The sequence below is a fragment of the Pagrus major genome, chromosome 1, assembly GCF_040436345.1.
Source record: "Pagrus major chromosome 1, Pma_NU_1.0".
NCBI lineage: Eukaryota > Metazoa > Chordata > Actinopteri > Spariformes > Sparidae > Pagrus > Pagrus major.
The window spans coordinates 32072663-32132422 of record NC_133215.1 but is presented as its reverse complement, the minus strand read 5'-3'; the positions used below and the strand labels follow the sequence as shown (position 1 = coordinate 32132422).

The window sequence follows — 59760 nt, the reverse complement described above, 5'->3', positions numbered from 1 at the left end:
GTCATTCTTCACATACTTGCCTGCATAGTTTCTGTGTACCTATTAGATTAATAGGTATATGCACTAGGAGGCAGATCAGGGCCAAATAGACCCAGGGTGAGAGAATATATTCCGTGGGAACTTACAGAGCTTAAACAGAACTAAACATTGCAACACACAAGAGTGTTACATGCGGTTGTTTTATGCTAAAAGCATTTTCAAAATTGTGGTCTTTAGCTGATGCTGACTCACTGACTGAAGTGAGGTAATTTGTTTGACCATGCATCGCTCCCTCTGGCTTTTTACCTTTCTCAAATATGCAGCAGTACTCCCCAACACCCTAAACATACTTTGATGATTAAATATGTTCTTCCTTAAGATCAAGGCAGAAAAAGCAGAAGGAAATCATTTATCTCAAAACTTTCTTGCATCGATGCCGACTTCAGTTCCTGCTTACTTCAATTTCATATTTTGTGGTATTTTGTGATTCTGTCACACTAGCCCCATTCACACTGCCCTTTGAGTGCGGGGATCCTGCACCAATTCTCAGCATCCTCCTCTGTGTGAAGGTTTCAGATGCAGCGAGGGATGAAATATCGCTGCGGCTCTGATGCGCCTCCGCAGGTAGTATACGGTAAAAAAATACCGCAGTTATACGTGGAGAAGAGTCTGTCATCCTGTCTGTCCTGCCGACCCCTCATCACATTTCTGCCTGAAAAACAGCATCTGTCACTGGCAAAAAACTTAACTCACCAAGTTTTTGTCTCCTTCTACTATTGTGTTGTTGTAGCTACTGGAGTTACTAAAAATCACTGCGACAGTCAGCCCTCCTGACCGAGACTTCAGTGAAATTTCCCCGAGAAAAAAACATCCCTCCCCACGAGTGAAAGAGTCAGACAGCATCACTGTTTACTGATGGCAATTATGTAATTTAGAGCGAAAAAAACGTAACTTTGTCATTTTCCAGGATGCATGGTGGGTCAGAATCTCAATCACAACACATTACAACAGCATCCATATAATTGCAAACAGTCAGCGGGTACATGTTTAGATTAACAGGTGGACACCTGGGGGAGCACGTTAAAAAAAACACACAGACTTCAACAAAATGATGTGTACCATCATGCCTCTTTTGGATCTGGAGCGCCGGTTTGCTGAATGAATTGACACACTGCTGCGGCTTTATGCTGGAGCTGCTTGGTTCTATGTGAACAAACAACAGCAGAGAATTGGCGGAGGTAATGCGGAGTCTCTGTTTGAAAAGGGCTAGTGTCTGCCTCAGTCCTGTTTTTGCCCATTGTCCTCTGTCCCTCCCTTCATTGTCCTCTCTCTTCCCAAATAGATCATATTCACATGGCAGCCATTTTTCTCTGATGTCACGCTCAGGGTGGGAAATTCAAATGCTGTCATTTGTTTTCCAGGCTGTAAGTCATATAAATGCAGGGAATCTGTCAAACTGTCATCATTTTGCCGCTTCCTGATTGATCAGCAATTGAAAAGACGTTTAAGGTTAAGAAAAGATGCTTAAGTGCTTCCATTCTTAACCGTTTTAACATAGCGAGCAGAAGTCCTGCCGCTTCAAGGGTGCCTGATGGGACCTTAATTAGGAAAAAAAATTGTACAGTTGTCAATGGAAGGGACACATAAATGTTTGATCCTGTTTGAATTGTGGAAAGAATTACACACGTTTGTCAATTTGAAAGATCATTTTGCAAGTCAATAAAGTTGCAACTGTGGTGAAAATAGTTAAGTATCATTTAGTTTTGTGTAAAACCGCTCAGTGTACTACATAGTCTCACCTACTATACCTCAGCAGGGAAAATGTATTTAAACAGGTAAAAATCCTAATAAACCCAGCCTTACTCAGGTGCCACAATAGCTCAGTTGGTAGAGCGTGCATCCCATGTACAGAGGCTGAGTTCTCACTGCAGCTGCCCAGGGTTTGAGTCTGATCTGTGGCCCTTTCCTGCATGTCATCCCCTCTTCTCTCTCATCCTGTTTCCTGTCTTTTCTCAAGTTGTCCTATTGAATAAAGCCATGAAAGTAATATTTAAAATAAATAAATATATCCTTCCTTACTGACGTGCAGTTATGTAAAGGGAGTGTTTGTCAGTTTTGTGACTTAGCTAATATATGGTACCGACTCTACAAGGTTTCGCTTATGTGCTTTGGGAAGCATTAAATGAGACGTCACCTACGCAACAGTTTGCTGTCTAGTCTTTCTAATTATGTATTTTCACAGTCTTATATTTCATTAGTTTTATGACGAACTTCAACCTTCTCAAATTTAAAAATTACCTTTTAAATTGACATTTTAGCGTCTTTAAGCTCGTTGTTTTTGTGTAATTGCTTATAAATTTACTTTCTTGGTTCATTCTCTCCACTCTCATCAGTGTCGGTTCCAGCAAACAAGCTGTGAAAACCAGCTGTACGGCACTGTAATGGCCCAACACCAAATGACAAAGTTAGCAACCAGCTGGTGAACATACTGTAGCATTTGGCAGCTAAGAGAGACAGCTATTTACCTCAGAGGTTGGTGGTGACCAACCAGAACTAAAAGAAGAGTGAACATTGGATTTATATTCATCAGGTGGGTAGAGAGCTGACTGCTCTGTATGTTGCTGCTGGATGTGTAATTGGGCAACATTATTAAAACTTTAGCTATAACAACTTCGTTTACAGTAAATTTAATTCGGTCAGTGTTGTGTTTACAGCTTGTTGTGCTGGTTAATGCAGGAAAAAGTGGCAGTATGTTCAGCTCCCTCAGCCACCATATATGGTCAGTTCACCTGACTCAAAAACATTTCTGCTTTTATTACTAGTTGCTGTGATGAACTAAGTACATTTATTTAAATTTGAGGTTTGTGTACTTGAGTATTTTCTTTTCATGCCACTTTCTACTTCTACTTTATGTCTCAGACAGAAAAATTGTACATTACTACAAAATTGTACATTACTACAATTATTTGACAGCCCTAACTACATTACAAATTCTGATTTTTGACATGCAAAATATATGAGGGACTTAAAATGTGATGTTTTCTTATAAATTGAACTACTCAACAGTGTATTAATTGACAGGAAATTGATTTTCAGTTATTTTGATAATAATTTTTCACACAAAAACATTTAATGGTTCCAGCCTCAAAAATGTGAAATTTACTGCTTTTCCTTCTAATTCTTTGAATAATTTTTAATGAATTTGTAATAATTTTGAAGTTTGGACTGTTGTTGGGACAAAACAAGCATTGTGAAGGTGTCACTTTGGGCTCTGGATGATTGTGATGGCAATTTTCACTATTTTCAGAAGCCATACAAACCAAACAATCATTTAATTCAGAAAATAATCAGCAGATTAATCCATGATGAAAATAATCATTACTTGTAGTGCAAACTCAGCTGCACCTCAACCAACTACAGCATAAAACCCTGCTTTTACATTAATGCATTAGCAATAATAATCTGATGAGATGAAATACACTGTCACAGGGGACATTATTCAGCACGGAGTACTTTAAGTACATTTTCTAGACTATACTTACACATTTACTCTAACATTTTCAGTACAGATCTTTTACTTGTAATGGTGTATTTTTACAGTGTGGTATGATCACTTTAACTTGAGCAACGGATCTGAATGCTTCCTCCACCACCGACTAGTTACATGAAATCCACCTATTTTCTACCACGCTGCCTCATCTGATGCAAATGAAAGTTTCTTGCTGCTTAAAGAGAAAAATGTATAAATCAATGCACTTCTTTTCTTTAACAACAGTAATCCAGTTCCTCTGGATAATCCAGACCTTTCAGTTTCTTCTGCTTCCATTACTTCTTTAAAAAAGTAGTTTCTAGGGGAACTGTTGGACTTGCATAAAGGAACTTAAAAACTCACATGAGCTTGTGGTTAAACTCTCATTTTCACACATCGTGATAAATTTCCTGAGCATTGGGTCTCAGCACTTTTTTTTTACATAAACTGAGGATTAAAACTTATAAATAACTCAATTAAGTAAAATAGTGAAAATTCAAATAAAAACATATTGTATAAGGCTTTACAAAATGCCATAATTCGTTGTTTAACATCTCGAGGGTTTTAAAATCCCCTTCACGTCTGTCCCTATCGTTCCTTTCCTAGATGAATAAAAGAGTCAACATGTATAAAAACTTTAGATCTTACCAACATTCAGCACCATGTAGGTGAGAAGGAAGATGCAACTCGTCCCATGCATCTTTCACACCACTCTCTTCTACCGCAACAGGGCTACTGGTGTTGCTCGAGATTTTATTGTTTGTAGGCTACCATACTTCCTGTGTGCTTTTTTTTAAGTGAGGGCGTTTCTGTACCAGGTGGTCGTGACATCCACAGCAACGCTCTCCCATGCTTCCCTTTTCTGTAGTAATCCCTAAACCCTTCATTTCTTGAAAAAAATATATTGACATTTTTACAAAGGCAAAAGGAGGCTGCACTATATAGATACTGTGGTCATTGAAGGACAGCCCCACCCTGCTCTCAGAACTGAATTAAAGGTATTATTAGCACAGATTCCTCATAATGACTCAAACATTGGAGCAAACACACAGGGCTGCAGACATTTTGTAGTTACAGTCTGTGAGTCAGCAGAAGGAGATCATACTGAACAAGGGTCAACATAATGATTTTAAGCAGATTCAAGCTTATTAGTGGCAGGATCCCATTCACTGTTTTCCCTAATATTTGTTTGTTTGTTGTTATGTTACTTTGTATCATATTAGTTTAACGTCTTACAATTAAAAGATACGTTCATCCAAAACTCCCTCCCTTCTGAAGTGGGTTTGTGAGCTTGACCGTACATTGAGGGTGTAAATAACGTCTTTTCAAATCCATTTGGGATCTTAGGGCTTCCGAAGAATCGGATTATGCTGCACGAACTTTTTTTTCTTTTCTTTTCAGTTGATGTTTAATGTTTTATAACAAGCCTTATTTACTTGTGTTGTTTGGGAGAATGCTGCAACACTGTTTTGCTGTGAAGCTCCAGAAATGGTTTGTGGACTATGAAACTTCATCTGACTTTCCATTGACATGAGACTGAGTAGAAAATGACCTAATCTTCCGTGTTCAGGTGAACTTATCCTTTATCCTTAGCCTGAGGCCCCACACATTTTGGTTAACCCAAAATGTAAACAGTATTATATGAAGGATTCACAGTTATTAATATACTGGTAATTCGACAGTCACTGATGTTAAAGTGAGAAACTTCTCATAAACGTGGTACAATAAGAATGTTTTACCTCCAAATGTATTGAGATCTTTTACTCAAGTACAGCAATACCAGAGTATAAAAACACAACATTACAAGTTAAAGTCCTGCGTTCAGATACTTGAGAAAAGTACTTAATTAGCAGTAAAATGTAGTTGAAGTACTAATTACACAGAATTGTGTCATTCATTACTGGAATAACGTGTGAGCAACATTATGTTGTCAAGGTGGAGTATCTTTTAACTTGTCTATGTACTGGGTAGAACAATAGGTAACAATACATCTTATTTTATATGATATGGAAATAGTCCGTGATAGTAGAAGTCTGTGTGTGTGTGTGTGTGTGTGTGTGTGTGTGTGTGTGTGAGTGGGAGAGTAAAAACCTAATGAACTCAATTCAGTCCAGTTTTATTGCAGGAAAGCACGTTGAGGTGAAGGCTGATTACTTTTAGCGTAACGTTAGCCCACTGGTCCGCTTTCTCCTTCTCTGGCTCTAGACGCTCAGCAGACTGTAGTGAAACTCTACAACTCACGACTACTAACGTTACTGTGAGGCCCAATACGTTAGCGGCAGCTGTCTGTTCCTATGATAAACACTGATTATTAAAGTGAAGGTGCTGCAGGCTATTTATTGTTTTTAACAGTTTAATCACTTGAAACAAGGTTGCTGATAATATTGATAGGGAAATAGTCAGTGATAAAAGTAAGAAGTGTTTGTGTGTGTGTGTGTGGGTGTGTGTGTGTGTGAGAGAGAGAGAGAGAGAGAGAGAGAGAGAGAGAGAGTAAAATTGCAGGGAAGCACGTTGAGGGGATGGCTAGAGAATAGTGTGCGTGTGTGTGTGTGTGTGTGTAAGCCACATGAGAAGCTGCAGAAACTGACAGCAAAGCACCGTCCGTCTGTCTGAGAGAAAACTGTAGGGCAATAATGGCTGTTTAACTACAGAGTTATTTTACTTTACCTTTTTCTGTGTTGATTGAGAGATCCCAAGCAGCAGAAAATGACATATTGTTAGATGAAGTGTGTCCTGAAGCTGTCTTTGACAGTTTCTTTTAGGGAGGAGCAGGATATTGCTGTTCAAGACTTAAGACATAATGTAACTGCATTAATGCCAATATTTTCCCTTTTACTGCAAATGAATATCGGCTCCAAGTATCGGTTATCGGCCTCCTTGACTACTAATAATCGGTATCAGTATCGGCCCTGAAAAAACCATATCGGTCTATCTCTAAATTGAATTAACACATCTCAGGAGCCAAAAAAAACTTTGAAAATCATGAGCTACTTGAAGGTCGATGTTATGGCAGGGCCTAGATCATACGTGTGTACCTAATGAAAAGGCCACTGAGTGTAGTGGAGCATTTACCAAAAAAGATATTTCTACAGAGCAAAAAGGCGAATGAATATTCGACTCGTATTCATCAGGTGGTCAGTAACTCCTAAGTTGCCAGTCAACCTATGATATTACCTTAATTTTCCTTTTATTCTGGATTTCTGTGATATCTCAGCCCATTTGCCTGGATAAAATGTTAGCAGTTAACATTTTGCAAACCACGGATACGTTCAAATTTGTACTTGTCATAGGTGCCATATTGACATGTCTACAAAATGTGTCACATAATACCTAACTTTTATGTTGACAGGTGGAGGGGAGGATGGTGGAATTTTTAAAGGAGATCTTAGGACAATTGTCAGCAGTGTTTGTGGCAACAAAAAACCACAAACATTTTTAACAGGAAGTTGGACCATCTCCAGCCGGGTTTGTGACTGAACAGATATTTTAAGCCAAAACATGGTCTTTTGCTAACTTAACCATGTGGTTTTTGTTCCTTAACCTAACCAGAGCATACACACAGTGTTGTGGCAAGTCTTAAATTGAAAATTGAATCTCAACAAATGTTAAGTGGCAACATAATGAAACTTAAATTCTCAACTTACTTTGCCAACATTTATTCTGGTGATTAGATTGGAGATATCTGATAGTTAAACCTCTCTGACAATGCAGCTTTGCATACTTCCTTTTTCAAGAACTACATGAAATTGTCATTTAGCCTACTTGGCCTCTGTAGAAAAGCAAGTACAGTCTAGTTTCTATTCTCTTTCAATCCTTATCAAATGACTGATGACGCAGGGAGCAAACAGGATGTGAATTATTTCTCAATCTTTAGCACCATCAGACAGCTTTAAAGACAGTTCTTCTGGGAACTAAATGAACACACTAAAAAAGTGTTGTATATTCATCCGGATAAAATCTAACACTTTATTATTTAGTCAGTGTGGGACTGTCTGTACATCCTGTTTGTGGTGGTCATCATCATTCTTGGAGGCTTGAGTGAGCAACAGGCTTTTGAACCTTCAGAGAAAAGTCCACAACTGGGCAGCCCTGTGTTATGCAGCCCAGGGAGATGATGTCCACAAGTGGGGAGAAATACGTAGCCATGTTCTCAGGAGTCACTCCTCCGCTGGCCTCTATTAAGAGAGTAGGGAACTCCTCCTTCAGCGCTTGAGCTGCAACATGGAGCTCCTAGAGGGGTGAGATACGGTGGAGGAGGGGTGCATTATTTCATGTACAGTGGAAACCAGACAATGAAAATGAGAGGTAACCTAGGCGTGTGATCTTTTAATATTCTCTACCTGAGGTTGAAAGTTGTCCAGCATAACAATGTCTGCTCCTGCTCTGGCCGCCTCTCTGCCCTCCTCTGCAGAGCAGCACTCCACCTCAATCTTACTGCTGAAGCCGCACACTGACCGGGCAGCTTTCACAGCCTAGAAAACAAACAGGGATGTATCTCCTGCCTGTAGTTGGTTTGTTTGCAGCATTTAAAGAAACTAAATAAGAAATGTTACATAATCAATGGTCACAGATAGTAGTTTTCCTTTTAACAATATTTTTAAGTATACATTGTATACTTAAAAATATTGTTAAAAGGAAAACTACTATCTGTGACCTTTGATCTCTTGTCAAGTAATGTTGAAGGGACAAGTATTTTACTGAAAGTTGAATGTTTAATTCGGACAGGATATTTATTGTTTTGAAAGAATGTTTTTTTCAAAATAATATTCTATCAAAGTAGTAAATATATACCAGCAATGTGTGCTTTTTAGACAGACAGGTTCTTTTTAACGTTTTTAACTGTCTCATTAATCCTCGTGACAGATCATGTTGTGCCTTCCCCTACTCTGTGTGAGAATTTCTTGAGGTATTTTACTGACAAAATCTCTGTTCTTAGCCTTCCTTCCGTTCCTTCTTTGTCGGACCCCTCTGTCCCTCCTCTGTGCCCAGCTGTCTTCCAGCAGTTTGAGCAGGTTTCATTCCCTTACCTGTCTGACATAGTCAAACAGCTACGTCCTGCATACTGCCCCCTGGACAGTATTCCTGTTTGTTTATTTAAAGACATTTTTAACACTGTTGGGTCAAGCATTTTAACTCTTGTAAATTCATCCCTCAGCACAGGGTGTGTTCCCTCTGCTTTTAAACATGCAGTCGTGCAACCTCTTTTAAAAAAGAATAATCTGGACCCTTCGGTTCTTTCCAATTTTAGGCCGATTTCTAAACTCCCATTTTTGGCTAAAGACTTAGAGAAAATTGTTTTTAATCAATTACAATCTTTCTTACATGATTTTAGTATTCATGAAAAGTTTCAGTCTGGCTTTAAGCATCGCCACAGCACTGAAACTGCCCTCCTAAGAGTGCTAAATGATCTTCTTTTAACTGCTGACTCAGGAAACTCGGCTGTTTTAGTGCTTTTAGATCTGACTGCTGCCTTTGACACTGTCAATCACTCGATTCTTTTATCTCGTCTTGAAAAGTGTGTGGGCATTAAGGGTACTGCCCTTGAATGGCTCAGATCATATTTGTCAGAAAGGAGTTACTCTGTCAAAATTGGTGATTTTTCCTCTTCTGTGGCCCCTCTCTCCTGTGGGGTGCCCCAAGGGTCTATTTTGGTCCTCTACTGTTCTCATTGTATATGCTGCCCTTGGGTTCCATCTTTAAGAAACACAACATCTCCTTTCATTGTTTTGCGGATGATGTACAAATCTACTTGCCAATTTAACCTAATGATTCAGACTCCCTGCAGCCCTTGCTTAACTGCTTGAGTGATTTAAAAACCTGGCTGGATCTGAACTTCCTCTGTCTTAATGAAAACAAAACAGAAGTTGTTGTCTTTGGTCATCCTGATAGGCTGGAGGGCTGTGCTGGCACTTTTGGCCCTCTTTGGTCCTACATTCGACCATTTACTAGGAATTTGGGTGTGATTATTGACAGTGCTTTTAAGCTAAACAAGCAAATCAGTTCTGTTGTCAAAACCAGCTTTTTCCAACTCAGACTATTAGCCAGAGTTAAGCCATATCTGCCTCTTAAAGACTTTGAAACAGTCATACACGCATTTGTAACGACTCGACTTGATTACTGCAACTCTTTGTATGTGGGTCTGAATCAGTCCTCTCTCAATAGAATACAGCTGGTCCAAAATGCTGCTGCTAGGCTTTTAACTAAGACCACAAAGCATGAGCACATCACCCCAGTTTTAACTTCTCTCCACTGGCCATTTGACCTTGACCTTGACCTTGAGTTATGTTAATGGTTTTGATGTATCACTTTAGTTACTTTATGCTTGTAAAACTATGGAAGCAAAGATAGGCTACTATAATTTGAATTTCACATGGAACTGAATACTTTGAGAACTATTTTTAGGCTTTAGATATTTGTTTGACCAACTTGAATATATATTTTGTTTAATGTTGTACACTTAAATATCTAAATTTGTGAAACCTAAAAAACTACTTAAAATCTAGGTTTTGAAGCTGCATTGTTAATTTTTTAAAAAAGTAGGGACTTGAAAGAACATATTTTAATAAAATATTTTAATACTATAAATTCAGTGGTATTTACACTCAAGTCAATAGAAATAAAGGAATAATAAGAAAAACTTCAAATTCTATGAGTAACTGAATATATTAATGTGGAAATTTAACTGGATTATAGATCCACATTTGAATACTGAATTAGAGCCACTTTTATGTAGTTTTTATTAACCAGGCCAGCAGCATGGCTCGAGGCATGGCGCAATGTCTGACTGTCTTTTGGTCAGTTGCATGTATTGGCACTTCCGTACAGACGTTCATGGTGGATTTCGAGGATGAATCCTACTGACTGTGATGATCCCCTGTATTTTCTTCTAGCGCCACCAGCTGGTTGACATTGTTGGCTTTAAGTGAAATATCTCAACAACTATGGGATGGATTGCCAGGAAATTGATCTAAATCTATTGTGGGAAAAAATAGTTCATCACCAAATACCTACAGAAATAAATGGCATTCCCATCAGCCTCAGCTGCACTTTGCTTTTTGCAAATTGGCAAATGTTAGAATGCTAACACACTAAACTAAGAGGATAAACATGATACACATTACATCTGGTAAACAACAGCATGTTTGCATGGTTATTGTGAACATGTTAGCATGTTGACATTAGCATCTAGCTCAAAGCATCACTGTATAGCTGGAAGGAGACACTAACTGCTATGTCCTCTGTGCGTCTACAGAGAGTCAGAGCCTACAGACATGATGGCTGTAGACTCTTGGTCTTGAATATAGTATACCTCTATCTGGATTTGTGAATCCAAAAGAAAACTACTGAAAATCATTTTTTTAAATTGCACTTGGGGAATTGAAACCACATTAATTTATATAGATAATTTTAAAAGTAAAATATTTAAATGCTGTGATCGGAAAATGACGTATTTTAATTGAAGCAACATTATGTAATTTTTTGTACCTTAAAATAACAGCTTCAAAACCATGTTGATGGTACAGTGTCTTGTAGGCTGAATGGTGTCTCTGTCCCAGCCTCTCCGCCCCCCGTCACTTGTTTCTGCACTATGTAACTTCAGTGAGAGGGTAGGATCACAGCGTTATATATATGTTTACATTTCTGTTTGTAGTTAGAACCTACATTACATATGACAAATTGTTACAGGCCTGGGATTATTTATGACAATGTTGTTGCACTCCAAAACTGCCAAATTGCACAAAATGCAATTTCTATATAATGTTGTTTTATATTTCACAATTAGGTATTTTAATGCTTTTTAAATTCAAAATTTAAATGTAAATTATCGTGGCCTTTTTTTTTTTTGCTTCTTTTCTTCTTTTTGTGGTCCAACATTTTTCAATCAACTGTATGAACATCCAGTACACCACTGGACTGTTGGTGCAGCCGCCCACCTGTGTGATACTTCCTGATGCCCAGATATGGTTGTCTTTCAGCATCACCATCCCACTCAGGTCCTGTCTGTGCATGGACACACCGCCAACCAGCATGGCGTACTTCTCCACCAGACGGAAGCCCGGGGTTGTCTTGCGTGTGCCAGCTACTTCTCCATGCCAGCCTCTCACTGTTGCCATCGCCTGGAGCTGAGAGCAGCGAGTTGCGATCCCCGAGGCCCGAGCCAGGCAGTTGAGAGCCGGCCTTTCGCCAAGGAGGAGGCACCTTGCTGGGCCTCTCACTACAGCAGTCAGTGTGATGGCATCTGGACCTGTGGCAGTGAGATCAGAACTTTGGAGGACTTATAAATGGACCCTTGTAAAAATTGCCAGTGCCAATTTCTTTTTGAAAGTATAAATCAGCGTTAATTTAGTGACATTTTCCACAACTTTTACGATTAATACTAAGGAACTATTGTGAAAGTAATGCTTTTTCAAACTTGGGTCTAGCAAGCTTGATATAAATTTTGTTGAACTGAATAATGTTGCATTTAGATGAGAGATCCCATTAAAATGGAAGTATGCTCTGTTGTGTTTGTGGTTGGATTGGGGCCAAAGAACATAGCAGTTTGCTCATAAAATTATAGTCAATGTTACCTGAAATCTTGGCACCAATATGGCATGATATATAACATTTACACATTTAAAATGTTAAAAAAAAACAGGCCTATATTACATGTTTTCATTGAGTTGTGTACTGAGATCACCCCAATTACCCCCAATTATGCATTGCTGGTTGCTGTGTATTCTATTTAACAATCAAGACAATAACTCCCATGACCCTTCATCAATGCCCACAGCTTCATCACCTCCCCAAATATTAATATTACTTCATCACAATGGAGTCTAACTGCCAGCCATTCTTATTCTTTTTGTACACATGGCAATAAATCTTCATGTTCACTCAAAAAATACGAGTCTCTCCTGATTGAAATATCTTTGTGCTGTGGAGAAAAGTGTGCATTGCCTACCAATCTCAGTTCCCTCCTGGTAAACCCAGTCCACGGTGCAGCCGACCTCAGTGAACACTGCTGTGAAGAAGGGGCTCCCTGCCAGGATGCTGTGTGGTGTTTTGCACAGCAACCTGGCCTCGACCTCCTGCGACCCCACACACACTCCCGCTGGGTCAAAGTTCGGCGCGTCCTCTTCCAGCCACTCTTGTGCCAGCCGGGTCAGAGCATGAGGTGGGATCAAGTGAACTGCTATGTGTGAGGCCGGAGACATTCTGAAACATAGTTTGTTGTGCCAGTTGACATAAATCCAGGAACTGAGAGCAGTCAACTTTCAAGATAATCTCTTGTCTCACACTAACAGTGATTCAGAAAACAATGACTGAGTATGAACTGTAGATGACAATTTTGCTCAGTCGTCCTCTTGGCTCCACATTCGTCACATATATGTTATATAATCTACTTGTATCAGATATTTTGTCATTGCAATCTGTATATTCTGTGATTTTGTCTATGGCCTTTCTGTAAGTCCTTCCTCTATGGCTCTTTCTGTGGTTTCTTCTATGTTTTTTTACCCGTTACAAGGGTTTTGTTTTTCCTTACTTGAATTGAGTGTCTGAGGACAGAGGATGTCGTTCGCTGTACAAATTGTAAAGCCCACCGAGGCTTCATTTTGGGCTATATAGATAAAACTGACTTGATGTGACAATTTTAGAGTTTGATGATAGATTTGCATTGTTCCTCTCACTCCGTTTCCAGCACATTGAAGACAGATCTGTCAATGGAGACTGCATTCAACAGATCAGATTCTCAGCACCCCACACACAAAATTTCTCTTTTATCTCCAACGTTAACAATTAATTCAAACAGAAACCTAAATAAATGGAAAAGAGATCACTGTTTGGTTTGATGAATATGAAAATGATGTGAATCAGATGTTATGGCCTTCACAGCCACCAGATCTCAGCTGTATAATAAGCTACAACTGTGTACACAACTAGTATACAAGAAATATTTTACTACCACAGCATATTCAGTCACACATGAATCAATTTATGGTTGTCTAGATGGGAGCAGCACAAATAAATGCAAATGAGACATGTACTTACATCAGTAGCTTCCCCTTCTCTGTTGGTCACAGACTGTATGGCTGAAGTGCTGAGCACAGAGAGCTGCAGGACAAGTGTGATGTGGAATTTGACCCTGTCCATGTTGGAATGTTTACAAGCTAAGAGTTAGCACTTTAGGCTTTACATTGATTGTTTTAACCAAGGCTGATTCACAGGTCAGAGTGCATATATGGATCAAGATTAATTGGTGTAAATTCAAGGTTTTGAGTCAATGTAACTGAGCAATAACCTGCTGAAGGCCTGCTAACAACAAATTGAGCATGGAAAACTATTATATACAACTCTGCGTTAAGAATTTGTGACAAATTGGGTATTATACATAACTGTTTATACAGTTTTCTTAAATTGGCTTTACACCAGTGCTAATAACATTTTTGGGCCTGCATCTCTTGCTCCTGTGCCCTAGTGGCCAGCCGCAGTGTGGTAGCTACATGGGGAAGTTATTGCAACACAAAACCTGGTGAAGAGCAATAACAACAACTCAACCTGCAGCAGACAAAAAGAACACCAGCATTGGTTTTACTTTCACTGGTGGTTGCTTCCTAAACATCTGTGGTGACTTTATGAAGGCTGGTTATCTCAGGCCAGCAGTCATTGCAAGGTAGACAGCCCATCAGGAGGGGCAGTGTTAAATGGAGGCTTAAGGCTTCACATCAGACAGTCAGACCCTTTAATAGTTTAATCCCCCTTTCTAATAGGCCACCATTTATAGCCACGGCAAAGCAAGTTTATTTATACAGCACCGGGTGCTTTACAGGGCATAGAAATACTTTTTTAAAAATGCATTTAAAGGACAATACAAACAAAGGCAAATAAATAAATAAATAAATAGTTACAGATTAAAAAGAAGTAATGTATCTTATTTATTGGAAAGCCACAGTAAACAGTCATGTTTTAAGTCCTGATTTAAATGACCTGACAGTTTAAGCAGACATCCAGTAGTCAGGAAGTTTGGTCAACAACAGGTGATGAGTATAAAATCTAAAAGCTTCTCCACCTTGCTTGGTTTTTATTCTGGGAACACTGAGTAGACCTGTCCCATATGACCTGAGGGGTCTGGAGGATTTGTAACATACAAGCAAATCAGTAATGTATTTAGACCTAAGACTATTAGACTAATAGACTATGATTGCTAAAAATTCCTCTGGTTGGTGTTTATACTCCTGCGAGATCCAATGGATCGGTTGACCTCTGACCTTTTTCTTAAAAAAAAAGAAAAGTTGCTGAGCTTCTGAACAGCAAAGTCTAATTTACATTTACAACTACAGGATAACATTTTTATAAACAGCCTTAAGTAATGATTTATTAACATGCAGATGACTTCCTAACTTTTGTCTTAAAGAATTCATGACTTATTAGAAAGAGACCTCGTAATAACTCACTAGCTAAAGAATTGGTAACCCCAAGGTTGTTCTTATCAGTGGCTTATATTTTATCTATGAAGCATTAATGAAGAATTCATTAAGCATTTATAAAGTTAACGTTATAAATCGTTATCAATTTGTGTCAGAAGCTTTTTTTTTTACCTTCATTGTCATTATAATTTAAGACAAAGCTGACCAGAGTCTCAGAATAAGCACAATAACCGGACATGTAGTAGTTTCTTGTGTAATGTGAACAATGTCCAGTTATTTCTGCATTTCCCCTCCGGGGTCTACTCCAGAGCAGCGGTGGTGACGTCACGCAGACAAGCCTGTGCAGCTTTGCGCGCTCCCGACGCCTACGAGCACGAGTCGAGGCTTCCTCCACATCCAGCAAGAACCAGGAAGTGAAAGTATACACATGGAGGGTGTGTCTTTCTCTGCCAGCGAATGTTGCATTTTTAAAAACACACTCCTCCTCGGATAAATAATGGGGGACTCGGCGAGGGCCAAGCGGCGGGAGCAGCTAAAGCGCTGGGACGGCTCCTGCACCGACAAGGCGTCGGCCGTGGCCAGGCGGAGGTGCCGAGGCAATGCCGAGAACGGATCAGGGGAGCCGGAGGCCGAGCTCAGCGACCCGCTTAGGGACCAGCCAGGCTCTGTGGGCAGAGAGGAAAGCAGCCCACTCCTCAAGCGACGGTAAGGAAACGTCTCCTGTCAGTTTCATTATAACGCCCAGCTAACAGCAAGCTAGCTTAGCTTAAACATCTGCAGATGCTAAAGAAGGAATGTTGTGCGTGGGCTTGGATAGGGGGGTGGACAAAATGACAGACACATCTTACAGTACATTACAATGGCCCTCCAGCTGCTACTGTTTAATGAAGCTCTCACTGTTCAGCTTCTTGTTGAACGCGTCAGTGGTCAGTTGTCATGTCTGAAGCCGTAGTGAGCTGGTAGTGTTTGTTGTCTGTAGGCCCTGACACTGAACACTTCAACAGCAGGTTAAAAACATTCACGACAGTCTATGGCTAAGTTATTTGTGTGTGTGTGTGTGTGTGTGTGTGTGTGTGTGTGTGTGTGTGTGTGTGTGTGCGTGTGTTGAATATTTTGATATTCGTATGTTCTGCTCTGATTCTATATTCTTGTATAACACCTGTTGTGCATATTTATATACTGTACTTGCACTTCCATGATATGTGTTACGATTGTATTATCACATTATATAAAACACATTGTGTTGCCCTGTGTATGAAATGTGCTATATAAATAATGTTAGACTTGACAGCTAGCCTGCTAAGTTATTATTGGTCATAGTGAGGGTCTGCTTGTCCAGCATTCACTTTTCACCTTTTCAAATGTCATGGTTTTTGGGATTGACATTATTTTCAAATACTTGTTTTCATACTGTTGTAACATTTGGGGCGTACTGTACACTAAACTGTCACAAATGTGCAACAGTATGAATATTGGTGATAGAAAGTCAACAATAATGATAACATCAATTGCATTAGCAAAGAGTGGCTATAAATAAACTTAACATTGAGTGAGCAACACATAAATGGCTCAAAGGTAGGATGAGTGGTACTTGTCTGTTATCGTCTGAAAACATTCAAATTTGGCCACTCCTCCCCGCATCCTCTGTTTTTGTAGCCCCCTCTAGATTGCATGCTTAAGATCTGCCACCTGGTCGCTATGTTTGGTTAAGTCCTGCTGGCACATCCTTAACGCTGTTATTAGTTGGGGGCTGCTCACTCACTGCCCAAAGGTTGATGCCCAGAAACGTCCCAAACACAACAAAAAAAGGAAAATACAGAGAGAAGGCAGGGTCTCTGAAGATACAGACACTGCCACACCTCCTAGTTGGTCATAACTGATGATTGAGAAAAAGATTATATTTGTATGAGTCTATATGTGTAGGATTTAGTTTCATCTAGCAGTGAGGTTGCAGATTGCAACCACCTGAATAGCCCTCCCCTCACTCTCCCCCTTTAAGCATGTAGGAGAAACTACTGAGGAACAAGCCATACTTTATAAATCCATTTTTACTCTGTTGTTTTTCTTTTACGTACACAGGCCCAAAATACACACACATGCACAAACAGGACCTATACACATGCATTAATGGAAAGTTTTTAGAGCGAGGGGGCTGTTAGGGGTTCGGTGCCTTGCTCAAGGGTACCTCAGCAGTGCTCAGGAGGTGAACTTTCCGGTCCCCTGCAGACTGAGCTAATGCCACTTAAGTTTTTAGTGTGGCCACTAACGTGTAAGGCCCATAGAGCCAGTGTTTGGTTTGTCCATTCTGGGTTACTTTAGAAAACACAGTGGACTCTGTGAACGAGGACCTGCTCCCTCTGTGAAAATACAAGGCTCATTCTGAGGTAACTTAAACAGAACGATTCAGGTGATTATACCCTGGTCAAAAAAAAGTGATAAATTATATGTTCCATTTATGCCAATAGATCGATCTAAATCTTAAACACTGGGCCTTTTGAGAAATTACCATCTAAAAATGTTTAGAAGATCAAACTACTATTAAACTGATCCGACAAGTGTTTGCTGTTTACTGTGTACTTCCATTATTGTCCAGACACTATTAAAACAAATCAGTGAGCCACACTTTTGCACTGGGTGACATGTTTCTTCAGTAACATGATGTCTACTGCAGTTACTTAGAGTCTATCCCACATACATCATTTTGAAGTGCTGAATTACATAATCACTAGCACACCAAATTCCCTGCTGACCGTGAGTCCCTAAGAAATTAATTAATTCATTTTATTCTGTTTGAATTTCATTCGCACTACATTGCCCAGCTATTTTAGGGAATTTTCTTGGCCTTTTTGAAAATTAGACTTCATATTTGTGTCTCGCTTTTTAAGATTAATTTCTTCAGTAGGCAGGAATGGCCTTGGGAGTCAGATTCACAGAAGGGGAAGGGATATTTGAAAACGTTAGTTGAAAAAGGCATTGTCACCTTGGTTTTAGTCTTTTTAAGGTGATGGTGACAGGTACAAATCTACTATTGCCAACCTTGTCCTAACTCAACCCCTCTGACAGTCTCATCACATCACATTGACTTTTCCTATCGGGCTACTGCAACAGTGTTGTCATGTGTCTTTCTTGCCTACTCCCTCTATCGAACATGCTTGTGCTATAAGGCATGCTCCTTCTTTTTAAATTGGCAAAACAGCTACAACAGCTAAGCAGTGAATTCATCTAGCTGCTTGTATCCTCTGTCTTCAGGAAAAGGGTGAGGTTTGACAGGGCTGCAGAGTTTCTGGCTGCATGTGCCAGCGGAGACACAGAGGAGGCCCAAATGATGCTGAAGGAGGCCAAAGAGACCAAAAGGAGGAACGGGGAGGATATGGCAGAAGTTATCAACTGCTCCAACGCAGATGGAATCACTGCTCTCCACCAGGTGAGGCCAGTTCTTCTCCCAAGGTTTAATTGAATTTATTGGTTGATGATGAAATGAATGACAAATACTGTATTAACAGTCAGTGACATAGCTGAATGTAAGGTAAGCATCACTGCATCTCCTCTCAGTCATTCTTCATCCCTCTTCTATGCTACGTTGTTGCCGAGTTGGTGAGATACATTGCCAGAAAGTAAATAATCAAAGTCCCCATATTTTACTCCCTTGTGACAACATCATCATATCATGTCACTCATGCTTATCAAACTCATTTGCTACATTAGCTAATTAGCAAACCATATCGTTACCTTCATTCCCTGTCAGTGAAAGGAAGGTAATGTGTAAGCATATTAGCCCATTTTGCCCATAAGTTCTAATGTAAATAGAAGTGTTACTTGTTACATGTGTTCACACCGAACTGTTTTGTTCAGGACTCACAGTTTGATACGACCTCTAAACCAAATAATCCCACTTGTCACATTAACTAAATTAAAAATGTAAATGTCTTGTTTTCCCCCAGATATGCAATGTTTTCCCTGAACATTTATAGGACAGGGGCTGTTCATGTGTTGACTCAGCAGCACTGAACCATGAGTTAATGTAAATGATTTTTAAAAAGCAAGAAAAAAAATGTTTCTGAATGGTTTGGAACAAAGCTGTTGCATGAATCTCATAGCTAGTTAATAGAGTAGAGAATACATGTTGTCATAGAGAAGACATCATAAATAAATGATTGCAATGCAAAGTAGTTGAGTTTCAGCTAAATATCGGAATATTTTTCGCTCCCTAATATCGACATCGGCCCCAAAAGTTAGTCGTCCATCTGTTCCATTCTCATGAACTCTCAGGACGCCTGGAAGGAATTTCTTCAGATGAACTGATTAGAGTTTGGTGGTCAAAGGTGACTGTGACCTCACAAAACATGGTTTTGGCCATAACTTTATGCTAATTATGACAATATTTCACACAAATGTCTAATAGGATAAAATGATGAAGTGATGGCATTTTATATGCAAAAGGTCAAAGGTCGACTTCACAGTAACATTATAATGTTATACAAAAACACTTTCCAGCCATTATTCAACACCGTAACTCAGGAACAGAAGGGGAGATTGTGACAATATTTTTGTTCGGATCGTGAATTGGTGACACACATATTCAGTGTTCACCTTGAAACTGTGTTGACTGATTAGATCTTCTGTGGAGGGTGGAACATGTGCATGTGAGTTTTATAATCTGTAGCGTATTTGTGTTCTGTGAGATATCAGCTTTATTGATCAAACGTGAACACATTTGGAATTTGACTGTTTTTGTTTCCCTCAATGAACTTACACACTAATAGACACACTGCAGTAGTCTTCTATTTCACCAAGAACTACCATTAATACCTTTTATTAAATACCTTCAAAGTCTTCACTACATATGAGTTTGGATGTACATGGATGCAAAATGCAACTTGACTGGTTGACAGGGGCATACAACGCAAGGTGGTTATTCTAGTTCTCCCCTTCTCTTGTACACAGGCCTGCATAGATGGCAGCATGGAGATGGTATCCTTCCTTTTGGAGCACAGTGCCAATGTGAACCAGGTTGACAGCGAGGGATGGACGCCGCTACATGTTGCTGCGTCCTGTGGCTACCGTGACATCGCAGAGTGTGTAGTATTCATGTCCCTACAGTTAGCAGGATACAGCGTAACAGCTGTAAAAAACAGTACTCTTTGCCACAATGCAGCGTTGGTGCCAGAGTATTTCTGCATTCAACAATACTAACATTGTTGTCCTGTTTGGCAGGACAACAAGTCAGCTAAAGCATGAGTGGGCTTGCCTGGAACACGCACGCATGCAACTCAGATGATTTAACAATTGATGCAAGTTTTTTCTGTAGTATCATGTTCGTTGTCTGGGAATAAGGTTTTTGGTTTCACTTTAAATATTGAATGTATTTGAACCCCAAACATAGATAATGTGATAGCATTAGTTCTGTATTCAGAGTTTGTTGTCCTGGTGTAGACTTTGTAAACATTTTTACTGGTCAATGGATTCTCACTCTGTCCATGTTTGTTTTGTCAGTTTCCTTTTGCAGCAAGGTGCGTCTCTCTCTGCTGTGAACTGTGACGGTGACGTTCCTCTGGACATTGCTCTGGATGAAAGCACTGAGTCCCTTCTTCAGGATTACACTCTAAGACAGGGTGAGGGCAATTTTTCACAAAATTTCCTGGAGGACATTCAAAGTTACTGAAGCAGTTTTGTAAAGAAGGGAAAAAAAGAGCTCCAGCAAGACATTTAAACCCTGAAGAATAATAAGAGATGAATTTCAGGATTGATACCAATGACCGATGATTAACTGTTTGTTGCGGCCGATGCCAAAATAACTAATATTAATCTTACAAATATACAAAAATGTGAAAAGGAAAATAAATATATATCTTTTGCTTGAGAAGTTTATTTTTGTAATTACAATTGCAACACCATTTTTAGAGTTAGCCAATCTCTAACATCTCTGTAGTAAAGAATACACAAACTTATTTGTAATAACCTATAAAAACAGGAGTTTCACACTACTGGACTAATTCATGTGCCTGACACTGGCTATCAGCTGTTCCTCCTCCCTCTGCTGCTGCAGGGGCAGGCATGTATTTGACATTTCCTCTTTGTGTCTAGGTGTGGACTTGGAGGCAGCCAAGCGTATGGAGGAGGAACAGATAATGTCAGATGCCCGGACCTGGCTGAATGAAGGCCCACCCAGTGATGTACAACACCCCAGGACCGGGGCCACCCCACTGCATGTTGCTGCTGCCAAAGGCTACGTAGAGGCCCTTAAGTAAGCATCTCCTGAACTTTTTTTTTTTTCTTGATGGATCTGTGTTATATTTGAACTTCGAAATGCCATTGTCTTTTTCCAAGTCTATATTCGCACATACATTGTCTCTTCTGCTGTTATCACCTTGCTGTTGTGTTATCCAGGATACTGTGTCAGTGTGGGTTGGATGTGTCAGCTGTGGACTTTGATGGCTGGACGCCTCTCCACGCTGCAGCACACTGGGGTCAGGGGGAGGCCTGTCGCATTCTGGCTGAACAGCTGTGCAATATGGAGGCCCGCAGCAACGCGGTGAGGCCCAAAAATATTAAAACCTTTCTTATTAAATCATACATCCAGGTTTGGCCTGTTCTTTCACTTACATGAAGTTCATTTATCATGACATTAAGACGGATTTTGGTATTCTTTTGGAATAGTTTAGACTGTAAATCCAACATCATATTTTTCACTTTGAAATTGACTTTTTAGGGTCAGACACCATTTGATGTAGCTGATGAAAGTGTTGAGGAGCTCCTGGAGGAGTTATCACAGAAACAAGCCAAGGTGAGAAAGTGTTTATCTTTAGGTGGTATTATAAACATGTACTTTATGTGATTTAAAAGATCACTGACAACTGCCTCTCTCTCTTTCATTGGCGCAATGAAAAGTCCATATTGGACAGGCAAAACCAACAAGGCTCCACAGCTGCAAACACACAAAACAAAAAGCGGAGGTTAGTATCCATCTGTAACTCATCCTAAATTTAATACATTCTTCCCCAATTAAAAACTTCTTATCATTCTTATATTTGAACAAGTGCAGGTATTAACCCTGACAGGTATTAAGTCTAAACTAAAAACTACGCTTTAACAGAAATGTTAAAATGGAAAATGCCTTACACCTATGACCTAACTGTACATATTGTGGACAAATACATAGTGAGATAAAAGGTGCCATGACATCATCATAGAAGACTTGAAAAGTCCCCTTGGGCAGTGTCCCCCTCTGAGGTCCCTCAATACCAACATCTGTGTATTGTCTTCCAGGAGCTCAGTGTGCAGGATGAGCAGTAAAGAAAAGATGAATGTGCAGGACCAGTCTAAAGAGAGGGGTGTTTCAGGAGGCCTGGAGCTGAGTGAGGAGAAAGAGAGCAGCCCTGGTAAACCAGCCACTGTGTTGAAAGTTGTGTTGAAAGAGTACTACATACTTATACATATTTGTGTGTCATAGTGCTGATTCTGTAAGATGCTGGTTCTGTTTTCCCAGAAAGCTCCACCTTGTCCAGTCCAGACACTGAAAGTGTGGCCACATCCACAGTCAGCTCTGCTGACAAGGTACAAATCACACAGTATGATCCAGGATGACACATTAACGCTTTCTTTCTTCCACAGCCAAGGGTTGACCACATTATGAAGTACAATGTAGAAATGGATGGAAAAGACCACATTTCTTTTGTGTTCTTAAATAAGATATAAAAAGTAATTTGTTGAATAAGTAAAAAAAAAAAAAAAAAAGGCAGCTCACATAATGGAATCAGAAAAAAAAGCCAGAGTGTCTAATGTGTTTTTAAAACCAACAGCGGTTATGAATATCCCCCAATCAGGAAGTACTGTATTTCAGTGTGAATACTTTTTTAATCAGTTCATTTAAACTGAGTGGTTCAGCCCACATGACTGCCAACACACCCAGCATTTCATCAGAGGTCTTAGACACACCCCTCTTGAATGCTTTTGGTCTTGATTAAGCATGTCAATTAAAAAGACTAATTTGAACAGTATGCTGACATTAATTATGATTTCCCACTGGTGGGATAAATCAGAATTTGAATAAGCGATAGTTGGTTGCAGTTTAACTCAAGGCCTTTTTCCTTGTTTCTTATGTGGTTCAGACACCAGAGGAAAAGGATGATGAGGTGAAGGAGCAGGACAAGGCAAACCGCACTGCCAGAGTCCAACCCACTCCTCAGACGAGGGAAGCCATGCCTGAGAGCCCCAACACTCCCAACACTGACAAGCGCAAGAAACAACAGTAAGAAACATCACAGTGATTTGAACAGAAATACAAAAGATATCTTTTTTCAACACCAGTTCATTTTTTCTTTATGCCGTACCCAAACAATTTTTGGAAAATGTATATAATATTTGTGTAATATATGGGTTGTGGATGTATGTGTGTTTAGGTTCCAGGCTCCAGCCAGAGATGAAGAGTCTGAGTCTCAGAGGAAAGCTCGCTCCCGGCTGATGCGGCAGTCGCGCCGCTCTACACAGGTACTGCTCGCTTGTGATGGGGGATCGTTACGGCAGGTTAAGACAGGACGCCGAATCGCCGCGAAGCGCTGCGCTCGGCCCTTCTGTTCACACCAGACACGAATATCTCTGTGGCGGTCGGCAAACGGCTCTGCTCCTCAGCTGTTCTGTAGTCACACTTGGAGCTGTTTTTTCACCATAGGAAAGTAAATAACCGCATAAAATTACAACGCCACGTTTTCCTGACAACTGTAAATGTATGTCCACTTCATAGTAATTTTTTTATTTTATTATTTTATTTTGAAATTTGTTTTATTTTGAAAGTCGACCGGATTCTCTCGTTGTTGCTTTGTTTGACTTCCTGCTCGGCTTGACACATTCGGCCACAGCACGTGAAAAAAATAGACCAGACGCCGAAACGATCGCTGAACGCCGCGCGCCGGCAGCGGAGCAGAGCACCGCGGCGCTTCCTATGTGAACGACACCATTGGTTAACATGGGCGCCGAAACGAAAATGGCTCCACTCCGCGGCGCTTCGCAGCTAATCGTGGCGCTTCGGCGTCCTGTCTGAACCTGGCGTTAGGATTTACGATGCAACAACTCCTATTTATACCCTGTTCAGTTCTTTTTATAATTGTGCAAAAACAAATTATGATCAGGATTCAAAACTATTTGTTTTTTGTCCTAAAATCCCAAGACTGTAGGACATTTAATCAACAATTCACTTGTAGCCTTAAGCTGCTCTCAAACCAAACGCAAAGAAAATATTTGCTGCTCAGGTGCAGCACCTACAAATGTCCCTTGGGTCCAGTTAGATGCTGATGTGGTCCTTACTCTTCAGTACCACTAATAACATGCTGTCTGACATGTAGCTACAGCCTAAATTTGTTAAATTTGCCTCTCATTTCTTACACTATAACACCAGCCAGCCGCTGTCAAACACTCAAATGATTAAATGACTTCAGCTGGTTCTTTTATTCAGTTTTCTGTCTTTCTATTCAGTGACAAGGACCTGGAATCATTTAGTAACTGTGTAAATCTTTTTTTTTACATTATATAGTCACATACTCTGAAGACTTCACAACCTTTTCACAGTGCTGCACACTGCTGTGTTGTTACCAGAAACGATATTAGCAGTCAGTCAGTCACACAGATGCTATCACATGTGACTGCTAAAACGAAATGTCTTTATCACCTTTTATTGACCACAAAAACATTCATGAAGTTTGGTTCAATAATTAATTTATTATACAGTAGGTCTTCTGAAAATGTGACCAAATCTGCTCGGTCAAAAATATACACAAAGTAATTCTAATATTTGCTCGAATGTCGCTTGGCCATTCTCACTTTAATAATTAATGTGTGTGTGTGTATATATACATAAATACATATATATACACACACATATATATATATATATACAGTCATGGAAAAAATTATTAGACCACCCTTGTTTTCTTCAATTTCTTGTTCATTTTAATACCTGGTACCACTAAAGGTATAATACAATGAACACGACAAAAAATGCAGCTGATCACATAATACTTTATGTCCTATTTGACATTCTTAAGCTTAATTGTATTCCCAGGGTATATAAGAGGCCATTTCATGTCATAAGCAGCACTGCACATGCAAAGGCTTAGAGTGGTTTCCTGCTTACATTCAAGCCATAGCACAACTCAGAAGTTGTCAGCTCTCACATAATGCCTAAAACAAAAGAATTATGTGAAGCCACAAAGGCAGCCATCTTGGCACTGCTGGAAATTGGCATGAGTGAGAGACAGGTAGCAAAAAAACTAAAGATCTCCAAGACAGCTGTTCATTACAACAAGAAAAAACAAGCCGAACACGGCACTACCAAATTGCTACCTGGCCGCGGCAGGAAACGTCTCTCTACCCCACGAGATGACCGTGCACTCGTCCGTTCCTGTGTCAGGAATCGTCGTCAGACCTCCAGGGACCTTAAAAATGAGTGGGCACTGTCGAGAAATGTGACTTGTTCGGCAAGGACAGTTCGAAACCGACTTGTTGAAGCTGGTCTGAAGTCACACAGAGCACGGAAGAAGCCCTTCATCAACGAAAGGCACAGGAAGGCCCGGTTACTCTTTGCTAGGGATCACAAGGATTGGACTGTTGATGATTGGGCTAAGGTTCTCTTCAGTGATGAATCCAATTTTGAGTTGATGCCCACTCCAGCTAACTTACTGGTTAGGAGGAGGCCTGGAGAAGCCTACAAACCAGACTGTCTTGCCCCTACAGTAAAACATGGGGGTGGATCAGTGATGATCTGGGGTTGTTTCAGTATGAGTGGAACAGGGCAAATGCAATTGTGTGAAGGGCGAATGAACCAGGTCATGTACAGGGCTACTCTTGAAAACAGTCTTCTTCCATCAGCTGGAAAACTCTTTCCTGCCTCGAATGACTGGATTTTCCAACAAGACAATGCCCCTTGCCACACAGCAAGGTCAGTTAAAGCCTGGATGGAGAACCACAACATTCGCACCATGCCTTGGCCTGCTCAATCACCAGATCTGAATCCAGTTGAAAACCTATGGAAAATCATCAAACTCAAAATGGAGAACCACAAGCCCAAAAACAAAGCAAATTTGTTTGAATTTGTGCAACAGGAATGGGCTGCTGTGACAGCAGAACAATGTCAGAAGCTGGTGGAGAGCATGCCAAGACGCATGGCTTCAGTCATCAAAAACAATGGTTACGCAATCAAGTACTAACTCCTGTGTGTATCATGTGTTTAAAGCAAACAGAAAAGAAAACATGGAATGCTTAAAAGCAGTGTTTTTGGCAGTACAGTGCCATAGCTATTGATGTAAGAACTTAAGTGATTTTGGTTACTATCAAGAAAACCATGGAAAATGGCTAGATATCAGCTCTTAAATTAAACTCTTAGGAGCTATTTTTGTTGTTATCATTATATTTGTCCAAACAAATGTACCTTTAGTTGAACCAGGCATTAAAATGAACAAGAAATTGAAGAAAACAAGGGTGGTCTAATAATTTTTTCCATGACTGTATATACACACATAAAAACACATACACATGTATGAATGCATGTATGAACTGTATATTGTATATACAGGTTCATTACACATAAAGTGAAATATTTCAAGCCTTTTTTGTTTTAATTTTGATGATTACAGCTCATAGCTCATGAAAATCCAAAATCTTAAAATATTAGAATATTACATAAGTCCAATCAACAAAAGGATTTATAATCAGAAATGTGGACCTTCTGAAAAGTATGTTCAGTTATGCACTCAATACTTGGTCGGGGGTCCTTTTGCACAAATTACTGGAACAGTGGGGCATGGCATGGAGGTGTGTTGAGGTGTTATGGAAGCCCACGTTGCTTTGATATGCTTTGAAATATATAGAGATATATACAAATAACATGAGTGTTTTATTTTGCTGTGTGTTGGCAGGGTGTGACTCTTACAGACTTGAAAGAAGCAGAGAAGACTATGCCTAAAGCTGCAGATCCACCGCTTCGCAACATCCAGCCTGTCAGCCCTATTGTTACTGTCACACCTGCTGAAAGAGGTGAGTGAGGATGAAATTGTTCACGGCCTCCAAAATGTAGTACCTACGTCTGTTGTTTTAATGGCTGTAGTGAATTCTGAGAGTGAATGTCTCCAAAACAGTACCTTGTTATAAGCCAAGATAGCAAACAAATTGACCATGGTCACAAATACAGCACAGCCAGTCATAAATCAGTATCAGTCATGCGTTGTTTACCAGTCACACCATGTGGTTGGAGGCTCACTTCTGTTTACCGTAAAACAAGATGACAAAGTAAAAAAACATGATGTAGACTTTGGGTGGAGTGCTCTTCAGGATAGTTTCGAAAGGAAATGAGGTTTTCTCACATGGGCGTTAAGGGCTACTGCTGCTAAAGATGGCACATTAGGTGTGATGTATTCAGCAGGGTGGCTATCATATACTCATGTTGTGAGTTATGTACATCGTAAAACTACACAACTCCCTCACTCCACCCTTGTTTTTTTTTGTTTTTTTTTATGATGGGGAAGTGAACATTTTCTGGTCTAATCTGATTGACACCATGTTTCTCCCTGTTAAACAAATAATCACATCAGTAGAGCTACAACAACTGATCAATTAGTTGTCAACTCTTAAATTCATCGAGACCATTTTGATAGGCAATTAATTGGCTTGAGTGATTATTTTTAAGAAAGAAAAGTCTAAATTCTTCGATTCCAGCTGACTAAATGTAAATATTTTTTGCTTACTTTACTCATCTATGACAGTAAACTGAATATCTTTGCACTGTGGACAAAACAAGATATTTGAGTTTCTTTCAATTTCTTACATTTCATAGACCAGTCAAGTAATTGATTAATCGAGAAAATAATCAAAAATAAAAATAATCGTTAGTTGCAGCCCTACACATCTTGCCCGTTTTAAAAGTAAACCGTATGGACCAGGCTCACAAAGCCAAAACCAGCATGTTTTTCATGTTAAACTGAGGCAGAAAGTTACATTTGGAACCTAATATACCTGATGACTGTTTAGATTAATCCTGAACTGAGCTACGGCCTCACTGAAACAATGTTATTTGCTCTCTTCTGAATATCCACAGTGGCATGTGACGTGGTTAGTTAGATTTTTTTTTGTCCACCTTCATGTGTTTCAGATACAGACCCAGTGAAGCAGGAGGAGCCAGAGGGAGATAGGCGTCTTGGAGTGAGGGACAGGAGGAGAGGGAGGAGGGAGAGACGCTCCACTGGCATCGTTCAGCCAGGTGGAGAGGTAAGAAAGATTACATCAACCTTACATCATCACAAACATGGCAGACAGTTCCCTGTCAATCAGATTGAAGAATTTTGTTAAAAAGGCCATTGTAAAATTTTGTTTTACTTCTAGCAGCTGGTTTTAGCAAACCAGTTCCTTCATTTGTTCATTTTTGCAGCTATGTGTGAGTGTGAAAGTCAGGGAGAGGCCACTTCCTCTTTGTCATGATGCAACTGAATATTCAATAAGAACACTTCTTTTCAACTTTGCTGACTGGAAGTCATGAGGTTGACGTGTGTTTCTAGTGAAATTCGTTGGAAGACTTGGCATGCAGCAAGGTTCTACCACCAAAAGATTTTAAGCTCTTAAACCTCCTTAAACTCATGCTGTGCAGCCAAACCTCATTTTAAAATGTATTTTGAACTCTAGTGGTGATTCCTAATTTTCCAAAGATAACAAATATGCCAGGCTGAATTTAGGGAAATGTGTATAAAATGATGCCTCAAGGTGTGTAAAACACTTCTATTTGATTTACAGTTAAAAAACATGCAGTGGCAGGTTTGAGTATGTGAGTATCAGTGTGAATATCATACACCTTTAATAAAATGCTGGGTCAAGTGGATACAGATCACATATGATACTGTCAGAGTGTTGAATAAGATGATTTAAACAACTTTAAAGCTACTTAATGGGAAACAAAAGAGGAAAAGCAAAAGGTTGATGGTATAATGAATAAAATGTACCTGAGAAATTCTACATGCTTAAAATTATAGAGTATAAATATAGAGTAATGTTTAGCAGAAACCTACAGCAGAGATGCCAGACAGTGTGGTTTTAGTCATTTTTGAACATCACATAGAGAAGAATCAGATTTATGTGAAACGATTTGCCCTGTGGTGTGTATTATTTCAGATAACACTGCTGGTAAAATGATGTTCAAACTGTAGTGCTGTGTAGTTGACAAACTGATCCTTTTTGTTCTGCAGAATGAAGATGACGATGCTCATTCGGACGACACAACCAGTTACACTCCTAACAAGTCAGTGTTTTGATTGTCTTGTGTTTGGTCCCAGTCCTAAAAGATCCCCTCCAGACATGTTTTACAATATTTACAAAAAATGCTCTTCTTTTCCACAACTATATTATAAATTATCATTCTCATCAATTATCTGGTTAGAATCCTTAAAATTACATCTTTTCCTTCTCTCTCAGTGACGATTACAGTCTATGAATTTGTAACTATTTTTTAATGTTAAATTTAACTGCTAGACACAAGATGTCTCCTTCTTCACTGATAAATCACTTCTCTATGTGCACTGGAGGCTTCGAATTTCCACAGCACATTAGTGTCCGCACTACATCATTCAACACAGTGCACAGAAACATTCAACTGTAGGAACAAGAAGATCTTCTTCCCTTTCTGTGGCATTTTTTCTAATATCACACATTTCAGAGACAAGCCAAGACAACACAGATACATATATACAGATATATATATATATATATATAGATAGATATAGATATATACATACACACACACACACACATATATATATGTGTGTATATATATATATATGTGTGTGTGTGTGTGTGTGTATGTATATATGTGTATGTATGTATGTGCATGTGTTCTACCTTTATTTACCCTTAAAAAAACTGGATTCAGGCCAATCATATTCTGACTTGTGTGATCTTTAAAGTTGTCAAGTTGAGAGAGCTGCAGGAAAAACGTTACTTTGAATTTGTTTTTGCACTTGCCTGTTTGCCACTGAGTTTTAAAAGTCTTTAAAAGTGTCTCATGTGTCTCTGCAGTGAGAGTCAATTGGGAGACTTGTCTGGTGACTACAGAACGGTACGTGTCTGACCCTCTTCTCACAGAAAAGCTCACATACCTGAAAAACACAAGTGAGGGCTGAAAGCGAGTTAAAGCTGACATGTAGACAAACCAGGACAGGAATGATAGCCAACAGGCTCTAGAAAGAATGAACAGAAACAGGCTTTACTGTAGCATCAACCAGGCTATTTCCACCTGCACATATATTTGAACAATTTGTCTTTCATTTTCCAGAACAGTTTATTTTGTGATATCCAGGAGAACAGGAGCAAAATGTTTCTCATGTAAAGAGTAAAATGGTCTGTTGATATACAGGATAAGCAAAAATTACAAACATATTGTCTTTTAAAGAATAGCTACAGTGTAGTATAATTCAGCCCAAAGATAAAGACTCCTATGCACACAGTTCAGTTCAGGAACATTACCTTTATCCTTAGAGACCGACAGATTTAATGCCACTCCAGTGGAGGACAGACTTTGTTTGTTTGTTTGAACTAAAATGTCCTCCTTGTATGCTTTTTTCTTTGAAAAACCTGAGTTCTTCAGGAGGGGAACCTTCTTTTGTAGCAGATATTGTTTGCCAATCTTGAGAGAGAAAAAGCACAATAAATAGTTTAATAGTTAGCTGCAAAATAATCTGGAATCTTGTAATAAAATGAAATGTTTGACCACTGCAACTTTACTTTTGGTGTTGTGTTAACCCATGAGAGTTAGGCATTTTGTGTGCATGACACAAAAATAGAAGCATTCAAAAGATAATATTATCTTCAGGTTCTGATGGTCTGTGCTGTGCATGTGTTTCCCGCTAGCTGTACTTCAAAGTACTGCAGGAGAACCTGGCTCTGAAGGACAAGTTGCAGGAGATGGAGCTGCAGCTCAGCCAAAACAAAGTGGAGCTGGAGCGACTCCGACAGGTTGGGCAGGTTTGCTTCTGCATCTGATCTTTTAACTCTGCGTGTGTGTGTGTGGGTGGGTGTGTGGGTGGGTGTGTGGGTGCTATCGGTCTGAGTCAGCCACAAGGAGAGCGTGTGAAAGTGGACGGCAGCACAGATCAGTCTTTAATTGTTGTTTTATTTTTCATTTTCAATTCAACTATCCACTCTGTAAAATCATAGATCAATCAGAAACTTAATTCACTTGTATTTTTGATTTTGTTTTAATTCCCTATCAAACTGAGAATATGTGCACATGAATAGTGTTTCTCTCTGTGGCAGAGTCAAGAGAGCAGCACAGACAGACCAGCCCTGCTGGAACTGGACAGATTTGTAAGTCTGCTTTAATGTTCTTTATACATATATAATAATTCTATGTACAGTATATACATTTCTCTACCAATTGAATAGAAAGTAAAGATTAATTTTAGACATTGAACAAAGCTACCTTTCCTGCTCTTGAGCTTTATTCTGTGAAGTTTGATGTCTTCAGTATATTTATATGAGGTTATTTAAAGTGGCTGCGTGTCAACAGCTCTCCATGCTCAGCAGAGCATGAAACCCAAGTGTCAGAAACATTAGAAGAAGATTCACACTGGTCTATAAATAACATCAGTCAGTTTGTGACATTCAAACTGTTGTTCACAGGAGAAGTTGGCCCTCCAGAGGAAAGCAGTGGAACTAGAGGACGAGCTAAAGGTACACATGTCCACTGCAACACTGATTACATACTGTACTGATTACTGATTTAACCTGACTGTAATAATTTGTAACCAGGGAAGGGTAAGCAGGGAGGACATATGGTCAGTTTGTCAGTAGTGTAGATAGGTGAGCGCTGTAAATTGTTCAGTCATCTGCAGTGTTGGGAAGCATTCCAACAGAGTAACTTTTTACACAATAAAATTACTGCCATCTAAAAGTAACTGATCACAGTACAACGTTACCTACTGAGAAAAGTAACTTGTTAGGCCACATTTGGTTTAACCAAAAATGAAAACCCCTTAATGTACTGACTCTTCTGACATTGAATAGCATACTCTATGACCCATAATCTGTGACTGTGCACACTGATAATCACAGGAATGACAGACGCATTATCCCATTCAGAGCTAATCATTTGTTGGATTACACAACTTAAATCGAGTGGATACAGGGGTGCATATAGCTTAACAACTTCATACAACATGTTTTTGTTTTGCAGTTCAACTACAATGAAAAAATATTTAAAATTCATTAAGTAAACAGAAACGGAGGGTAGCTGACAGGCTATGCAGCCTTTTGGCTGCTAACGATCAGATGACAAACTTGGCACAGACATACAGTTTTAGCAGCTGAAAACAAGAAAACGTGCTTATATAGGCAATGTTTACAGTACGTAGTTTACAGTATACATTACATCATCTTTAAACATGTGAATAATGAACCAGAGTCTGTGAAATACTTGCTGTAACGGATTACTTACCTGAAAATGTAACTAAATATCGGATTACTTGAATTGTAAGAGTGTCTTTGTAACGTGTTGCCCCTAACACTGGTCACTTGTGGCCAAAGGTCACAAAAACAGGTAACAGATGTGTTGTAAGTTTTGTACTGTTCAGATTTCCTGCAGTGTTTTTACAGCAGACCTCTCCTGAAACAAAGACCACATCTGGTGACATTAAAAGGAATAAAACATTCAAGTTAGTAATTAAAGAGCAGAGTCTCAATGTCACAAGGCAAATGTCTAATTATATATTTAATAAGTGTGGTTATTGTTTGGGAAGATATCTAGCATTAGATAAGATAACCAGAGATCTGTAGGCTTTCCACCATGGCTAAACAATTTCTTTGGGATTATGTATTATGTAATGTAATGTATTATACAGACTATTGATACCGCAGTAAAGAAGGGGTTCTATGCTATGATGTACATTTGTAATAAAGGGACAAATAAAAAAAATTATTTGAATTTTTGATAATATCTGAAAACTGGATCTGGAAAATCTCAATATATGAACCCAATTACCTCAAATACCTTTTCCTAAAAGCAACATCTTTATGATGCTGCGTTCATCCGAATCACATGTGTGAGGCAGGCCTTTAAGGTCACTTCTTCACACATCTGGGTGCAGTTTAGCTTAACCACAGACTTATCTTGTCAGATGCTGAGCAACAAATCAACAGCCCCACTTAGGTCTGAAATAGATTTCACATGCACACGTTTTCACACGTGTAAATAGTGTTTATTTCTGTTGCCTGTTAAAGTGGTGTTAATATGTTCAATGACTCTTGGAAGAATCGCTCGAATCCTAATAAATGTTTGATGATGTTTCTTTAGGTTCTGGGGGACCTCAAAGCAGACAACCAGAGGCTCAAGGATGAAAACGCCGCCCTCATTCGAGTCATCAGCAAACTCTCAAGATGAACCTGAAAAAAACACACACACACACACACACACACGGAGATAAAAAAGTATTACATTCTTCTTTTGCCCAACTCAGAAGACACAAACCAGGATGGGAGACGACAGCATCAAACATCTGCACAGCACATTCAACAGTAACTGGAACAACGTGTAGATTTCAGGGTTATAAGTCTGTTTTTGGGCCTTTATGTTTTGGCAGATCTACTGTATAACAAGCTGAACTGCACCTCCTGTGGACTGACAGGATGTTCCTGTTCACATCCACTTTTATATTAAGTTTTTATTGTTGTATTTTTTTAACTGGAATATTTTAATGTGCTTAGCTTTTCTGAGACTTTGTATAAAATCTGTATTAAGATACCTAAAGCCATGCACAGTGTGAGCTCACAGTAATGTTTTAGATAGCTTTTCTTGACCTCTGAAGGGATGGAGACATAAAAATGCCAGTCAGGTGTAGGGGGTGGTTACTAGGAAAAAACAGTAGTACAGAAGACTTATATGTGCCAAAAACCAGCCCCAGTTTTGCATGTCCTTGGGGAAAACTCCAGTGGTCAGTGTTCTCAGGATGAGTGTTGGGTTGATGCTTTCTGTTTTGGCTGACTGCTGAAAAGGTGGACCAAATCTGCATGCTCATCTCTCCCTGCTCCTCTGAATGTATATTTAATATGTATATTTATGTACAGGGGCCATCTGTCCTGAGAGTGATGTAAAGGTGTAGTTGTGGTCTCTGTTGTAAAAATGAGAGAGAGGTGTGGGTGCTAATCGTGGACGTCAGGTGCAGTTCGTGGTCAGAGGGGTTTTTACAGGAACTGTTTGTTACAGACGACAGATCTTAAAGAGGTTTAGGAGAATGCATGCTCTATCCTTAGTACTGTAAGTCAGTAGAAAACTTCACTTCGCCATTTTGACCGGACGCTTCTGACAGCAACGACCTGTAAACATAGTATTCACCCTGTGACGGACGGCTGTTATTACCCAACAGACAGGCCAGATGGGTCAACTTCTGAATGTTTACTCCAACTTTAGAGAAAAAACCTGCATGTCCAATTGTATTTTGATGCTGTGCCTTTCAATATACATTTCTAAGTGATATTTCTATTTTTCTTTGGTAAATGTACACTGTTAAGTATAAAATACAGTATGGGCATAAATTATCAAGCCTCTGTTGGTCTTTTTTTTTTCTTTTTCAAGGAAAATATGGTCAGTAAAGTTGATACGCCTTTATAACTGTAACTGTAGAACTAACTATAGATGCACATGTTGACTTATTGCATATCTCATTATCATATCGGTGACTATGTTGAAGGTTTCTTTGGTATTTAAGAAACTGTTACACCATGACAGCCAGTACATGGTCTGTCCACCAGAGAGCTCTAAGTTTGTTTCAGCTGTAAAGTGTCCCACTCCATACATCTTAGTAAAACATCTATAAAAACTGATATTAATTTCTGATATTAATTTGACTATTTACTTAATCAAAAGTAATTTCTGGCAATAAATGTACTTAAGTACCCAGAGTACAAGTAAAAGAAAATTATACATTTATTTACATGTATGTTTATACTAAGCGGCGACTCATTATTTACCTAGCTGATTATTTGATCAGATACTCAGCTGTGATCATCGGAATCAGGAGTTGTTGCTTTTTCTATCCGATTACTGCTAAAATAAATTAAAAATACTCTACTTTGGCTCTGATGCAGCATGCAGTCTGCAAAGTAACTAAATAAATAAAATAAATATATTGGAGTAAGAAATACAATATTTGACTCACAAAATGTTGTGAAGTGAAAGTGTAATGTAGCAGAATATGAAAAGGATAATTATCTAAATCTATTTTAAATTTGGATTCCTCCAAAGGTCCTGAAAGCATTCAATGTACGTTGCTGATATCATAGACACTCTGAATTTAAGGTGTTCGTTACTTTATTTTTTAAATTTGCAATTATTGATATTAGCATTAAAATCCTGTATTGGTCAGGTGCCAGGGAATTACCTAGTAACCCTGAGATTAATTTTATTTGGGTTAGACTGGTCTAAATGTCATAGGTCATGCACACATACACAACATATACAGTATGGTACTCAAACCAGGCTTCTTAAAGACAATTTGACTCTAAATAAAATGTTTCCATGTCTACTACTGTACGTCTCTGCTTAATTGTAAAGTCATTTCCTGAATGAATGAATAGAAGTTAAGGCCAAAAAAGGGTTTTGATATATTTAGTTAAATACATATGCAAGACAACCTATTTAGCATTGCACCTCTATAAAGTTGTGAGACTCAGAAGACACAGATATAGAGGAATGGGCTAAATCCAAGCAAAACAGGAGTTTTGGTCTGTAATAAAAGTCAAGCTCCAAAAAATTTTGGATCCTACATTTCCCATGATGCAACACAATAGCATCGTCTCATGAAACCCTCCCTGTCTTATAAATGCCCGAATCTTTCAGACTCCACATTTCCAGTTTGTTATGCAGGCTTTCAGTAATATATGTTTAGTCTCAAAGATCACGCTGAAGCCATTTACTCCTTCAGAGCTAAAGACAACATTAAACAACTGTTCACACAGGCTGACTAAACTGAAACTATGAGACTCCAGTACTACAGTATTTGTTCAGGTACAAGCAGAACTAGTACTACTTATTTGCAGTACACCACAGTTTTAGAGGCCAAGTTGAGCAAAATCTTTATTGACCGAGAAGAGCAATCACAAATGATGATAGAATATACAACCCCACCAGCATGCCAGCGTTTTCATAGAAACTGTACAATGTGAAGGAATGTATGGAGCAGGGATACATAATTAAGAAACAAAACAAAACGTTATACATCCATATGTTCTGGTACAGTACAAGTCAATTTAAATTGAATATTACTTGACAGTCATGTTGTAAAACCCTCCTCTCCCATATAATACTGATGATTTTTCTGTTAGTGTCACCTGATCCTTCGTTTCACTGCTTTCCTTCTAAGGATCACTGGCTTAGTCTTTTCTTTTTACTAGCGGCGTCAGTCTGCGTGTGAGACCAGACACCACCGAGGTCTCCGGCAGCAGCAGGCGGTGCCTGGCTCAGCCTCCTCCTGTGCTTTCTGTGGTTCTACTCCTACACACCTGACTGGATCTCCTGACTGCAAGCTACAACTTATGAAGCAATCTAAATGAGCAAGAGGGGGAGGGGGCTTTGTAGGGTGGGATGATGTACATTAAGGCAAAGGGGAACAACAAATAAAAAAGGTTAAATTAGATTTTTTTGTTTTTCTCCACATGATCGTAGTTGGTGCTAAGGCCTCATGGCTAAAAGGAGCAAGAGTGCTGAGACTCATCACTACTGATTTTAAGTGGTTTCTGGTATCTTTTCTCCAATTCGTAACATTCAGTCCCCTCCAATTACACTTGTATTATGGGGCAGTGAGCATGTGCAGAGCTGCATCTGATGATACCCCTTTTCCACCAAGGCAGTTCAAGGGCCGGTTCTGAGCCAGTGCCTACCCTCAAACTAGTTCTTTGCAGAAGAACTGTCTCTCAGCCAGGGAAACTAGATCAAGAGCGTCACCAACACATTGCTAGTCTAGAACAAAGTACCACGGAGTGGGGGCGGGTTTGTTTTGACCAAGGACCAACTTAAACATAATGACCGCCATTTCTAACAACCAGAGCTCATGTAGTGTGTAGTCTGACTTATTCACAGAAGAATCAACAAAAGATTTTCACTATGAATTGATACCAGCGTAGTTACAAAGGTTAACATTCTCAGCTTACAAGAATCAAAATGTAGTGTTTAATTGCCTTTTTTCTCAAGCATAATGGCCGTCCATAGCAATCACTATGAAAAGCTCAAATGTGATGGACCAGGCATGTTTAGTATGTGAAGCCTGGAGCAACACTTGTAGAAGTCGATGTAATCCGCTGTAGCTGTTCCTAGTGATGCTGGGAAATAACGTGACTCTACGATGGGACTATAGGCTGTGGGGTAAAGTGGAACCAGCAATCGCACCAGCCCAGCACTAGCACTTGTTTCACATTGGTGGAAAGGGGGTATTATAAGTAACCTGTATAGATAGTCTCTACTACAACAGGGCTACAGATGGTTTTTAGTTGGTAGTGAGAGTAAGCCCTTGATATACAGACTACCTGGTAGCAAGCACTGCTCATACACACAAGGCATGATAAACAGACATTAATTGGTTTAGACATTATTTGATACATAAGGCAGCTTTTTTTTTTTTTAACCCTATACTTATTTTTTACTCCCTTGTTCACTTTGGCCCCAGTCCCCATTTGAAGGGGAGTGGGTGAGTACATTTAGGGAAGGGAGGGAGGCGCTGTAGAGCAGATTTGAATCAATTGTTTCCAAGGCAGGTATTGGTAATCATATCAAAATACAGCCAGCAAGTAAGTAGGCAAGCAAAGGAATACTGTAGCATGTGAGTGGGAGTGTGGGGGCAGGTGGATGTGGTGGGGCCCGCTATGAACACAACAGCTGATTAACAGTGATGTGAATACAGTCACATTACACAACCATTGATACAATTATATAAAAAAGGCAAACAAAAATTGATTGTACAGTTGCTTTTCCACATGTACTTCATACTGAGAGGAAGACACCATTCTGGAGAGGTGGAAGGCGGGGTTAATCTCTTCAAGCAGCAAAAAAAAAAAAAGAATCAAGGGCTGTGTGTGAGGAAGTAAGGTGCTACATAGCACAGCTCAGTGGGGGGGTGGAGTGAGGATGGCAGGTTGGTGAACAGAGGTGACTTGTGTGCAACCAATGAAACATTGGGCAGGTAGGGAGATGATGGACGGACGGAGGGAGGGGAGGGGTCTGCTACTGCTGATGCTACTGCTGCTGACAGATAGGTGGGAAGAACGCCGGGGTGTTAAGACAGCGAGGTGGGAACTAAGGCATGAGAGCATGAAATGCACAACAATGTAAAAACAAACAAGGCAGAAATGGTGGACACGGGGCGGGGATGGGGGGAGCGGCTGAGGAACGCAAGGGGCTGGAGGATTTTGATTTCCTCGCCCCTCAAACACAAAGGCCTCTTTTAGTCTTTCCAGTCTTTCTTGATGTTGAGGTTCCACTCCCAGGACAGGTGGTCATGCTTGTCGTCGTCAGTAAACTTCGATTTGATGATGTAGTTGCCGCGGGCCAGAACGCCTTTGGGAGCCTCCTCCACTGTGGTCAGGAAGTCATATTCAGCGGGACGAGGCCCGTAGCTGCCCACCATGTAGTCTGACTTATCAACTGTCAACAAATGAGAATACACAATATGGTCAAAGAGAAACGTTCGGCATTTGCCCATTTGGATAGCAGCGAACAATGTTTATTTCATTAGCGATTAATCGGATGATTGTTTTCATGATTCATTGTTTTTATCATTTATTCTATAAACTGTAAAAAAAAAAAAAATAAAAATAAAAAAAAAACTATGAAAAACGCTCATCACAAGTTCTCAGAGCCCAAAGTGACATCTTCAAATTGCTTCTCTTGTCCAGCAAACAGTCCAAGTCCCAAAGGCTTTTCATTTACTATCATAAATGACAAAAAAGCAACAAATCCTCACATTTAAGACATTGGAACCAGCAAATGTTTGACAAATGAACAGCTGAAACGGGGTGTCAGCCTTTGTGTGTGTAATGTTAGCTAACTGCTAGCTAGTAGCCTGCGTTTCTAAAATGTATTTTCAGGTTGTTACAGTAGTATGTCTCATCATTTCTGACATTACCTGTGTTTAGATGGACCCTAATACCACCTCAATCTGAAGAGACTGATCCGATCCAGTCCGATCTGAATTCATTTTAGAGCATCACTTTGGATTTTTTAAAATAAAGACAAACTAGTGCCGGCACCTGTAGCTGACAAGCTAATGACAGACCGTGTTTGTTTAGCAGTGGTATTGAAGAATGAGGACCGACCAAGTCTTTACTGGTTAAGTACTAGCCCTTTTCACGAAGAGATTCCACATTATTGCCGCAAAGAAGGCTCATCTTTGCTCTGCCTTCTTTTGTTCACACTGAACCAATCAGCGCCGGCATGAAGTCGCTTCAGTGTGTCATTTCATACAGCATGCCGGTGTTGCAGAAGCAAAAGAGGCATGACGGTACATATCATAAGGTTGAGATCTGTGTGGGGTTTTTTCAGCGTGTTTCCACCTAAACATGTATCTGCCTACTGTTTATAATCATATGGATGCAGTTATAATGTGTTGTGATTGAGATCCTGACCCACCAAACATCCTGGAAAGTGACAAAGATAAGTTTTTTGCTCTAAATTACATAATTACATAATCGCCATTAGTAAATAGCAGACCCTGTCTGGTTCTCACTCGCGAGAAGGGATGCTGTTTTCTGGGGGAAAGTTCACTGAAGTCTCGGTCAGGAGGGCTGATGGACGAGCTGACGGTGATTTTTTTCAAAACAAGTTGCCAGAGACAGCATCTACAACAACACAATAGTGGAAGGCGACAAAGACATGGTGAGTTAAAGTTTTTTGCTCTAAATTGCTTCACATAATCGCCGCCATTCAACAGCGGGAGCTGCCTAGCTCTCGCTGCCGGGGATGGATGCTGTTTTTCGGTTGGAAATGTGACGAAGTGTCGGTAGGACAGACAGGTTGACAGACACTTCACACATTCGGTATTTGTTTCCTTATATAAGATGCTGAAGACACCACCTCCTCCAACATTACTGTTGCTTGGTCTTGTAACTTTGCTTTGTGAGTTGAAGTGTGGGACTTTTCTCTTTTATTTGATGATTAAAGGATCTGTTTAGCTGTCAGGCCATCAGACCGACACACCCCTGTGCGCTGCCGGCTTTTCCATTCACACAGACGTCGTCTTGCCTCTGTTGCAGCTCGTTACTACCTCCCCTGGCAAGTCAGAGGTGGAAGGAAACTATCCCCTCATTCCGCCTCTGTAACTGTCACACAGACGGCGATACGGAACATCGGTGCAAGATTCCTGCCTTGAAAAGGCAGTGTGAATGGGGCTACTGATTGTTTGGAAGCAAGAGCTGTATGTTTGAGGACATGATTTCAACTAGACCAACAGAAATTGTTCACTTACTCTTCACTCCTTTCCTGTACGTCTGCTGCACATACTTCAGACCTGAAACTATCTCCTTGTTCACCTGAGGAGACACAAACAGTGTTAAAGACAACCATGGATGTGTTCAGCTTCGTTAATAACTAGGTTATAAATTAACAAGGACTTTAACACATGTCCCTGAAAGGTTGCAAAAACATGAAAACAGAATATCCTGTTTGGCATTTAACTTGTTTCTGTCATTGAAATACAGTCATGACTGCGTTGCTCTTTATATCTCTTACTGTCCTGGCTCCAAACTGGCTAATACTAAAATCAATTTTATGACATGAGACTGAATATTTCCTGGATTTTTTGTGTAGTATGATCCAGCTTAAATGTCTTCTGGCCTTAAAATCTGCATTCTGCATTGATTATTATCTCTGGAAGCTGTGCCTGGATGGACACAGGGTGACCTGTTTAATTCCAAGAAAACAGGCTATGGCTGTTTTCCCTGTATAAAGCTGTAGCTACAGCAGCTCTCACCTTAAAGCTGATCTTTATTTTGTATTCAACTCCCTCCTTCAGAATGAAGGCCTGCTTCTTAAAGCATTCCAAGTCTCCTGTTACAAATGAAAAGGGAAAAAAGCACAGGCATTAATATTTAGTTCATCATAGTAACAGTGATGCTGGTCATAGGAGAATTCAGGACCAAACCAAACAATACCACGTCGATATTAAATATTTGTGGAGAAAATCCTTCCTGTGTCCTTTTTATGGTTTAAGTTTGGAATGTTTCAAACATTGAGGATATAATGACGACATCTTTCTGGCCGACCAATATTACCGGATGGTGACTTGTCCCAGAAAACAGTCTATTTGTAAAAAAAGCCTCAGCTGAAACAATCAATCCCACCGCATGATTATACTGTAGACTTAAGAATTTAAAAACTTAAACACCACTCCACAGCAGCCCCCCTGGGTGCTGACCACCATGTTAAGAGTCACTGCCCTGTAATTCTCAGTCCATGAAAATAGGCTCTTGATTTGAGCATTAATTTCCAGCAAGTTCCTGCTGTGCTGAGCATGTGTTCTCCTCTTCCGAGGGGTCCTTCTCTTATACTGCTGCCTTAGCTTTGACGCCACAACAATCTAACATCACATCACAGAAGCTGCATTGATTCCTTTACTGGCAGTGATCTAATGCACTGACTAGGTTTGCATGACTCATCCTCAGCAGGCTTTTACTGGAACTTCAAAAGCAACCTAAAGATGCATCTCACTTAAAAACAACAAATACAACAACCCAGTTGTATTTAACTCATCATCAGGAAGTTTCTTAAATGGGCTGAAATATCAGATATTATGAACAATTACAATTTTTTGAATTTTGTTGGGGTGATTTTGTTACCTTTTGGGGGGTGTTGACTACACACACTGAGGTGCGAGTTATTAGGTAGATCTGTACAATTAGATGCAATCAAATAGACCAAATCATTGTGACAACAACAGACACTTCTGTGTAGACAGCTGGCTGTTGCTTGCATCGTGGGGATATGTGAAATCAGCAAACTTTCTGTTGTCATTTTTCAGCCGTTACTCAAATATGTAAAGCTGTATAGTTAAACACAGTGGTCTGACCTGTCTGTTGTTTCTGCTGTATATATACCGTATGCTTTCCGAGCATCTTTCATATATATACCCAACAGGGACATCTTAGGCTAATCGTTAGTTTGGGGATATGACAGCATCAAATGTGAATTTTAAATGAATTAGATGTATACACTTATAACACATTACATAACATCATGAAAAAAGACAATTTAATATTATGCAAGGGTTTTCTTCTGAGATGTTATTCTAAACAAACACTGTGATTGGTTCTATACAGCAGCTCTGAACATGTGAAGCTTGTGATGTTCAGGTTTTGTTGATAGTGTGTAGGCGGATTGACAGAGTGGTGGTGTTGTAGTGTTTCAAAAAAATTCTGAAATATTTATACATTACATACATTCTGAATATTTGAAAGTTTCAATACTTTTCGCAGTATTGATACACCAGTACTAGCTGTGTTTTTTTCACTCTCCTCTCCAACAGTGAGTTAAACATGCACCGGTGTAGTTACAGCCGCTTCGATTTTCCCCTCCCATCCAGCTGCCAGCCGAAAGTTGTAGCTAGGTTATATATCTGTAGGTTAAGCAGTATATACAGTTATTAGTTATAGTTGTAATTCGAGAATATACTAGACGTATATTATTCTGAAATGAACCATTTGTTCATTCAGTCATAAAACGAAGACTGTGTGTTTATTTAGTGTGTTTTAGCACATGAAATCAACCAATCAGTTGGTAGAGCGTGCGACCCATACACAGGCACCCTGCCTCCCGCCATCTCTCAAGTCACTCTGCCAAGAGAAGCAAAATATTTCTCCCTCCATCGACTTGTTTAACAGTTTCATCAGAGTTTTTTAGCCTCTGCTTTCATAGTACATAAACAAAATGGCGGGGACTTCCAGTTCACAAGCTTTCTCAATTTTTGTAAGTACGTACTACAAGAAAAATGTTCCTCATAGCATATTAGGGGATGAAAAGGCAGTGTAGTAACAGATTCTTGCTTTGTGTTATCAGCACAGTCAGTTTGATCGCAGTTTAGAGAGTGCATGCAGCAGCTCTCACTCTCGAGATCTGTCTGTGCTCTTTGTGTCTGTGGACGCACGCTGACAAAATGCGGGACAAAATTCTCTAGTTGATTCAACAGCTCTGCAGCTGCCAGATGAGCGTGGGGGCTGGGAGACCTGTTGGGATGGCCGTTGAATAAGAACAAAGAGATGCACTGTAATGCTAATGATGTGTTTGGCCTCTGTCACCTCCCAAGATAAGCAGAGGATGGTTGTGAACACACTTTCATAAACTGATTGCATCTCTCTTATCATCTGCCACTGTGTGAGGAATTTCTGATAAAAATATCAGAAAAATTATACAGCAATGACAATCATTTCTGCTGAAAATATGTCACCTGAGCGTAATAGTTCACGCGTCTTGTAATCACACACCACCAGAGAAATTTTCAAACCAAATACTTCAAATACAAACATGATCACGGACCGAGCATATTTAAAGATTATACCATATCATGAGGTCATCAATATTACGCTTCAGCTTTTTGTTTTTCAATAGTAATGCATGGAAGTGAAAGTAATATGACCGGGAACTAATGATTTAACAACAACGGGACAAACTATGATGGTATAACAGCCGAAAAAGGTTTTTTTTTCTTGTTTGTTATTGTAGTTATATAAATGTAATATCTCATGCTGTTAGATTACTGTTAGACCACGGCGTCAGGTGCTTACATAAATCCGAGAGCAAACTTTGTTTTGCCACAGTGAAAATGTTGTTTTTGTTATTAAACACATATTGAACAGAATATTTGCATTAGGTAAAAACATGACATTTCAGCTTTTGGAATTTTTAACACTATGAAGTTACTTCACATGAAGTCTGCAGATATGTAGTAGCCAACCTAAATCTGTCCGTGGAAAATATTATTCTTCAGCAGATATTTTAGTTCAACAACCTCGAGATAGCTAAGCATTTCTGTGTTTATATGTGCAGTATTTATTCAGTTTGGGAAATCCCGTGATCTCTGGAGCATTTAAGGGGGACTCAACAGGGACTAGATATCATCTCTTCAACAAAAATTGCTCTAATGTGCATTCTACATTTGTGGAAAAACAGAAAAAATGAGCAAATGTTTTAGTCTTTGTTTTGTTTTGCGTAGGATTGCTTCTGACGCGTGTAATCCAAACATTTCTAATAATTTCAGAGCACTTGAAAAGTCCAAAAGTCAAAATATTTCGAAAAAGGATTGATGCAATAATTTCCAAAATCCAAAACATATTTTTACCTAACGAAATATTCTGCTTCAACCCATATTTGTTGGCGTTTAGCCTTTCAAAAATCACATTTTCACTGTGGCAAAATATATGTGTCTAAAGGGCAGAGAAGGAACCAGCAGGCTATTACTACTTTGAAGACAGGCATCTAACAGATGTTTTCAATCTCCTGTTCCACCTCTGCAGGTCTCTTTTTCCAACATTCAAACGTTACGGTCACAATATACCTTTTTACGCCTTTTATCAGACTAACATGCCAGATCTACATGGTGGAGTGGAGTTGTAAAAACCTATTTAAAAATGTGTGACATTTAGTCCCCAGGTCTCATTGAGGCCTTTACTTTAAAAAGCACAACATGTTTCACCTACCAACAGAAAGAAAGAGGATCAGAGATGCAAAGGCTGTAGTTCATATAGAAAATGTTTTAGCCTCCCATTATAGTACAAATATATTTTTTTTCCCCAGGATATTTTGTTAAAGAATATTCTTTTTGGACATGAAAATGGTCTTATTCAAAGAGCCGAATATCAGCATCACTATGGGCTATCTGAGACGTTAAACTTAAATTACTGGCAGGGACTTTCAACAACCCACAATCAGTCAAACTGAACTGCTTTAGTTTATTTACAGGATGGGAAGTCATTATTTTTAGCTGTGAGGATAGGAGAATCAAGAGTGAAGCAGGGCGGTTGGACACAGGACAGAATGTTCTGGATGGATTCAAATCTAGGCCAGCTGGGACACAAGCAGCTACAGAGGTGGGCGTCTTAATCACTATATGGTCACTGGGAGTATCGTGAGTACATGCATACACTCATCAGCCAAATGAAAAAAGAAACTTGTCCATGTACATACTCTATACCCCTCTACCTCATTAGGCAATCAGTGAATCCATATTTATTTACAGCATACTCAGCACAGATTCAAACCTTCAGACGAATCTGTAAGCACTGCTGGATGAAAATCAAAATACGTCAGTGCAGCTGTCACCCAGATGCTATATTAAACTGGGACAAATACAGTAGCTTATGTATTTATTGAATGTGTTGGGAGTAATAAACAGCAGATCTTCAGTTGACTATTATAGGCTGCTTATGATTTATTTGACGCACAAGCTACACAATCTGGGAAAACGATCCAAGGGCACACTGTTTTTTTATGAATTTATTTGGAGCAAACAAGAGTTGATTGTTGGAACAGTCTAAACTATTTTATAAGTCTTGTTTCCTCTTTGTCGCGTTTAAATGAAGGGTGTTTTAAGATGAGTTCATAATTTCGTAATCCACAAAACATTTCTCAAGCTTCACAGCAAAACAGCATTGCAGCATTCTCCTAAACAACTGAAATAGATGGAGACTTTTTCAAAACATAAAAAAATAATTGAAAACCTTAAATGGCTACATAATGGCTGGCATAATCCAAGTTGGAAGCCCTGAGATCCCACATTGATTTAAAAAGACGCTATTTACACAATTTTAAAAGCAGGAATCTCTTTTGGGGGATCTTGGGGCTTCCGGAGACTTGGATTAGACTGGACGAGCTGTATGGAGCCATTTAATGTTTTGTTTTTTTTGTACGTTTTAAAACAAGTCACCATCTATTTTAGCTATTTCCATCAGCACGGAGCTTAGTAGATAATGCTTGATTTCAATTCATGCTTTAAGCCCTTAGTTTGCAAAAAGAGAAACTTGAATACAGAGTACGTTTTTGTCTGTTAGTAAGAAAGGAAGGGGGGATAAGAATATTTACTTTCATGTATTGTTATCCATTTGTTATTTATTTTCATTTAATAAAATAAAAATAAATAACAAATGGGGGTTGAGTTATGCTATCGGACTTTCGCCTCTCGTAATACCACTTTACCAAAGTAAAGCCAGGACGGAAGAAGGCTAGCTGATTTGCATGCTAACTTCAGCACACATCTCTTAAACGCAATAAATCTTTGACGTAACATCAACACTGTTGTTTCTTCACACACTGATCATGTTAGTTCATAATTCCCAACAAGGACTCACCTTGCAGGTCCAGGATCAGGGGGTTTGGGGCACTTTCACAGACCAGACACATCTGGGTCACTTGGACATTGGGTAGAGAGGGATCTGAGACAGGATCAGAGAAACAGACATTTTCAAACATATCTTCCCTGAGGTGAATTATTAGGCACTGTATATTTACAGCTTCTTATTTCTACCTTTGACTGTGCAGTGTATTCACCAACATTTACCTCTATCTTATACTTCCTTAATACGATGCACATTTTTGTTGAATTCTGCTAACCAGAGAAGTCACAACATCCGGTATGGCAGGTAAGAAGGAAAAAGTGTTTGTGTGTACAATTAATTTACACTTGTGTAGATTCATGCAGACAACTGAGACCAGAATCCAAACATGTACAAGAGGCCTGCACATGATGTGTTTCCTGTAACAAGCAGCTGTCACAGTGAGTAGGCTCAGGGGAGCAGAAATCAGGACAGCTCTGCTGTAGTTGGGACAGTCTCTGCATTAATTAGACCTAACTTTCTTCTCAGTCCCACTGATGCTGCAGTTTCTCTTCAGTGAGAGACACCATACTGATTTATCAGTCGTCAACATACTATAAAACACTAGGTCACAGAGGTTGCCATGAATGCATGCATATTGAATACACACAGTTCCCTCTGGCAGTCTGATTTAGCTTACAGGATCTGTAAATCTGGAAAAATAACCTAAAATGTAATTTAGCCCTCGGTCAATCTCCATCTAAATTGTAATAAAATCTCTGACACAACCTACATCTGAGTCTTATGGTATAGTATCAAGTTTTGACACATGTTGAGCTCATTTTGTCAAAACACAAATGCTATGACACAAATGAGCCTTGAACTACTTTACCTCACAAACTTCAGCTATAACTCTACAGCTGAATGATTAAAACATTTTTAGATTATGACTTGTACAATTAACAGTGTACTGACAAGCTGTATAAGGTGAAAGATGGCACCCGTTGAGTTCCAAGTCACCAGCAGATTTGCTCAGCTCTAACTACTTAATGTTTAATCTGTTAAAAATAAGAAAATCTTTGCCGATACCTGGTTAGTCTCTTCATGCCAATGTCCGTACTGTTTACATCTACTAAAAGAAGGTATTCTGGAAAAAGAAACACTACTTTGTATCATTTGTTGGAAAAAATAAGGAGTGGGTTGTACCTTTTTGCTGTTCATAAAATACTATCAGAGCGGCCAGTCTTGTATTTAGAATTGATCGAGGTGATTGCTGCACATTAGGTTGGTAGTTGATAAATGAATCATCTCTAAACTGAGCACAAATCTATAATATCTATATAATATTTTTTTTTTTTCAACATCGGCTGGTTAATCAGCTATCTCCTTCTCCCAACGATCATTATTATATCGGCCTTAAAAAATCCACTATTGGTCAAAATTAGCGCGTATACCAGCCAAACAGGTAGCATCCCTCCGAAGAGAGGGCGATCTGGCCAAAAAGAAAATACTATATTTTTAATCACAATCATGATCCACGATCTCAATTGCGATCTTTATTTCTCAGTGTTGAAATGCCTTTTAGACTATAGCCAGACTTGAAATTGCATAACAACTTTTTTGGCACTAGCTCTTTATTGACAATGTTCCTAGCTATAACTCAAGTTGCATTATTCACGTCACCCGGGGAAGAGCCATATGAAGTAATTCATCCAATCAATATAGCCATGTAGTTGGTAGGGCTGTCAACGAATATTCTAAATTCGAATATATATTCGAATATTAAAAAAAACGGAGATTCGATTGTGAAAATTAATATTCGACTGTGGAAAAAAACACATCAGTGGCTGCTTTGCGAGTGGGCGCACTGCATGAGGGGTCAGGGACAGGTCACTTGCACAGCGTCACTCACTGCTGAAAGTGAGACGCGACAAAAACCGTGGCAGATGCAGATGGAAGAGAGAAAAACGAATTGGCAGAAAGTTCAGAGCCCAACTCGGCAGCAGAGAGAGCGGTTTGGACTCCAAGCAACCTAAAAAGCCCCGTTTGGAAATACTTCGGATTTTGGTCAGTAGACAGCAAAAATGCGGAGCTTCGAGATAAAGTTGTATGCAAGCTGTGTAAGCTACAGTTAGCTTACCATTCCACCACTAGCAACATGAGGGGAGCTTGCGCATAGAGAGAGAGGGGGGCGAGCGAGAGAGAGGTCTACGGTCTTAAAAGTTTCACGGTATAGGCCATTAGTTCATTTACTTATTTTGTAATGTGTAGGTATGTTTTCAAAGACATGTTAAAACTAAAATAAAAATACCTATACAAATAGTTATGTCTCGTTGTATTCGTTTGTCCTCCTGTTATTAACATAATGCGCAAATATAGATATTCGAATGGTTCGAACCTATGTGTTTTTATTAGAGGGAATATTCGAACGTCATTTTGGAGCAATTTTGACAGCCCTAGCAGTTGGCTACATCATACTACTGGTATGTTTATGCAGCACAAATCTGCAAGTCAATGAGGTTATGTCAAGTTTGGAAACAGAAGCAAGAGGACATTAAATACCATGATACTATACTATAATACTATGATTCGCCTGAACAGTAGATTGTAGACACCTTCATGATCGATAATGATCTTAAATCATCTGACTACCCATCACTTATCCTTTCTGACTCATACGCAAAGCAGAGATGGATGGTGTCCTACAGGAAGAGGGATCTAGGACTCTCTCCCTTCTCTCTCTCCCTCTCTCTCAAACTCACACACACACACACACACACACACACACACACACACACACACACACACACACACACAATGCATTACCAATCTCAGAGCACCCAGAGCCAAGCAGGGCTTCCTTATATTTGCGTAGGCTCTCATCATCCTTATCCAGATCCTGGATCTCTTTTACAGACTTTTGCGCTGGTGGCTTGTAGTTCACCGCCTCTGGCTCCACGTTTTCGGCGGCGATGGCTGCTAGCTGCTCTGGAGTCGCCTCATCCTCAGCCATGTCTGGAGACAGAAGTGGGTACACATAAAAATAAATCAGGTATGGTTGGGAAAGAAAAATAAAGAGATTTTCAAACACAGCACACAGAATGCTTCCTGTATTCCTCATGGACACTTGCCTCTGGTGAAAGAGGATGTAAATCACAGGATAAACAGACAACCGCAACAATAATGCAGATGAGGAATGCTGATGGAAAGTGTCCAGCCTACTAGATCTGTAGCTGCTCTGGTGTGAGTCTATGAGCTTGTGCTCATAAGGTGGCAGCAGCCGTTCTCTTTATGCAGCTGCTGCTGCTGATGACCTAAACTCTGTGACACCATCTGAATACATTTCTCTGAAATAACATCATCACCACTGGGATAGTTATGAATGAGGAGTCATGTATCACAAGATACACGACCCCCTGAGAAGGTGTGGCCCTTCTCAGGCCTAAACATCATTTAGGCCAAAGGTGCCCAAACTTTTCCCATTTGAGGGCCAAAACTGAAGGGCCACGGGCCAAAAGCAACCATCTATTGTATTGTAATGTTAAGTTCCCTTAATTGACTAACTTCCTGTACAAAGTGTCACTTAATTAATAATTAGGAATGCTACATATTGAAAGAGCAATTTACCCCACAAAAACAGTATGAACAGTGATTTACAGTATATTGTATTTTTCTTAAATCAATTTTTAATTTTTGTTGCTAGAAACATCTGACTGGCCAAAACGAACCTTATGGCGGGCGCATTGCTTTAAAACTCAGGTCATTAAGTATTTTTATCCCAGCAACATGGCTGATTTTTTTGTCTGCATGGAAATTACCATTTTGTGAAAACAATCTTAAGTACAAGATTACTTGCGTGCATTAAACACCAGATAAGGAGGTGGTTCAATTCATATCAGGAAAATGCTAAGTCAGTGGGTTTAAGTTTCATTTTGACAGCAAATAAGCTTGTTTGTTCACTCTATAATCCTCTATAGAAGGTTCATCTCTTGTTAGGGAGGTCAGTGTTGGAAGTCCCTTTGCTAAAACATAACGAGTAACAAAAGCAGGAAGAACTTTGTTTATGCCAAAAGACTTGACATTCCCATTAAGGCCATCCCACCAACAGCACTACACTGACACAGCAGGCTCAAATCCCATGTTAAGACTCAAGAAATGCAGTGCAGACATTTGAATCATTATTGTTTGTATCCATTTCTAAAACTTTCATTCTCCTACACCACCTTATTGTTGGTTGTCAATCTTTAATCACTTAAGTGCAGCAGTTTTGATACTGTTAATAATCATGACGTTTTGTGTTCTGCTGCTGAGGGAGAAACCTAATGGGAGGTTCTGTATACAACACCAAATTGCAGTAATGTGGAAAAACCAGCAGAGTAAATTAAGGATGTAAACTCTATCTGGGCCTAATCCTTCAATGCAGTGCCAAATATGCAGCTATTCAGCTGGCATGAACAAATGGAAACGTAGTCCTGTGTAATACTAAAGATACACCAGAAGACATTTTACATTCAGCTGAAACTGAAACCATTAGCTGATTAACAGAAAATTGACCGGCTACCATTTTCGTAATCAATTAATCATTTAAGTCCTTGTTTCGTAAAGGAAACAATGCCATACATTCTGTGACTCCAGCTTCTCAGCTGTCTAGATTTGCTGCTTTTCTCTATCTTATGTATGTGTACACTTAATATCTTTGAGTTTTAGACTGATGGTCGGATAACACAAACATTTGATGGCGTTATATATGGCTTCAGTAAATTGTGGTGGCCATTTCAAACTATTCCAAACCGAACACTTTCGAGAAAAACAATCAGCAGGTTTTTCGATAATTAAATAATTGTTTTTTGAAGCCTTAATGTACTATTTTGATAATCCATTTAGAGTGTTGATTGAGCAATACAAGCTAAATTTGCATGGGCATTATTTTCTTTCTATTTTCTGACTAAACATTTAACTGATATATGATATAACTGATTATAAAGAAAAATAATGTTAGTTGCTGACATGCATTCAGCTATAAAGAAACATAACTGTGAGGTAAATTTACCTTCATCTGCCCCAAACAGTTTTAAGCCACTAATAAGGCTTTAATACCGACCTACTACAGTTTATACAACGGCAGCAACCACTGAGGGATTTAGATGCTTTTAGCTGCCACCTTCAACCACAGTGCAAAGTAAACTGTGGAAGTGGCCTGATTTATATTAGGGCTGCACAACCAAATGTATATTGCATTCAAATTTCAATTGCAATTACACTGCAAATTTGGAATAAAGACACAAAAACCGCTGTGAGGTATTTTGTATCTTGAGCTACCATAACACTCAGATCCTGACCGATATTCAGTTTAGTGGTCAATGTCGATACTAACATTAGGGAGTAGAAAATTCGATACACACACTTTTTTGCAACAATCTCTCAAATGTGGTTATCAAACACTTGTGACAAGGATATGCAACAGAGGCAGGATATTTTACAGTTTAACAACTTTTATTGTGCAAAATTACATCAGAGCACTGATGGTAAACTTCACTAAGAATTTAATAATTTTAAGCATATTTTTCTGTACTATGATCACAATGTTTTTTCTTCATATCAGCACATATCAGTCAACATATAGGCTGATAACAATATATCTGTGATAGGCCAATATCAGCCAAATGATGTATCGGTCAGGCTCTAGTAATACTCCAATAATCCTGTCAACATCTGTAAAGGCTGTTGTGATTATCACTCTACAGATCCCTATGTCTACAGGCAATAGAGGAGTAATCTCTGCCACCAAAGGAGCTCTAGGCTGTATCCATAAACGTGTCAGAACAAGGTCCAAAAACTTTCTGTTGATTTTGGTGATTTCTTTGATCACAAAACACACTACACGTTTTTGCATAACTAAATTTGATATCTGCAAAATTTGGATCAAGGCTGTCTGTAGTGACAGGAGAGGTGCTGGTGGGGGAGGGGGCTTCAGACTGACTGTATTATATAACTCCTGGCTATAAACTCTCTGTCACTGTGGTGTTAAACCAGGAGATTCATCTTCTCTTTCGGTGGAAAGAGATCCTGTACATGGCTGCAGTAGCGGAAAGTTGGTCCTTAAGTAATATAAGAGGTCTCATAAAGTGCTGTCATGCAAAACATCAACATTAAGGAATTTTAGGATTGCACTGGGATCAACTTGACAGGTTCACCCCACCCAGCTGGAGGGGGAAGCAGCCTTCAGCCTGCAAACTGCTCCCTGAACAAGACAGGAAGCTAGAAACTTCAAATTCACATACACAGAGGGAGAGTACAGGAGTCTGACTGAAGTTTACCTCGTCTGTCTGACCTGGGTTTCTTCTGAGTAGATCTATTTTAGTATTGAACAACAAACAGCATGCAACGGCTCTATCCATCCAGCCCTTTCTCTTCCTGCTGCACTAATACAAAGGACAAATGTTAAGTAATGCGGAATTAACGTTAAACTGAAAAGATATAAAGACATACTCATGTTGTCCCATTGTGATAAATGTGTAATTTAGGTTTTTACTAGCACATCAATGTTGCAAATCACAGCTTTTAGAAATCATTGTAACCAAATAAAACAATATTTGCCAGAAAGTAGTAGGATGTGATGACACGTTTGTATTTTTTTTCCAAATGCTACTGAATTATAATGTGCCAAGAAGCTAAATTAACCGCAGCTACCATAGCGGTATAACGTTAGTATAACAGTCTGGCTGCTAGCTAACGGTCCCTCTGTAGTCTGGCATCTTCTCAAGGAACCGGCTAACATACCGCTTTTGACAGCACGCTAGTGCAACGAATGCACACTGCTAGCTGCAAAAAGTTAACTAGCCAGAGTGATTAAATTGCTTTATTCTCAACAATGGGGATCGAATTGTCTTGGCGCCGACCCTCTCATACAGGGTGGGACTGATGAGGGAGACAAGTGGCTAGTTCGCTTGCTTTGAACAATTCAGCCGGGCTAACCAGAGCCAGCGGCTAACATTAGCCTGACAAGTTATCATCAGTTGCAGAGCTGTAGTGAAACCAATACGGTCACAGCGATGAGAGCCGGTTAGCAGTGCTCTAGAAATTGTGCTGGTAGCTGCCCTTAAAACCGACAACACCTACCGTAATATTATCTGCAGTGGTGATTTCAGGTGCCTTTGCAGTAAGTGCGTTCGTTGCTCTGAGCTCCTGTGCAAGTATGGCGAACAAGGGAACGGCGCCGCCCCGCGCGACGCCCGCGCAACATGGTTCCATGAACAGGTCCGCGCACGCTGCACGCTGCACGCTCATGACGTGCAGTGCGGTGCCGCGCGCTGCCAAAGATCGCCCTTCATATTTAGTTGACTTCTTACATATACGGACGAAAACAAGTGACTGTGGCGTCACAACGTCAGTATTTTCATATAACATATATATCATATTTTTACTGTTATTGAAAGAGAGGCCCATTTCCATGTTGTTACGACTGATAAACTCACCATGGGATAGTAATAAACCTCTCGTTATAACAATATATTTATGCTATCATACGCGATAAAACATGACAACTTGTGTTTTATAACGTGACACTTTTCAGGTTATCATGTGATTTGATGAAATGATGAAACGGAGGTCGGAGAAATTGAGTAAAATGTCTCTTTTAAACAGTTTAAGTTGTACTTCATGCTTCAGACACAGTCACTGATCACAGCGGGTGATATTGTGATAAATATCGTAGGTAGTGTGTTTTGGGTCGTTGTCTTGCTGCATGATGAAGGATCTCCTGATCAGTTTGGTTTCATCTCTCTTTAACTTGGCAGACAAAATGTTTCTGTAGACTAGTTTATTTTGCCGCTGCCATCATGTGTTTCATCGTCAGTGAAGATCAATGAGCCCATCCCAGAAGAAGCCATGCAAGCCCAAGCCATGATATTACCTCCACCTTGTTTCACAGAAGAGCTTGTGTGTTTGGGATCATGAGCAGATCCTTTGTTTCTCCACACATTAGCCTTTCCATCACTTTGGTAAAGGTTAATCTTTGACTCATCAGCCAATAAAACTTTGTCCCAGAACTTATGAGCCTTGTCTCTGTACTTTTTGGCTAATTCCAATCTGGCCTTCCTATTCTCATTGCTAATGAGTGGTTTGCATCTTCTGGTGTGGCCTCTGTACTTTTGTTCCCGAAGTCTTCTGCGCCCGATGGATTGTGATACCTTCACTCCTGCCCTCTGGAGGTTGTTGGTGATGTCATTGACAGTTCTTTTAGGGTTTTTCTTTACAGCTCTCACAATGTTTTGTCATCAACTGCTGATGTTTTCCTTTATCTACCGGTTCAACATCTGTTGCTGATCAGTGGTTTTCTTTCTTCTTTGGGACATTCCAAATGGTTGTACTGGATATGGCCAATGTTTGTGCAATAGCTCTGACTGATTTTGCATCTTCTCTCAGCTTCAAAACCCAAAGCTGAAACTGAGAGTAGACATTCGGTGCCATTTACTGTTTGAATAATCAATGTAATAGGACACACCTGGGCACCAAAAAACACCTGTCAGTCACATGTTCCAATAACTTTGCTCACTTGAAAAATGGGTGGGTTCAAACAAAAGGTGCTATCTTCTAAGTTTTCTAACAGATCTAGATGTCAATACCTGGAAATGGATGCTGACATACTGATCTCTTGTCTCATATTCATCTTTTGGTGTCAAACCCAAACGTTTTCAGTGTACAGCAAAAAATAAAGGAATTGGCCTCACTGTTCAAGTAGTTTTGGAGGGAACTGTATACATAGGAGGGTTCACAACATGCATGCACTCTGCTTTAATGATTAAAGAGACTGCTTTAAGTCATTTTAAATGTTCCCATGCACACAGTAATGTTACTGTAGCAAACATCGTGGCGCATTTAAGCAGCAAAACTACAAGCTGTAGTTATATAAACTTGACAGCACAGAGGAAACTCTCCAGAGGTGCAGCATTGATGGAGCTCCAGATTTATCAGGAGGGGAATGGCTGCTTCAAACCAAACTGTATCACTGTGCGTGTATGGACGTGTAGAAGAACACAGAAAACTAACTAATATTAGATCCAGACTGATCATGTCAGGAGATTTCAATAATTAAGTTAAACTATACTCTGCCTCATGGGTAAAAATCCCTTTCCATCACTTTAAATCAGTGAAAAATTCAGCCAGAACAAAACACACGAATGGTCACAGACAAGTCATTCGGGTCATCATGTCTCAAGTCAAGAGTCTTTACCTTCTACGTCCAAGTCAAATCTCAAGCCATTAATTTTCAAGTTGAAAGTTGTCAAACTAGTGACTGGACATCTCTGCAACCAGGATACTTTGGATTTGTGTCTCTAATTAAGTTATCTGAATCGTGTCAGGCATCTGTGGACAAACTGATATAAACAGCCTTTAGAGTGAGACTGGACAGCATCCTCCTCTAACAAATTATGAGCTTCTACAGCCACTTGGTTAAGTAGAGTCAGCAACTTATGGTAGCTCATACTGGCAAACTTTAGGTAGATTAACCAGTCTGTACCTAAAACTCACACTTAAGGCACAATATGCAAGAACTGGCCGCCTGTCAGTCATACAAAAAAAAAAAAAAAAAAAAATGGGGGCAGCATATCACTATAGTAACAGTTAATGGCTGTGAATTGTAGCTACTGTTAGCTAGTTTGTCCAGTTAGCCGTGCATCTAGTGATCCAGACTGGGAGCTAAGAGCACTGGGGGAGTTTAAACTGCTAGAACAGGAGGCTTTGACCCGGACAGGCCAAGTCTAGCTAGTAAGCATGCTAACCTCAGTAGATATCTCAGCAGGACAACACGTTATAACATCAGAACTAGTTCTTACTTTCTATTGATGATTTTTGTTCATTTTAGAATGTCTTCAACTAAAACTCTTACATATTGCACCTTTAAAAGTAAAGATGTGGATTTAACATAACAAGGCGAAAGTCACCTTTACAAACAGTACTTGAATAAAAGTTTTAAAGCATCTCATGTACTTAAGTATCTAAAGTAGAAGGATGAGTATATTTTACATATATTTACATGTAGCCTGTACAATTATGCCAATTATGGAATCCAATTTTCAGATTAACTTTTTGTGTGATTGTTGATTAAATAATTTTAAAAAATGCAGCATGCAATCTGCAAAGTAACTAATAACTAAAGTTATCAAATAAATGTAGCAAGAAAGTAATATCTGCCTCCAAAATGTTGTAGAGTGGAAGTTTAAAGTAGCAACAAGGAAATGCTCAAGTACAAGTACCTCAAAATGGCACTTGCATGCAATACTTTGTAAGTTTGTTTCTTTGCATCATTTTTCATCAATTTCCAGCAATTGCTGTTTGTGGCCACAATTCAGCAAAATAGCCTCTCACTAAACTGGGCTTCAGTAGCACATTTTTGTCACTGCTTAAACCATCTGACTAGTCAAGGTTGACTTGAGTGATATTATCACAAACAATATTAACAAACATACACCAATGCAAAAATATGGCACAATTCTGTTTTGATTTAGTCACATTTGGCTTTCATTCATTTTCTAAAATGCAAATACTGTCACAGTGAAGAGCAATGACGCTTTCAGTCTCAGGAAGAGAAACTGCTAAATGCAAACACCAGAGAGACGATTCAGTATAATCATTTATGTACAAAACTCTTTGAAATATGCCCATATGTCAAGTATACAATACCAAATGACTGTACTATTACTACAATAATACAATAATTAATACATCAAACAGTCTGTCAAACCATTTATGTGTTTTTAAAAAAAAAATGGGGGGGGACAGGAGCAGATGGTCTAGGAATTAAAATCCTCAAAACATAACCAGAAAACATGACTTCAAAGATAATTGGAAATATTAAAAACAGAATGTAATGGTCCATACAGTAAAATGGCTTCAAAACACAAGTGTAAAAAGATCTGATCCATCATATTTGATTAACCAGATTAAAAAAAAAGACAAAAGAAGGGAGCAGCATCCTCTGAGTGCTTCTAACTGGTGTCCATCTGAAACTGAAATATGAGAAACATGATTATGAAATTATCAATAACTGTTCACAGCATGTTCAGAATACAGAGTAAAATAATTATATGCAGAACAAGTACATACCTTGGCATTGTAAGCATCCAACTGGGCATCCAACTCCTCGGCAGAAAGTTGGGGTCTGTCTCCACTCCCTCTTCCTCTTCCCCTCCCCCTTCCCCGACCTCTGAAACCTCCACCGCCGCTACCTTGCCTCCTTTCGCTCCTGTCACTTCTTTCACTCCTTTCACTCCTTTCAAACTTGGCCTGCCCAAGCCTGCTCCGGTCGAAGCCCCTGTTTGAACTGCAAAAATGAAAAGATCAAACATTATAGATAAAACCATATTATGTTCATGTTAAATTAACCCAATAACCTCCAATTGCTAGTATGTACATGCTGTGACTGTGTAAAGCAAACTCAGTTTATTAATGTCTGTCAATTGTCTCACGTTAATTCACAACCACCTAATCTTTCCAAACTCAAGAGTATATTCCTGCATTCAGAGTGCATCCCGCTTTTACACGACTCACCTTTGTGTGGATTGTCTGCTCTGTGTGTCGCCATCTGAGACCACTTGCTGGACTTTCATGGGACGGCCTAAAAACACAGAATAAAACCTTTCTTGAGTACTTCTTAAGAGGCACCAAAGTATTACATGCCGATGTAGGATGAGAACAGAAACCTCACCATCAAGTGGGACACCATTATAGTGCTTCATGGCTTTGAGTGCATCAGCCTTATTTCCAAAGTGAACATCTGCGCTCCCTTTGCTGCGACCTGACCGGTCGTAGTGTACAGAAGCTTTTGTTAATTCCCCAAACTCTGCAAACAACTCCTGGGGAGAAAAGTTAAATTGTCAGCCATGTTTACAACCAGTAACACTAGCTAAGTGGATTAATTGGGTTCAGTAAATTACCTTAATATCTGTGTCAGAGACACCAAAGTCCAGATTGGAAACCAGCAGCTTGCCACTATCCTCCACACTTCTTTCTGCTCCTGCACTCAGTCCTCTGTGTCCACCAGGGTGCTCTTGCTCTTCAAACATGTCATGCTGCCATTTGTCTGGTAACTCTCTGGGCTGTGAGGGGGCAACAAAAGACAATACTGGATTTAAGTTCCATGTGTTCAGAGAAAAGAAAAAAATCACAATAGTTGAAGTGGTGATCAGATAGATAATACTTGACCACACAATTCAACATAATTGTGACATGTGAAGCACTGAAGGGGTCACGCCTGGAGGCTTGCAAAGAAGATGATACCAAGGGAGAGGAGAGATGGAGTCCATTAAAAAAAAAAAAAAGGCCCATTGCCTTTTCTCCAGGGACAAAAAGAAAACGTCCATGCCATGGAGATGGTGAGAAAGAAAGTTTGAGCTAATTAAAACAGTCCTCAATGTCCTTAGAAAACTAAAGGATTTGTTGAAGCAACAGCTTTCTCACTCTGTGGCCATTTTAAGATTTACGTTTTCCAACTTAACAAAAAAAAAAAAAACGGATAATAAAAATGTTGGACAATTGATATATAAGGATACTGGCGCCCAGTGGCTGATCCTCTTCACCTGACAACTCAAAAGGACAACTGGTGAAAGAGTACCTTCAGACACAGAAGCAGCCATGTTGTTGCAAAAATCCATCCGGGCCAGTCACACGAGGCCATGTTTTAAGACGCTGACTTCGTTGAACGAGTGTTTCGAGCCGGTATCATTATTACAAAGTGGACCGTTTTCCACAGCTGAGTAGTTATTCTATCCTAAGGGTTTCGCGGAACATTACTTTGAGTTCATTCAGGGTTTCTAGCTTCTTCCGTGTTTCTGTTTACGGCATTTATCACAGTTAGGGGAAGTCCATTGTCACGTAACGTTAGCCACGACCGATAAGCTATGACAAAAAGCATTATGAAACATTTCACAATGTTAATTCCTGTTCCGTGTATCTTTCAGCTGCTTCCCTTTCATACCCTGGTGTATGGTGTGGATCTGTTGTTCCTCTCACGGTTGAAGTTATTCTGTCGACTCCGCGCCGGCCTCGACGATCCACCGGCCCGACCTGAACTTCCACTCGGCCTAGACGATCCTCCTCCGCGGCCGCTGCCTCCTTTCTTGTTCAGCTTGATGATGTCGTCCAGAGACATGTTCATCTTATCAGACATCGTGGTAGCTTTGCTTTAGCTCACAGCTAAGTCTGAAAATGAACAAAGAACTTTCGGCGGTGAGAGTCGACTGTTTATCAGCTGGTCTCTCGTGGCGCGGTGACGTTGAAACCAGCGGAACATGCGTAGTTCGCAGAAGTGACGATTAACACATAAGTCCCGCCCCCTTTTTTCTCAAAAAACTTTATTTAATGATACGGATTACAGTCAACACAGTCAACACAGGTTTACAGGTCAAAACACAGAGCTGAGAACTTGTTAGTAGGAGCAGAGGAAAACATAAAGATGTATTCGGAGAAAATAAATAACAAACAATAACAATGAACAAGGTTACGTCTGGAGTAGTAGTAAGAGTAGCTGTGGACTCTACC

General features: G+C 39.6%; 4 protein-coding genes across 5 annotated transcripts; 1 reads left to right on the top strand and 3 right to left on the bottom strand.

The window, feature by feature from the left end:
* Positions 1–5608: 5608 nt before the first annotated feature.
* On the bottom strand, positions 5609–13625 carry LOC141003383 (nicotinate-nucleotide pyrophosphorylase [carboxylating]-like). The gene is made up of 5 exons (XM_073474711.1): positions 13541–13625; positions 12453–12706; positions 11443–11753; positions 7849–7980; positions 5609–7738 (listed from the first exon to the last, which is right to left on the bottom strand). Exons 2-5 carry the CDS (start codon positions 12703–12705, stop codon positions 7529–7531), a joined length of 906 nt encoding a protein of 301 aa, XP_073330812.1. The 5' UTR covers position 12706; positions 13541–13625; the 3' UTR covers positions 5609–7528.
* A 1688-nt stretch (positions 13626–15313) lies between these two features.
* On the top strand, positions 15314–34473 carry ppp1r12c (protein phosphatase 1, regulatory subunit 12C). Of its 2 annotated transcripts, none has more exons than XM_073474701.1 (20): positions 15314–15621; positions 18166–18340; positions 19861–19991; positions 20410–20528; positions 21001–21160; positions 21304–21448; positions 21626–21700; positions 21805–21869; positions 22183–22295; positions 22403–22470; positions 23025–23164; positions 23316–23403; positions 26823–26940; positions 28052–28167; positions 29136–29188; positions 29962–30001; positions 30793–30897; positions 31198–31248; positions 31564–31614; positions 33233–34473. In XM_073474701.1, exons 1-20 carry the CDS (start codon positions 15413–15415, stop codon positions 33317–33319), a joined length of 2109 nt encoding a protein of 702 aa, XP_073330802.1. In that variant the 5' UTR covers positions 15314–15412; the 3' UTR covers positions 33320–34473. The 2 variants fall into 2 exon arrangements, with proteins under 2 accessions (XP_073330802.1, XP_073330795.1); XM_073474694.1 differs by having other exon boundaries at positions 15330–15621; positions 30793–30906; positions 33233–33407.
* A 1524-nt stretch (positions 34474–35997) lies between these two features.
* LOC141003355 (rho GDP-dissociation inhibitor 1-like) lies at positions 35998–53432 on the bottom strand. The gene is made up of 6 exons (XM_073474683.1): positions 53341–53432; positions 49048–49236; positions 46258–46341; positions 40893–40969; positions 40389–40452; positions 35998–38569 (listed from the first exon to the last, which is right to left on the bottom strand). The coding sequence occupies exons 2-6, from the start codon at positions 49232–49234 to the stop codon at positions 38370–38372; spliced, it is 612 nt and encodes a 203-aa protein (XP_073330784.1). The 5' UTR covers positions 49235–49236; positions 53341–53432; the 3' UTR covers positions 35998–38369.
* A 3409-nt stretch (positions 53433–56841) lies between these two features.
* LOC141006576 (THO complex subunit 4-B-like) lies at positions 56842–59482 on the bottom strand. The gene is made up of 6 exons (XM_073479152.1): positions 59198–59482; positions 58158–58319; positions 57929–58076; positions 57772–57838; positions 57328–57544; positions 56842–57230 (listed from the first exon to the last, which is right to left on the bottom strand). The coding sequence occupies exons 1-6, from the start codon at positions 59387–59389 to the stop codon at positions 57210–57212; spliced, it is 807 nt and encodes a 268-aa protein (XP_073335253.1). The 5' UTR covers positions 59390–59482; the 3' UTR covers positions 56842–57209.
* Between the last annotated feature and the right edge of the window lie 278 nt (positions 59483–59760).

Excerpts from the sequence above, each read along its gene's own strand:
- ppp1r12c (XM_073474694.1), top strand. The coding sequence starts at position 15,413 with ATGGGGGACTCGGCGAGGGCCAAGCGGCGGGAGCAGCTAAAGCGCTGG. Across the intron at positions 21,701-21,804 it reads TATCACAGAAACAAGCCAAG|TCCATATTGGACAGGCAAAA; the intron begins GTGAGAAAGTGT and ends CGCAATGAAAAG. Across the intron at positions 26,941-28,051 it reads TGTCACACCTGCTGAAAGAG|ATACAGACCCAGTGAAGCAG; the intron begins GTGAGTGAGGAT and ends CATGTGTTTCAG.
- LOC141003355 (XM_073474683.1), bottom strand. The coding sequence starts at position 49,234 with ATGGCTGAGGATGAGGCGACTCCAGAGCAGCTAGCAGCCATCGCCGCC. Across the intron at positions 46,342-49,047 it reads CTCTGGGTGCTCTGAGATTG|ATCCCTCTCTACCCAATGTC; the intron begins GTAATGCATTGT and ends ATCCTGTCTCAG. Across the intron at positions 38,570-40,388 it reads GTACAGGAAAGGAGTGAAGA|TTGATAAGTCAGACTACATG; the intron begins GTAAGTGAACAA and ends ATTTGTTGACAG.
- LOC141006576 (XM_073479152.1), bottom strand. The coding sequence starts at position 59,389 with ATGTCTGATAAGATGAACATGTCTCTGGACGACATCATCAAGCTGAAC. Across the intron at positions 58,077-58,157 it reads TCTCTGACACAGATATTAAG|GAGTTGTTTGCAGAGTTTGG; the intron begins GTAATTTACTGA and ends TTTTCTCCCCAG. Across the intron at positions 57,545-57,771 it reads AGCAGACAATCCACACAAAG|TTCAAACAGGGGCTTCGACC; the intron begins GTGAGTCGTGTA and ends TCATTTTTGCAG.
- LOC141003383 (XM_073474711.1), bottom strand. The coding sequence starts at position 12,705 with ATGTCTCCGGCCTCACACATAGCAGTTCACTTGATCCCACCTCATGCT. Across the intron at positions 11,754-12,452 it reads CCAGGAGGGAACTGAGATTG|GTCCAGATGCCATCACACTG; the intron begins GTAGGCAATGCA and ends TCACTGCCACAG. Across the intron at positions 7,981-11,442 it reads CATCAGGAAGTATCACACAG|GCTGTGAAAGCTGCCCGGTC; the intron begins GTGGGCGGCTGC and ends TTTGTTTTCTAG.